The sequence below is a fragment of the Sorex fumeus genome, unplaced genomic scaffold, assembly GCF_029834395.1.
Source record: "Sorex fumeus unplaced genomic scaffold, SorFum_2.1 ptg000002l, whole genome shotgun sequence".
In the NCBI taxonomy this organism is placed as follows: Eukaryota; Metazoa; Chordata; class Mammalia; order Eulipotyphla; family Soricidae; genus Sorex; species Sorex fumeus.
Genome location: NW_026606059.1, coordinates 40036887 through 40108975, shown reverse-complemented (window position 1 = coordinate 40108975; position 72089 = coordinate 40036887). Strand labels below are relative to the sequence as shown.

Here is a 72089-nt window from a genome sequence, read left to right as displayed (position 1 = left end):
CAATGGAACAGGGTTGAATACACTGACATCTCTCCTCAATCATATGCTCATCTAATCTTTGATAAAGGTGCAAGTAATGTGAAGTGGAGTAAGGAAAGCCTCTTTAATAAATTGTGTTGGCATCACTGGACGGCTACATGCAAAAAAATAGGCTCAGAACTCTGCCTAACACCATGTACAAAAGTAAGATCAAAATGGATTAAAGACCTCAACATCAGACCAGAAACCATAAGGTACATTGAAGATAAAGTTGGCAAAACCCTCCATGACATTGAAGCTAATGGTATCTTCAAAGATGCCACGCCACTGGCCGAGCAAGTGAAAACAGAGATAGATAAATGGGACTATCTTAAACTAAGAAGCTTCTGCACCTCCAAAGAAACAGTGACCAAAGTACAAAGACAGTCTACAGAATGGGAAAGGATATTCACCGAATACACATCTGACAAGGGGTTGATATCCAGGATATACAAAATACTGGTTAAACTCCACAAGAAGAAAACATCCAACCCCATCCAAAAATGGGGCAATGAAATGAACAGAAACTTTCTCAAAGAAGAAATCCGAATGGCAAAAAAGCACATGAGAAAATGCTCTACATCATTAATCATCAGGGAGATGCAGATCAAAACCACAATGAGATACCATCTCACACCTCAGAGACTGGCCCACATTCAAAAGAACAAAAGCAACCGATGCTGGCGTGGATGTGGCGAGAAAGGGACACTCCTTCACTGTTGGTGGGAATGTCCACTGGTTCAGCCCTTCTGGAAAACAGTATGGACGATTCTCAAAAAATTAGAAATTGAGCTCCCATTTGACCCAGCAATACCACTCCTGGGAATATATCCCAGAGAGGCAAAAATGTATAGTCGAAGTGACATCTGCACTTGTTTGTTCATTGCAGCCCTCTTTACAATAGCCAGAAACTGGAAGAAACCTGAATGCCCAAGAACAGATGACTGGTTAAAGAAACTTTGGTACATCTACACAATGGAGTACTATGTAGCTCTTAGAAAAGATGAAGTCATGAAATTTACATACAAGTGGTACAATATGGAAAGTATCATGCTAAGCGAAATGAGTCAGAAAGAGAGGGATAGACATAGAAAGATTGCATTCATCTGGGGGATATAAAGTAACAAAGTATGAGATTAATACCCAAGAATAGCTGAGATCAGCACCAGGAGGATTACTCCATAACTTAGAGGCCAGCCGGGTATCCTAGAGGAAAGGGCTATTCAGATAGAGAAGGGAGCACCAAATAAAGGATGTTTGGAGGATCCTCCCAGGAGGGGAGATGCATGTCGAAAGTAGACTATGGACTGAACATGTTTGCCACTCAATGCCTCTTTTGCAGACCACAACACCCAAAAGGAGAGAGAGAACACAGGGGATTGCCCTGCCACAGAGACGGGGGGATGGGGGGATGGGGGTGGGAGGGATATTATCCATGGTGGTGGAAAATGGGCACTGGTGGAGGGATGGGTATCTGGTCATTGTATAATTGAAACCAAAGCACAAAAAATTGTAAATCTACAACTTTAAAAAAAATAAAATAAAATAAAGGGGAAAAAAAAAAAAAAAAGAATAAAACTTTGCAATACTTAAAATATTGCAATAGAATATTGCAATAGTATTACATAATCCACACAGCATTTTGTATGCTATTAAACTTCATTTTTCAAATTTTAGTACATTTCTAAGCTTTCTATGACTAATGACATTTAATATGGATTATATATATGATAGCAACACCTCTACAAAAAACTAAAATAAATAAACAAAAAAATAAATAATACTAAAATTCTTAATGGCTATCATTGATGAAATACTTTGTTTGCACTAACATATAATTAAATATGTCTAATGACCTTACAACCACAAAAAAACTGTAACACAACTGAAAATCTTTTTTCAGGGGACCTTTTTTCATTTCATTGCTGAGTGTAATGTTAAAGTTTCTTTATTGCTGTGACTGGATTCCAAACAATTGAACACCTTCCTACAACATAATTCTCAATCTAATGAGTAGGTGATTTGCAAAGTGAGTAAGTGCTTTAGCGGGCAATCATCTTCCAAGAAGTACGATGTTACCAAAAGGGCATATATGTCCCAGTAGACAGAATCATGATGTGCTATATTAGGTTGATGAGTGTCCTCCTAAAACACATGTCCACTGTGTTGGACTTTGGAAGAAGAAACTTTGCAGATGTTTAATTAAAGTTGGTTCAATATAGGTTCGCTGTGGGTTAAGGTAGCCAAAAAAAATTTCAAATGAGCATATTGTTTTAGTGACAACAAAAACACTGAAACTCAGAGAAGAGCGTGCCATCATTGTAGAAGCAGAGAAGAAGCGGGGTGTCAAGAAGGCAAAGGAAGCCAACAATGAAGGTATCACAGGAAGAGAGGAGGGGGACGGAGTCTCCTTCAGATTTTCCAGAAGGAACCAACTCTGCCAACACCTTGATTTCAGGCTTTTCTGGGTTCCAGAAATGTAAGAAAATCAACTGACATTCTTTTGAACCACACAGTTTGGGTGACAAACTGTATTTCTATTGTTTCATCAGTTTCAGAATACTGATACATGTATCTGAGTCTGAGGCCCTTGCTATACCTGGGGGTTGTAGAAGGAGGCATCGTGCTGCATATGTGAGAGCTGCCTTTCTGGGGTAATTGTTAGAATCCAATAGAGTCAAGATAAACCAAGATGGAAAATCCACCCACGTCAGTTCAGATTTCCCAGCACCAGAGGCCTCTGCCTTCCCACACTCTACCCATACACACAGTCCAAGAAAATATCTTAGGAGTGCAATACAAAGAGAACTTTTTTTTTTTATTTGTGAAACACCATGAGATACAGTTGTAGACTTACAAGTTTTTGTGCTTGGGTTTCAGTCATAGAATGATCAAATACCCATCCCACCACCAGTGCCCATTCTCCACACCCACCAACCCCAGTATCCTTCCCACCCACCCCCCATCCCCCATCCCACCCTGCCTCTGTGGCAGGGCACTTCCTTTTGTTCCAAAGAGAACTTTTAAGGAAAATAAAATCTTCCTTTAATTCCTGTTACAGGACCCTGAAAGTCTTAGAGAATGAAGGAAACAATGAGATTTGTTTACAGAAGTCAACGTCTTCAGCAGGAGACTGGATTTTCAGAACATTTTAAACAGTCAGTAAAATTAAAGAAATGACAAGTTTGAAAAATCACTAAAAGAATATTAACGCATGTGAATCTAATCAATTGTGATTTTGAGTCATGCAGTATGGATCACCAAGTGTCACCTGGAATAAGCCCTCAACACAGAGCTAGGAGTAAGCCCTGAATGATTTTGCAACTAAAGAATCTTCCCAAATAAAGGCTAAATGAAAAAAAGAGCAAAAGTTGTGAAGCATGTTAAGGAGAAAGAAGACCTTTTGAGAAATTAAAATAATAATATTCTAAAGTAATGAACACCACTTGTTAAAGAAGCTTTCCTTGCTCCACTTCACATTTCTTGCTCCTTTGTCAAAGATTAAGTGGTCATATATTTGGGGGTCTGTGACAGAAATTCAATTCTGTTCCATTGGTGTGCAGGTCTGTTTCTAGCCCAAATACCATGCTGTTTTCATTATTACTGCTTTGTAGTAGAGTTTGCAGTTGGAGAAGCTGATGCTACCTATCTTCTATTTCCCAAGGATTTCTTTAGCTATTCAGGGGATTTATTGTTCCATATGAATTTCAGGAATGACTGGTTAAAGAAACTTTGGTACATCTACACAATGGAATACTATGTAGCTGTTAGGAGAGATGAAATCATGAAATTTGCTTATAAGTGTATAGACATGGAGAATATCATGCTAAGTGAAATGAGTCAGAAAGAGAGGGATAGACATAGAAGGACTGCACTCATTTGTGGAGCAAAGACTAACAAAACATGAGGCTGAAACCCAAGGACAGTACATACAAGGGCCAGGAGGATTCCACCATAACTGGAAGCCTGCCTCATGAGCAGAGGAGAGAAGACAGATGGAATAAATTAAGAAAATGATGGCTGGAGGAATCAGTCGGGATGAGATGTGTGTGCCGAAAGTAGATAATGGACCAAACATGATTACTTCTCAGTGTCTGTATTGCAAATCATAATGTCCAAAAGTAGAGAGAGTATGGGGAATATTGTCTGCCATGGAGGCAGGGGGAGGGTGGGATGGGGGGGGGGTATATCGGGGATATTGGTGGTGGGAAATACACACTGGTGGAGGGATGGGTGTTTGATCATTGTGTGATTGAAACCCAAACATAAAAGCTTATCACTTTCTCATGGTGATTCAATAAAAAAAAGAAGAATGCTCCAGACATGAAGTAGTTAATGGGAAGCTGAGCCTGACTTCACTGACAGACAACTGAAGGTGAGAAGCCAAATTGCTACCCTATTATGAAAAAATTTATAGGTGTCTAATTCTTCAGTTTTCTTCAAAATATATTGGAGAATGGCAACATAAGTAAAGATATATTTTAAAGGGAAGATATACCACAAACAGTGTTTCCCAAAGTGGGCAATACTGTCTCTTGATGCCAGGGTGTAGTAGCCATGGATGAAATTGTGAGTATTTTCAATTTGTTCCCTAAAAGAAGGAAGATTTTGTTGTTGTTGTTTCTGAATAGGATTTTATAAGCCAAGTAAGTTTAGGAACCTCTGGCTTAGAGCAATGTATCTTGGTAAACTAGGTTATATTAAAAATTAGAAATTTGGATATTTGTAAAAGAAGACATGCCAATTAATTTTTTTCAAAATTAAATCATGCTTAAAAAGCTAATTTTGACAATCATTCTAACTTTGGACAACCTGGCAATCTACCGAATGTAACCTGCCCACACAGCAGAGTCTGGCAAACTCCTCGTGGTGTACCCAATATGCCAAATACCAGTAACAATGATGGCTCTCATTCTCCTAACCCTGAAAAAACCTTGAATATGGCACTTTTTAAAATCTCAGGGCTAGGGCGAAGGAGACGTTACTGGTGCCTGCTCAAGGCAATCGACAAACAACATGATGATCATGATCGTGATAGTGATCATGACAATCCTGAAAGTTTTTTAAGAGGTTGCTGGTTCAGGTATTTTTCCATTTGGGTTTGAGTGGGCAGGCACACCCAATAGGGCTCAGGGCTTACTCCTGGCTCTGTGCTCAGGGATCAATGCTGGTACAAGGGACCATGTATAATTTCAGGGAACAAACTGGGGACAGCAGCAAGCAAGGCAAATGCTTTAATCCCTGTACTAAAATGGAATACTATGCAGCTATTAGTGGAGATGAAGTCATGAAATTTGCATATAAATGGATAGACATGGAAAGTATCATTCTAAGTGAAACGAATCAGAAAGAGACGGACAGACATAGAAGGACTGCACTCATTTGTGGAATATAAAACAGCATTACATAAGAATGATTCCTAAGGATAGTAGATACATGGGACAAGAAGATTGCTCATAGCTGGAAGCCTGCCTCATGAACAAATTGAGAAGGCAGCAGGAATAGAGAAGAAAATGATTTTCACTAAGAAAATGATGGCCTGAGGAACCGTTGGGATGGAAGATGTGCTGAAAGTAGCTAAAAGACCAAACATGATAACCTCTCAGTGTCTGTATTGCAAACCATAATGCCCAAAAGTAGAGAGAGAGTATGGGGAATATTGTCTGCCATGGAGGCAGGGGGAAGGTAGAAAAGGGGGATATACTGGTGAGATTGGTGGTGAGGAATGTGCACTGGTGAAGGGATGGGTGTTTGATCATTGTGTGATTGTAACCCAAACATGAAAGCTTGTAGCTATCTCATGGTGATTCAATGATCACGATCACGATCACGACCACCCTGTTGTTTGTCGATTGCCTCGAGCAGGCCCCAGTAACGTTTCCTTCGTCCTAGCCCTGAGATTTTTTTTTAAGTGCCATATTCAAGGCTCTTTCAGGGTTAGGAGAATGAGACCCATCATTGTTACTGGTATTTGGCATATTGGGTATACCACGGGGAGTTTGCCAGACTCTGCCGTGTGGGCAGGCTACATTCGGTAGCCTGCCAGTTTGTCCAAAGTAGGGATGAGATGATAAGATGTTGCGCGGCCGCACGCTTCCGGGAGCTGAGTGTGATAATCTCTGGATCCTGGCCGTTATTGGGGTTACACGGCAGTTGGTGGGTGTAACTGTCTAGCTACTGGCAGGTCCAGTCCCAAACCGTGCAGGCTTGGAGATCTCAGCCCCGGGTCCCACACACCTGGGTTCCTCTGCCAGTTCTTTTATGCGTGAGGCTCATCCAAGTGTGTGGAGAGTGGTCCCAGCATGGCCTTGGCTGGGGCCCGAAGGTCTTCAGCTGTTGGGCCCTGGAGGAGACAGTCAGGCACAGAGTAGAAGACTCTTTATATAATATAAAATATATATTTTTATTTTTATATAGTATAAAATATATTTAATATTTTATATAATACAAAATAATATATTATATATTACATTATATTTATTTGTATATTATATATTATATTACCATATATTATTTATTTTCTTAAATCACTTAATCACTTAACTTCCCGTTAGTCGTCGATTTGCTCGAGCGGGCGCCAGTAACGTCTCCATTTGTCCCTGTCGCGTGCTAGTGTAGCCCAATGGCATCTGTTCGCTCCAGGAACATGAAGGGCCTCAAACCGATCGTTCATGATCTTGACGAAGAAGTCTGACCATCTGGTAGGTGGGCGGCCATGAGGTCTCTTGACATCCCGTGGAATCCAATCAGTAACAGCTCTAGTCCAACAGTCGTCTTTAAATCTCATTACGTGACAAGCCCATCTGATTTTTGACACCTTGGCAAATGAGACTGCGTCCCTGATCCTTGATCGTCGACTGATGTCAGAACTTCGGATTCTTTCTCTCATTTGAGTGAAACGTGATATTCCAAGCATAGCTCTTTCTATTCTTCTTTGGGAGACCTGAATAGCGTTCTCATCTTGTTTGCGTAGGGCCCAGGTCTCTGAGGCATATGTTAATGCAGGAAGAACAGTGGAATCAAAGAGATGTGCCCAGAGCCGGAGGTTCTTCGTCCTCTTAGCTATTTCTTCGACGTTCTTGAAGGCGTTCCAAGCCGTTCTCTTCCTCCTGCGCAGCTCGGGTGCCAGGTCATTTGTCATATTGACCTCTCGACCTAGGTACACATAGCTGTTGCATTCAGAGATGGTCGTTCCATTGAGAGCGAATGGGGCATCAGGAACGAGGCTGTTTCTCATAAACATTGTCTTCGTAAGATTCAGCTGTAGTCCTACCTTTCCACACTCACGGTCAAAGTTGGCCAGCATTTGTGCCGCTTGGCTGATGTTTGGTGTTATTAAAACAATGTCATCAGCAAAGCGGAGGTGGTGTAATTGCCGACCATCTATCTTCACTCCCATTCCTTCCCATTTCAGTCGTCGCATGATGTTCTCGAGGGTGGCACTGAAGAGTTTCGGTGAAATGGTATCACCCTGCCGCACCCCTCTCTTGACATCAACGATCACTTCTTTGTAGAATGGTGAGATCCTGGTAGTGAATCCGCAATACAGCTCACGGAGGATCCTGATGTATTGGGCTTGAATGCCCTGATTGGCTAGGGCTTCAGTGACCGCTTCCGTCTCAACAGAATCAATTGTTCTTTAAATCAATGAACGTTAAGCAGAGCGGCATCTTGAACTCCCGAGAAACCTCAATGAGCTTGGTTATCGTGTGGATATGGTCGATGGTGCTGAATCCTTTGCGGAACCCTGCTTGCTCGCATGGTTGTCCTTCATCTAGTGTTCTGCCAATCCTATTCAGGATGACTCGAGTGAACAACTTGTAGATGACAGACAATAGGCAGATCGGGCGATAGTTGCCAATGTCATGGATGTCTCCCTTCTTGAACAGTAGTACGATCCTGCTGGTTTTCCATTGGGACGGAACCTTGCAGAGAACTCCCAGAATGACCACCAACTGGGAACTCTTTGGTACTATTGCGGCAACATGGGAAGATGCCATTGTTGACAACATTGACGAGGAATACGATCGACTGGTTCAGCACCTCCATGAATGTGCGAGGAACGCCAAGAGAGAGATAGCCACAAAAAATCGCCTATCTTCGAAAACTCTTGAGCTAATTCGCCAACGTGGTTTGGCGCATGCCTCAGGCAACCGCAAGCTAACGTCCGAGCTCGCAAAGCAGTGCAGAGATGCGATCAAGGAAGACCTCAAAGAGAGAAGAGCAGAAGTACTGGTAGATGCGGCAGAAGCCGGGAAAAGTATTCGTAACACCCACCTGTCCTTCGCCAACTATAAGACCAAGATGACTGCCCTCCGACGTCCTGATGGATCCATCACATCCTCCAGAACGGCAATGGAGAAGATTATCCATGACTTCTACTCAAATTTCTTCGATAGCCATGTCCACTTGCCGACATACCAAATTCCACAGGATGGATATGTCGTTCCCAACGTTCTCCCTTCCGAAATCCGACACGCCATTTCGTTGGTAAAGAAACAAACAGCACCCGGCCCAGACAAGGTCAGACCTGAACACCTGAAGAACCTGCGGTCAGTACTCATCAATACACTGGCTTGGCTCTTCACTCGCTACCTGTCTGAATGGTGATTCAGTAACATTAAAATAATAATAACAATAATAATCCCTGTACTAGCTCTCTGGCCTCCTGGATGTTAACTTCAATATATTATTGGGTTTTTTCTATAAATAAAAGTTATCCAATTTGATGAATGGATAGATGTTTTATCAGAGTAAGGAATTGATGTAAAATACTTGCTTATGGGATCCTGGGATGGTTCATTAACAAAGGAATCTGCCTTGCAAGAATGCCATGGAGAGTCTGAACGCTCGTGTGGACCTCATGTGCAAAGTGGATTCCAGGAGACTCTGCTGCTTCGGACTCAGGGACCACAAAAGAGTGTGCCCCAAAGGGCTGGACCGATAGCACAGCGGGTAGGGCATGTACCTTGCATGCGGCTGACCCGGGTTCAATTCCTAGCATCTCATATGGTCCCCCAAGCACCACCAGGAGTAATTCCTGAGTGCATGAGTCAGGAGTCACACCTGTGCAACACCGGTTGTGACCCCCCCAAAAAAGTGTGCCCCAAGGGCACAGAAGCCAAAAAAGTGTGCCCCAAGGGCACAGAATGTGACTTCTGCGGCTAAACTGTTGGACTGTTTGTGAGTTTTGCAGCTAAAGCCCCCATCATGGCCGGGGGCTATCAGCAAGCATGTGTGTGAGCCCCACAACTAAGAATGGGGCCCCCAGAGAACATGGGGGCTGAGTGTGCAAGCACCACAACAGCTGGCATCCCTATGGAGCACCACCACCAAGCTTACTTGTGACCCTTGTCACTGCAACAACAGAAGGAAGGTAAGGGAATGAATTAAAAATTAACAGGAGATGCCCCAAAGGGCTCAAGCACATGCTTTGCACACTGGATTGACATGCCCAAGCCCTCAGCACCAAGCAGGGAGTGTTGCAAGCACTGTCCTATTAGATGTGGCTTACAAACAAAAGAACCTTCGTCTCCCTCCTAAGTTTTTTCTCATCCAATACCTTTCTATGATCTCATGGTGCTAGCTCTCCCCGCCAACCCCAGCTCTTACTATGCCCAGGAAGGATTTCATGGCCGATCTGTAGAAGCAGGTGCCGCTAGCCACGCCCACCGCTCCATGTCACTCTGGCCATAGGTAATATCATGAAACCTGAATCAGCCTCCACCTTGGCCCACCCTTTGCCAGAACTCAGCCTGAGGGGCAGGAACCTGGGGCACAGCTGTGGCTCTTCTGGGAAGTTCAGGGATGAGCAAGCGGTGTGACATGCCTGGTGGGTGGTTCTCATATTTGCTTTACACACCCTTATGCCAATGAGTAATTTTAACCACCACTAAGTTTTATAGATTTTAAAACTTCTCTAAGTGTAACATTTTTTAAAAAGACAAAAATAAACAACAACAACAGAAATACATCAAATAGGAAAATGCTTCACAAGAGAAAAAAAAATTGCCTCTCCTCCTTGAGAGTGTGTCTCTCCATCCCTGTGCCCCTCACTGCTTGTACGTTTCAGATCCACCCAGGACCCTGGCTCTGCCACAGCAAGGAACGTACCCCCGAGAAGGACTGACTGCAAGGCTGCATGAACAGAGTGGCAGAAGACATGCGCTGGTGTGAGGAGTCAGCCGAGTGCCAGGGAAACTCTTGGTGCTAACATGGCCACTGAGTCATGAGTGCTGAACATGTTTCCTAACGTGTGCAAGAGTCCTCAACACAATGCCCACCCCATAGAGCTGTCTTGAGAACTTGATAGGATGATGAATACAAAGATGCTTAAGCCCAAGGAAGAACAATCATGCATAGTGACAAGGATGGACAGGGACACAGGAAAGAAACTCTGTGAAAGGGTCCTCGTCACTGCCCTCTCCCTGAGGTCTGCAGATTTATCTCCCTCCCTCTGTCTATCAGTTCTCTGTGACTCCTTGTCCTTAGCAGATATAAAATAACTGCGCTACAGCTTTCATATTTCAAATCCAACCTCAACGTGAAATCTGTATTTCAACTCCGTATTTTGAGAAAGAATGCCATATTGACTAGACATGAGTAACAATTGCTAACCCACTTAGGTATGGCAAGGGACTGTGACAGGCATGGCTTTCTGACCTATCTCTGTGGATGGAGTGCCATCATGAACTCGGAAAACCCAAATCTTAGTCCTATCACTAACTTCAGGTGCCTTTAGGGTCTTCTCACATTCTCTTCCTTTTTCTTCAGTTGCTAAATGAAAGAGGTGAACCATGATCACAAAAGTTCCTTTCGGTTCTTAAGTTTTATGGCTGAATGACTGAAACAGATGGAATTTTAGAAGGCACAGATGTTTAGTGGAAGCGAAGATGAACAAGATCAGCATCCTTTGACCTATACTCCAGCCATCCTATTTTGCAAGTAAAATCAGACTCCTGCGAGGAGATTAAAAACAGAATCACATTGGTTTAAAAACCAGATCAACTAAGGTTTATATCTTCCATGTCCTCCCAGAAATAGTGGCTGGGTCTCAGTGTCAATCAACCTAATATTCATGATAAACTCATGTGAGCTCACATTGGGTTCAAAAGAAACCAATTCTTTATTTGTAATAACGAATGTCTATACAGTATCATTTTTTTAAAGCACTTACATTCTAAAAGCACACACCACACACAAAGTGTTATAGTAGTAATTACCTATACAACATCAAGATAACTGTATAAGACCATGAAAAAAAACCCTTTAGAAATGGAAAGAATAATTTCCTCATTCAATACTTTTATTTATATGAAGTTAAATACTTAAGTGTCCTAAAAAAAAAAAAAACTCTGGGCACATATGCTGCCTGAGCTCCTGTGCTGTTTGCGTCCACGTGGCCGAGCACAGGTGGGCTGAGCACATGTGTTGCCCGCATCTCCCCTCTTGAGATGTGTACTTTCATTCTTTCGTGTTTAATGCTAGGATGTGTGTAGGGGCTCTCTCTCTCCATCCTTGGAGAAGCCTGTGTTCTCTCTTGAGTACGTTACTCTCTCTCTCTCTCTATCTATCTCTCTCTCTCTCTCTATCTCTCTCTCTCCCCTCCATACCTTAAAAATCCTCCAAATAAAATCTATTTGTTTTAAAAAAAAAAAACTCTGGATTTTTTTCTGATTTGGGGGGTCTTTTTTTTTAGATGGAGATAAAATTGATAAATAAAACTAGGAGATATTTAGTGTTTTTAGTGATGTTACATGCATAAAACTGGGAGATTCCCACAATTAAGTAAACTCTTTCATCCTCTCTCATATTTTTTGTGTGAGGACACTTAAGATCTATTCTCAGCCAATTTCAGTGATGCATTAAATCATTATCAACTATTCACTAGATCTTCAGACTTCATTTTATAACTGAAAGGATGCACCCTCTTAGCACTTTTTCTCAGTTTACCCCACCCCAGGCCTTGGCAATCAGCTCTCTACTCTCAAACTTTGACTTTGACTTAAAAACAAACAAGCAAACAATCCATGTATATGTGATACTGTTACACCATGCAGCATTTTCTTTCCCTGACTTTTCACTTAGCATAATGGTACGAAGTGATTTTTAAACATAGAACTTCCTGGGTGATTGTATCATTATAACCAAAGACCCCTTATCACTTGACATCCCGTTACTCATCGATTTGCTCGAGCAGGTGCCAGTCACGTCTCCATTAGTCCCTGTCGTGTGTTAGTGTAATCCAGTGGCGTCTGCTCACTCTAGGAACACAAAGAGCCTCAAACCGATCGTTCAGGGTCTTGAAGAAGTCTGACCATCTGACCATATTTACAGTAAATAACCAGAGATGTTCTTTAAAATTCCCTGGGTCCTGATTGGACAATGATTCTTACCATTGAGATACATCATCACTACAGTTTAGGGAAGTCTAAAACATAACCACTCACCTCAGTAATTTTGTTTCATCTTGTCATTAATTTTGTTTTGTTCTGTTTGGGAGCAACACCCAGCAGTGCTCAGGGCTTGCTTCTGGCTCTGTGTTCAGAGATAACCCATGGAGAGTTCAGGGAATCATATGATATGCCCAGGATGGAAACCAAGTCAGCTACGTTCAAGGCAAGTGCCCTATCTACTGCATTCATTTGGCTCTGTGCTCAGAGATCACAGAGAGACAATTGTTCCTAATCAAGAAAAAAAAATAATTTAATCATATCTCATACTTCAAGTTTTTCTTGTCAGATTGATGCAACCCTTGGCACTGAAAAATTACCCTTGGGTCCTATGAGATGTAAGCGCATCTGTAAGGTTCACTTCTCTAAGTAGAGAGGATCCCTCGTGCCATAGTAACAATGTAAGGTGAAAGTTGACTTACTGAGTTCTTGTGCCATATAGTTATGGCCCTAATCCTGGCCTTCACTGCTGTGGTGAGAAGGCATGTAGCCTAAGAGCTAAGGAAGAGGGAAAAGGAGTGATGGGCCACGACCAATTCAGGAGAAATGTGGGGCATAGTTTAGTATCTAGAAATAGGGTTTTCCATCAAAATAAAATGCAGTTATAGTGATGTCTTAAAGACACTTCTCAAACTTCCTTCTCCACACAAATGAAAACAATCCTGGCAACTTTCCAATTAGCAGTGTACAGCTCGTGAACTCTCCCTCTTATTAACAAGTTTACCGTTTATAAAATAATGATGCAGTTCTATTAAATATCCTCTAGATGTATATTTTATAGAATGCTATTCCTAAGACATTTCACCTTTTCATGTTCAATGAAAATTGGTAGATTCCGAAGCTGAACCAGAACACATTGTCCAAATTGTGGGCTAGTGCGCTCTCTAGTGGATATTTTTTATAATGCACACGTATCGCTGGTTTTTATCTTTATTTATTTAATTTTTTTTTTGGCAAAGGTGATGGGGGGGGATCTTTTACTTTTCCCTCCCTTTTTGTAATAAAGCACTTCTTTTCTAGGCCAAAAACATCTTATAACGAGAATAACAATAAAGTGATTGTTTAAAGTCTCTTGTCACCTAGCCCTGTTCCACATCCCAAAGACTAAAGTAGCCTGTGAAGGACATAGTAGCCTGTGAAGGAAAATTCTATTCAGCCTGCACCTGGCTGATACAAACACTCAAACATTATCTGTATGGTTCCTCCTTTTCTGTGTAATCATGTCATATTGGATTCTATACTTTGGCTGAACACCATCTGGCCAGCTTCAACAGAGCATTCAAATTCTCTCTATTTATTTTACTCTACTTTTAAATACAGGTATATAGGAAGATGCTGCTAAAATTTTGGTAGCAGTTATTAATTCTTTATTTTTATCCTAGCTCAATGCATTTCTTTAATCAGGAAAATCAAGTTTTTCCTAAGATGGGAACATATTACACTTTTTGCTAAGATGGAAACATATTACACAAGTGGAGTTGTGAAGTTAGCAAGAGAAAGGGAAAACCAGGAGCTGAAGAGATAGTGTAAGGATTAAGGTGCTTTCCTGGCAACCAGGTAAGCTCACATCACAGGACTCAATAGCATCCTCTGGCCCATTCATTGAGCTCCTCAGTCCAGCTGGCTAAGAGGTGGTCCCCAAGGCTCCAGGGAATGCCCTGAAAACAAAAACAGAAAATTGCCTCAGAACAGTCAAAATGGATGTTGCGGAATTCATGTATGAATTTGATATTCTATATGCATAACTCTGAAACCACATTCTAAGAACAGTTTTAACTTCTATGATGGAGGGAGGGGATAACTCTGGTTTTAGATGTCAAAAGAATGGTTAAATAAGAAATTTGTAGTGACTTTAACTTGAGTTTCCTGTGTAGTTTCTTCTTAGTTTTATTTCTGACCTTTGGACCCAAGGCAGAAAAAAAAACTTTATTAGTTCAATTTGCGATTCATACTGAAATAAACATTAATCCTACTTAAATTGCCACTTCTCCTCCTTCAGAACCCTTGGTAAAACTGTACTTTTCTATTTCCTTGAGGGGCAAAAACATGAAATGCTTTAGAAAGAAATTCAAATGTAATTTATGAAGAGGAACATCATGTATCACATCCAGTCACGAGGTCTGAGAGAAAGAAAGAGCTCAGTGAATGCATAATTTTCATGCTCGAGTCCTGAATTAAATCCACAGCACCACATGATCATCTAAATTCCAAGCGCAATATCCCACTTCCTACAACATAGAACCAAGTGTAGTTACTGAGCTTCATAAGGTGTAGCCAAAAACAAATAAAAATTTTAAGAACTGATTATGCAACATAATATGAGACTGATACCCAAGGTCAGTAGACACAAGGACCAGGAAGATTTTTCCATCATTGGAACTCTGTCTCATGAGCTGGGGGGAAAGGCAGCTGGAATAGAGAAGGGATCATTAAGTCAATGATGGTTAGAGGAATCGTTCGGGATGGGAGATATGTGCTGGAAGTAGATAAAGGACTAAACGTGATAGACTCTCAGTATCTATATTGCAAACCATAATGCCCAAAAGCGGAGAGAGAGAATGGGGGAAATTGTGTTCCATAGAGGCAGGGGGAGAGTTGGAAAGGAGGGGATACTGGGGACATTGGTGGTGGAGAATGTGCACTGGTGGAGGGATGGGTGTTTGATCATTGCAAGACTGAAACTCAAATATGAAAGCTTTGTAACTGTATATCATGGTGATTCAATAAAAAAAAGAACTGATTATGACTTGCTATTTTCCTTCTGCTGCTTTGATGGCAGAGATTATACCATAATTTAGAAGGGCTCTAACCTGGTTATCTCAGTAAAAGTAGTACTGGGGTATAGTCCCTTCAACTGACAATCATTTCTATTGTTCATAACACTAAAATGTGTGAATTATTTGTTACTGTGAGTGAACTCTTCTGACACACACATAGAGAAAAAGCTCCATATTACTTCTCTAGGGATATTGATCTTACATAGTCATAAAACTTTGTTTTACTCAAGATTATAGAAAATTGTGACTCTAAGGTGGGTCTAATAACTATCTTTTAAAAGAACAGCTGGCAACTGTATTCTACAAACTATAGAAAGCAACAGAGAAGGGATATGACAGATGCTGTAGGAGGTAAGGCATTTGCTCTGAATGCATCTGTAGCTTCTATATCCGCAGTTTGATATCCAGCACCACATATTGTCCCCTGAGCAACACTGGGTTCCACTTCTGAGGACAGAGCCAGGAATATCCCCTGAGCACTGCCAGATGTGCACCCAAAACATCACTTGATAATTTGATCCCCCGTTATTCATCGATTTACTCGAGCGGGTGCCAGTAATGTCTCCATTCATCCCGGTTGCGTGCTAGTGTAGCCCAATGGCATCTGTTCGTTCTAGGAACATGCAGAGCCTCAAACTGATCATTCAGGGTCTTGACGAAGAAGTCTGACCATCTTGTAGGTGGGTGTCCATGCGATCTTTTGACGTCCCGTGGAATCCAGTCAGTAATGACTCTAGTCCAGCGTCTGTCTGTAAACCTCATTACGTGTCCAGCCCATCTGATTTTTGATGCCTTGGCAAATGAGACAGCATCCCTGATTCTTGAGCGTTGACAGAGATCAGAACTCCGGATTCTATCTCTCATTTGAGTGAATCGTGATCTTCCAAGCATAGCTCTTTCGATTCCTCTTTGAGAGACCCGGATAGCATTCTCATCCTGTTTTCGTAGGCCCCAGGTCTCTGAGGCATATGTTAATGCAGGAAGAACAGTGGAATCAAAGAGATGTGCTCGTAGCTGGAGGTTCTTGGTCCTCTTAGTTATTTCTTCAATGCTCTTGAAGGCATTCCAAGCCGCTCTCTTCCTCCTGCGCAACTCAGGTACCAGGTCATTCATCATGTTGATTTCTCGACCTAGGTATATATAACTGTTGCATTAGGAGATGGTGGTTTCGTTGAGAGCGAATGAAGCAGCAGGAACGAGGCTGTTTCTCATAAACATTTTCTTCGTAAGATTTAGCTGTAGTCCGACCTTTCCACACTCACGGTCGAAGTCGGTCAGCATTTGTGCCTCTTGGCTGATGTTTGGTGTTATTAGAACGATGTCATCAGCGAAGTGGAGGTGGTGTAGTTGCCGACCATGGTTGTTCACATGGTTGTTCTTCATCTAGTGTTCTGCTAATCCTATTCAGGATGACTAGAGTGAACAGTTTGTAGATGATAGACAATAGGCAGATTGGGCGATAGTTGCCAATGTCGTGGATGTCTCCCTTCCTGTATAGTAGTACAGTCCTGCTGGTTTTCCATTGGGATGGAACCTTGCATTCAGACAGGTAGCGTGTGAAGAGCCGAGCCAGTGTATTGATGAGTACTGATGGTAAGTTCTTCAGGTGTTCAGGTCTGAGCTTGTCTGGGCCAGGTGCTCTTTGTTTCTTTACCGACGAGATGGCATGTTGGATTTCAGAAGGGAGAACATTGGGAATGACATATTCATCATGCAGAATGTGGTATGTGGGCAAGTGGACGTGACTATTAAAAACATCTGAGTAGAAGTCATGAATAATCTTCTCCATTGCCCTTCTGGAAGATGTGATAGATCCATCAGGATGTCGGAGGGCAGTCATCTTGGTCTTGTAGTTGGTGAAGGACAGGTGGGCATTACAAATGCTTTTCCCGGCTTCTGCCGCATCTACCAGCACCGCTGCTCTCCTGTCTTTGAGGTCATCCTTGATGGTTTCTCTGCATTGTTTTGCCAGCTCGGACATTCGCTTGCGGTTGCCTGAGGCATGTGCCAAGCCACTTTGGGGAATAAGTTCAAGAGTGTTCGAAGAAAGGCGGTTTTTTATGGTTATCTCTCTCTTGGCATTCCTTGCACGATCATGGAGGTGCTGAATCATTCGATCGTATTCCTCATCAATGTTGTCAATGACGACATCTTCCCATGTTGCCGCAACAGAGCCAGAGAGCTCCCAGTTGGTGGTCGTTCTGGGAGTTCTCTTCTTAAACTTTGCATTCTTTTCTCCTCATTCTGTGAAGTAGAATTTTGCACGAAGGAGACGGTGGTCCAATCCCATTTGGAATTTTGGGACAACAGCAACATCGGTTAGGCAAAACCGCCAATTGAATATGATGTGGTCTATTTCATTGTGGAACTGTCCACCCGGAGACTCCCATGTCCAACGTTTAGATTCAGCCTTTTGGAACTGTGAGTTACCATGGAAGGTCTTGGTTGACATGATGAACTCAGACAGTCTGTACCCTGTTTGTTCCATTCTAGGCCATGAGTCCTGATGTGGAGTTCATCAGCTGATCTTGTTGGTCCTATCTTGGCATTAAAATCACCAACAATGATCTTGTAGAAGGTGTGATCTTCTTTAAAGAACTTCTCCAGCTCCATGTAGAACTTCTCAATTTCTCTTTCACCATAATTGGATGTTGGTGCATAGACAACAAAGATAGAAACTGCCAGCAGTGAGCCACATCTATTCAAGTGTAATCGTCTGATTCGGGTTGTTAGGCATTCGAATGAATCAATGCTCATGGCTAAGTTTGTGTTGACAAGGATACCGACACCACCGATGCCTCTTTTGTCACATGTTCTAAGGAACAGTTCTTCTCCAGTGTCGAAAATGGCGTGATGTGATTGATGTCTTCTCGTTTCAGTCAGACCAATGATGTCGTATTTGATCTTTCGTGCTTGTACCATCAGGTCCTCGATGGATGCATCAGATGCCAGCGTACGTGCATTAAAAGTACAGACAATCATTTTTGTCTTTCTTCGTTTTGACAGCCAAAACATAAACAACAAAAATTAATTTTCAAAAAAATAAATAAGGGAGGCAACTATAGTTGACCCTCAAACCACACAGATTTGAAATGTGTGAGTCTACTGATATGCATATTTTTCCTCTCCTTGAATTTCACATTCATGATTGAAAAACCTCAAAGAGTGGCTTGGGTTTTAAGAATAAAGACCCCACACAGTCAGAAGGCCTACTATACTTAAATATCTCAAAATGGGTGGCATTGGGAGGGTTCCGAATTAGAGGCAAGGGGAAGAGGGTGAGGTGTCATTCGGAAAGCAATCACTAGCAGATAGCAAGGGATAACTATAGGTCAGTTTTTCAGGGAATCAAAGCTTAAACATTTTTTTTTTACTGGCAGGATGGTCAGTACTTCTAAATCTCACATTGTTCAAATGTCAGCTGTACATCATTCAGAGGGGTTTTTTTTTTAATCTGTGCATCAACAGCCCTATTTACCCTAGGATATTCCTCCCACATTTTGGATGATTTCCTCACACTACTCTGAAAGGTCTAATAAGTCGCCAAGAACATGGAATTAGTGAATACTACACCACTGCTTCCAGAAGAAATGCAAAGTTAGAAAAGGGAAACAATCGTGTATCAGAAAACTGTAGATATAGGAAGGAAGGAAGGAAGGAAGGAAGGAAGGAAGGAAGGAAGGAAGGAAGGAAGGAAAGAAGGAAGGGAGGAAGGGAGGCAAGCTGGCAAAGGTAACAACCATAAACTTAGATGCATACCCTTCCGACATTTTATGAGGATGAGTCAGACAGAAGCCAAAGAGAAGTGAATCTCCTTTGACACTGACACTATGGAGTTAGAGAAAAAATTTTGTGTTTCTATAGAGTGGGGCTTTTAGAATATAGAATTGATTTTTGACGAATGCTGGGGTAAGAAGCATCAAATTCACCCAATCAAAATTCCATATGTAACTTATATTTGGCCCTCCATATCAATAAATCCAATGAACCAACTGACACGGGCTTGTTCAGTCTGTGACTGTGTTTGGCAGGAAGTGAGGAGTGAGGGTCCAGACAATGCAGACCTCTGACTGGTCCCTTGCTTACATAAATAATCTGATTCATGAGTCCCACAAATCCTGATTTACATAGGGCAGAGCCAATCAGATCACGGAAACAGCTAAAGGGATATATATATATATATATATATATATATATATATATATATATACACACACACACACTCCCAGGTCACTGTGTGTGGTATTGCAGTTGTTCAAAGTTGTGGTGGTGGTAATTGTTGAAGGGACTACAGCTGAACCGATTACTATTGCTGCTGTTGATTCTATTAGTCAGCCTGCAGAGATGCACACAGCAAAGAAGGAGCCGTAACACTGAATATCTAGTGGGAACTGTGCTATTTTTATTTCTTAACCACAAGAACCTGAAGCTAGTCAAATACACTGGAACAAAGAGAATAAAATAAAAATAAAAACACTGCATGTGAGTAAGCCTGCACAGCACAAATATTTGATGTTCAATGATCAACTGCATTTTGCTAAAACACTAGATTTTGTTTGGGGAGGTTTGGGATGTTAGTTTGCAATTCAGTGGATAATAGGAAACTTGCAGAAAGAATTCCTGCTTTTCATGGCATTTGTACTTACAGGAAAAAATGAAGCTAGGACCCAGGAAATATTTCCAAGTCATAAAAGAGACTACAGGACTTATATGGCCCTTAGAAGAACCTATCTGTGTATTTCCCCTAGAAGAAACGATTTAGCATTCATTAATTCAGAGATGTTGACAACTTTATGGAACACTACAGCAAATAATGAGAATCTAAAGTATATAAGTAATAGGTATGAGAGTTGATGACATTGAATAGTGAAAACATAGTCCAAGAGAAAATAAGAGAACTGAAAATAGAACTGCAGAGAACACCATTATTTAATGCATAGATAGATGATAGGGGAGCTCAAAAGGAACAGTCAAGAAGATAAGAAGAGACAAATGCAAAACACCCTGTGGAAATTTCAGGAAGAAAACAGTCACCAGAATCAGTGGGTACAGAAAAATTCCTGGAAGGCGCATAGACATTATAATGAAAAAGCATTTACTTTTGAATGTAAAGGACTTAAACTTGAAAGTCCTGATAACTCATAGTTTAGTGACATGAAGAAATTCAGTTTATTCTTATACTTCTGTAGAATAAAAACAAATCCTAATTCAAAGTTTACCTTAAATGGCGGGGGGTGGGGGGGTGGGGGGAGAACAACACATGCTGCTCATAAAAAATAAATACACAACTCTATGTTCTGTTACATTAGAAAACCATTGTTTTGGTTTGGGGCCACACGAGGCAGTGCTTAGTGCTTTCTCCTGGCTCTGCATTCCAAAATCACTCTTGGCAGCCTTGAGAAACTATATGGGGTGCCAGGGATTGAACCTGGGTTGGCTGCATGCAAAACAAGGACCTTACCCACTTTACTATCAGTAATGCCCCCAATCAATATTGAAATACTTTAATGAATAAAATAAAGCTACTGTGTATTACAGTCACCTCTAATTTTTGTTCTTGGAGATGTTCCAATATTAGAAAAGTATACAGGCTTTTGGCAGAAATGCGTCTGGATCATGCAGCAGGTTACTGTCACCAGGCCACCCCAGGGGAGAAAGGGTGTTGTGCCTCCACCTGCTTCCCACTGGCAGCTCGGTGGCGATCATCCTCCAGAGGCCACTGAACAGTCAGGTTTGGGCCAGCAGTGAAGGTTTGGGTCAGCAGTGACGAGACACGTAGGGCCTCAGGGGATGGGGGTAGAGCCGGTCCTGTCCTCCCCACCCCAACAAGACCCCAAGTCATCGCCCACGAATGGCCTTTCTGGCTCCTGATCAAGCTGCTTAACGGCCATGATCCCAGAGACTCAGAAACAAATCTCGGAACCCAGCAGGTTTTGGCAGAAATCCCTCCAGATTTAAGTGTCAAAATTTCGGAATTTCAAAATCATGTAGCCACTGCTGCAGCCACACGACATCATATATTATTCATAACCAGCTATAGAAAACAAATTGTCTACTGTTGCCTTTTCAGCAGATATGACTGTTGGGGTAAAATCTCAAATAATAAGGGTGGGTCTGGTGTCAAAATATTGAATGTGATCAAAGTAGAAAGTAATGTGGAAATCATCTGCCCCACAAGTAGGGGGAGGGTTGGTATGGGGGTATACTGGGGTTGTTGGGGGTGGAGAATGGGCACTGGTGAAGGTACAAGTGTTTCATTGTATAACCGAGACTTAGACCCAAAAGCTTTGTAACTGCTCTCACGGTGATTCAATAAATAAAATTATAAAAAATGGAAAAAAAGTATATAAATGGGCATTTCATTTCAGTCGTGGAGTTGACAGTATGGTGGTATTAGTACAAGTTGGATAGGCCTTCATTTTATTCTCTCTATTTCACCTGCATATCACGGAGATATCTCTTGATAATTCTCACTATTTCTTGACTTTCATGAATTGATAAATGAGCCTTAGAGAGAGTTAAAAATCAACTTGAGTTATAGATTCCCTACATCCTTCCTTCATTCATTTACTCGTTCACACCTGTGTAACTACTATGACAAATAAGATGTTAACCATTCCCATCACTTCAATAATTCCCCATATGTCTCTTTTGGACAAACTCCCTAGCTTGTCACACTCCCCAAGAGGCAATCCTCAAAACCATCATGCTTTCATTAAAGATTAGTCTTGCCTGGCTAAAGAAACTTTGGTATATCTATACAATGGAATACTATGCAGCTGTTATAAGAGATGAAATCATGAATTTTGCTTATAAGTGGATAGACATGGAAAGTATCATGCTAAGTGAAATGAGTCAGAAAGGGAGAGACAGACATAGAAGGACTGCACTCATTTGTGGAATATAGAACAACATATCATGAGGCTGACACCCAAGGACGGTAGATACAAGGGCCAGGAGGATTGCCCCATAGCTGAAAGCCTACCTCATGAGTGGAAGGGAGAAGGCAGATGGAATAGAGAAGGGATCACTAAGAAAATGATGGCTGGAGGAATTGGTTGGAATGGGAGATGTGTGCCGAAAGTAGATAATGGACCAAACATGATGATCTCTCAGTGTCTGTATTGCAAACCATAATGTCCAACAGTAGAAAGAGAGGATGGGGAATATTGTCTGTCATTGAGGAAGGGGGAGGGTGGGGAAGGGGGTGATACTGGGGAGATTGGTGGCGGGGAATGTGCACTGGTGGAGGGATGGGTGTTTGATCATTGTGTAATTGTAACCCAAACATAAAAGTTTGTAACTTTCTCACGGTGATTCAATAAAATAAAATAACAAAAAAATTAGTCTTGATCTTGAATTTTATGTAAATTTAGTTAGACATACTTTTTCTTTTGCATTTGTTAATTTTTATTCCTGATTTCTTTGAGATTCTTTATATTATATGAATAAGTTCTTCCTCCCTCTTTAGGATTGATGAGTAGTCATTGTATAAAATATACTAAAATGTTTTCCACTTTTGGTGAAGGATATTTGTATTCTTTCCAGTTTGACATTATTATGAATAAATTACCTATGAATATTTGGTAGATATCTTTGTAACCACATGTTTTTACTCCTCTTGGGTCAATATTTATCATGGGAATGCTGAATCTGAAGTTAACTAAATATTTAAGGTTGAAAAGAAAGCAACCACTTTCAAAGTGCCCATACCACTCACCATTCTCACAGAAATGTATGACTGTCCCAAGAAGGAAGTCGAGATAAACATAAATCATCTAACTTGTATCCTTCTCCTAGATTATGATAAAAAGTAAAGCCTTATTCAATGCATGAAAATAACTGTTCCAAATAATTTTGTCTAGGTCTTTTTTTCATTGTTGGAAGTGGAAGGCAAATATATACCAGATATACTGTAATGGTCAGAAATCAAATTCATGTGTGAGATCTTAAAAATATATCTGAGAGGCTAAGGAGATAGAGAGCTCAGGGTCAAGGATTTCAAGGCCCAGAGTTTGATCCCTGGCATCACATGGTTCCCCATGTACTGCCAGAAATGGCCTTGGAGGATCCCCACTCCCTCATCACTGGGTTCCAGCAGTACACATACCAAACCCCAGCATTTGAACCATCAGGTTTGATCGGGTAAGTACTGCTGAATATATAATGCAAATATAACGCTGGAGTTCCACCCAGTAGCAAAGTGAGCTCCTGGGAGGAGAAGGATATGATGGATATTCTACATTTTATTTTGTTTAGGAACCATACCCAGTAATGCTCAGGGTTTCTTGTTCTGCATTCAGGGATCATTCCTGGTGGTGCTGGTGGAACATATCTGGCGCCAGAAATCAAACCAGGACCTGGTGCATGCAAGTTAAATGCTTTACCCACTGTAATATCCCTCAAGCACAAAGCAGTGAGTTAAATGTGCCTCAATATTTGAGAATCAATGCCCCAGAAGATGAATCTCTTCACTAAATAAAAATCCTTGAGAATCTGTCTTATGTCCTTGTCTCCATTTTATGTCCCTGCCATCTTCTGTCACTTTTTAAATTTTTTTTAATTTTTTGCTTTTTGAGTCACACCCAGCAATGCTCAGGGGTTAATCTTGGCTCTTCACTCAGGAATTAGTCCTGGAAGTGTTTGAGGGACCATATGGGATGCCGGGGATCGAACCTGGGTTGGCCACATGCAAGGCAAACATCCGACCCACTGTACTATCGCTCTAGCCCCCTTCATCAATATGAACATATTCAGATTTCTTCATCTTTCTCCAAGGTCCATTTTGTTCCAAAGACTTCTGGAAACAGTTTTCACCATTCAGCAAAAAATGTTATTAAGTCAGTGAAGCAAAAAAAAAAATAGCTGTAGTAGAATCTTAGTAGAATATCTTCGTTGTCTATGTACCAACATCTCATTATGATGAAAGAGAAATCGAGAAGTTCTACATGGAGCTAGAGAAGTTCTATAAAGAAGATCACACCTTCTACAAGATCATTGTGGGTGATTTTAATGCCAAGATAGGACCGAGAAGATCAGCTGAAGAACTTCACATCGGGACCCATGGCCTAGAATGGAACGAACAGGGTGAGAGTCTGCCTGAGTTCATCATGTTGACCAAGACCATTCATGGTAACTCACAGTTCCAGAAGGCAGAACCTAAACGATGGACATGGGAGTCTCCCGGTAGACGATTCCACAACGAAATAGACCACATCATATTCAATCGACAGTTTTGCCTGACTGATGTCGCTGTTGTCCCAAAATTTCGAACGGGATTGGACCACCGTCTCCTTCGTGCAAAATTCTACTTCACAGAGAGGGGAGAAAGGGCTGCAAAGTTCAAAAAGAGAACTCCCAGAATGACCACCAACTGGGAACTCTTTGGTACTATTGCGGCAACATGGGAAGATGCCATTGTTGACAACATTGATGAGGAATACGATCGACTGGTTCAGCACCTCCATGAATGTGCGAGGAATGCCAAGAGAGAGATAGCCACAAAAAATCGCCTATCTTCGAAAACTCTTGAGCTAATTCGCCAACGTGGTTTGGCGCATGCCTCAGGCAACCACAAGCTAACGTCCGAGCTCGCAAAGCAGTGCAGAGATGCGATCAACGAAGACCTCAAAGAGAGAAGAGCAGAAGTACTGGTAGATGCGGCAGAAGCCAGGAAAAGTATTCGTAACATCCGCCTGTCCTTTGCCAACTACAAGACCAAGATGACTGCCCTCCGACGTCCTGATGGATCCATCACATCCTCCAGAATGGCAATGGAGAAGATTATCCATGACTTCCACTCAAATCTCTTCGATAGCCATGTCCACTTGCCGACATACCAAATTCCACAGGATGGATATGTCGTTCCCAACGTTCCCCCTTCCGAAATCCGACACGCCATTTCGTCGGTAAAGAAACAAACAGCACCCGGCCCAGACAAGATCAGACCTGAACACCTGAAGAATCTGCCGTCAGTACTCATCAATACACTGGCTCGGCTCCTCACTCACTACCTCTCTGAATGCAAGGTTCCGTCCCAATAGAAAACCAGCAGGACCGTACTACTGTTCAAGACGGGAGACATCCATGACATTGGCAACTATCGCGCGATCTGCCTATTGTCTATCATCTACAAGTTGTTCACTCGAGTCATCCTAAATCGGATTGGCAGAACACTAGATGAAGGACAACCATGAGAGCAATCCGGGTTCTGCAAAGGATTCAGCACCATCGACCATATCCACACAATAACCAAGCTCATTGAGGTTTCTCGGGAGTTCAAGATGCCGCTCTGTTTAACGTTCATTGATTTAAAGAACAATTGATTCTGTTGAGATGGAAGCGGTCATTGAAGCCCTAGCCAATCAGGGCATTCAAGCGCAATACATCAGGATCCTCCGTGAGCTGTATTGCAGATTCACTACCAGGATCTCACCATTCTACAAAGAAGTGATTGTTGATGTCAAGAGAGGGGTGCGGCAGGGTGATACCATTTCACCAAAACTCTTCAGTGCCACCCTCGAGAACATCATGCGACGACTGGAATAGGAAGGAATGGGAGTGAAGATAGATGGTCGGCAACTACACCACCTCCGCTTTGCTGATGACATTGTTTTAATAACACCAAACATCCACCAAGCAGCACAAGTGCTGGCCGACTTTGACCGTGAGTGTGGAAAGGCAGGACTTCAGCAGAATCTTACGAAGACAATGTTTATGAGAAACAGCCTCGTTCCTGACACCCCATTCGCTCTCAACGGAACGACCATCTCCGAATGCAACAGCTATGTGTACCTAGGTCGAGAGGTCAACATGACAAATGACCTGGCACCCTAGCTTCGCAGGAGAAAGAGAGCGGCTTGGAAAACCTTCAAGAACATCGAAGAAATAGCTAAGAGGACGAAGAACCTCCGGCTCCGGGCACATCTCTTTGATTCCACTGTTCTTCCTGCATTAACATATGCCTCAGAGACCTGGGCCCTACGCAAACAAGATGAGAATGCTATTCAGGTCTCCCAAAGAAGAATAGAAAGAGCTATGCTTGGAATATCACGTTTCACTCAAATGAGAGAAAGAATCCGGAGTTCTGATATCCGTCTATCCCTCGAAGATCAAGAATCAGGGACGCTGTCTCATTTGCCAAGGTGTCGAAAATCAGATGGGCTGGTCACGTAATGAGATTTAAAGATGACCGCTGGACTAGAGCTGTTACCGACTGGATTCCACGGGATGTCAAAAGACCGCGTGGCTGCCCACCTACCAGATGGTCAGACTTCTTCGTCAAGATCATGAACGATCGGTTTGAGGCCCTTCATGTTCCCGGAGCGAAGAGATGCCATTGGGCTACACTAGCACGCGACAGGGACAAATGGAGACGTTACTGGTGCCCGCTTGAACAAATCGACGACTAACGGGAAGTTAAGTGATTAAGTGACGGTCATTTAGGAAGACTAAAGTGAAATGTCTTTGCGTATCAACTAGTGCCTGGAGTGTGACAGAGAAGTAAGAACTCACCTGGGAGAGGCTAGGCAAGATTACGCATGAATGTTTGTGCCAGGGTGCAATTAAGCAGGCACCAAGAAAATAGTGCCCTGCACCTTTTTACCCATTACATTTAGGCAAAGCTCTATTACACAGTGCATTTGATGCTTTTCTTACATTTCTTTCACTAGATCCTAAGTTTTCTGATGACCAGGATTTCTTTTTACCTTCCCACCACCTGTAATGGGGCTGTTTCCTATCACAATCAATCAGAGACCACAATCTATCAGAGATTGACTCAGCAATTTAATCAAAGAATTTATTGAGACAAAAAAGGTTCAGGGATGAGGGTTGCTCAGCTGGGACTGCTCCCTGGGCTAGGAACCTCAAGGACTACAGATAGAGATTTTTAAGCCTAACACCCTCCTGCCTATGAGTCTGGGTGCACCCTGCCAGTTACGTTCCTACGGCCCTGAGCAAGCAAGCCAAGATACAGAGGTCAAACCTAGAGGTTATGCTGCTTTGGAACTGTCAATTGCCTAGATCTCCTGCAACAGTTCCTGCAACAAAAGGCAACAAATGGCCCCAGACCAGTGCCCAGGCCTTAATCTTTACTTGACTCCCTAACATGGCTGGTTTCAGGTTGGGAGGGGAGTTAGAGCCCCCTTTTGAAGCAGGCAAGGTAGGGGAGGCCCTCTCCCAAGGCAATGGCTAAAGCCAACCCTGCAGAAAACTGGAAAAGCAAGAACTAAGGCCTGATAAGACCTTGAGCAGCAACAGACCCTGAGGAGATTGGACCTCTCCCCATCAAGAAAATTCCTCGAATACCCTGACTTTAGTGATTCAGCCCAAAGAAGACCATCACCACTCCCAACCTCCCTGGTAACCTCCTTAGCTACAGACTTTTCATCTAGGAGTGGGTTCAGAATGGTGAAACCCTAAAAAAAGCCATGTGAACAAAGGAAGGGCGCCCATGTGCTGCCCAAGGAGTCCATGTGCCATGCTTTCTTATCTAATGCTGGGATGTGTGTAAGGGCTCTCCATGTCCTTGGAGAAGCCTGCTTCTCTCTCTCTCTCTCTCTCTCTCTCTCTCTCTCTCTCTCTCTCTCTCTCTCTCTCTCTCTCTCACACACACACACACACACACACACACACACACACACCTTCAAAAACCCTCCAAATAAAATCTATTTTATTTCACTGCTTATCTACTCCTGAAATTCCTTTCTGTGAGGGAGACAAGAACCCAATAACCCTGGGACCTGGGACCTGGGTGGCAGAGGCAGATGGGGCTTACGCTTGTGGATCCACTGACATCACTTTGACCTCATTCAGAGGTTAGAGTACATCTAGCCCTTCCATCTCATTCCGGAGCATGAAAGGGGCTAGGACAGAGAAAACAGGAATTTGAGTCACAGACGAATAGGAGTTTGAACAGTCGCTCGTGCCCATTTCAAAGACTATCTTAGTGTTCTGCGTTCTCAACAATTCATGCTTCACTGAACAACGTCCAGCCAGTACTTGGGAGGGAAGATGCGGGAATTTGGCCAAGGCTAGAGAAGTAAGGTAGCAATGCGGAAGGTAAACATCCAGAAGGCGTTTTCTTGGAGTTGGAACCTGCACCCGCCTGCTAGCCTTTAACCTGATCGACAACATCTTCAAGGCTGTGACGTCGGGAACACAGGCTCACGCAAAGGATTCCCGGCTAACAAAGCCGGCGGACGCAACTTCCTCGAAGAAGAAAGGACCTCGGGCACCCGCGGGCAGCCGCCGGAAGAGGAGGGGCGAGCGCGTGCCCGGGAGGCGGCCCCGCCCCCGTCCCGCAGTTGCCTAGCAACCGGTCCCGGAAGTCGCAGGGGGCGGTGCGGGGCGGGGGAGAGCGGGTGGAAGATGGCGGAGGGTGGCGGCGGCGGCGGCGGAGCGGAGCCGTGCGATCGCGAGAAGGGGTCGGCCGGCCGGCGGCCCCCCAGCGTGCGGGATCTGCAGGTGCGGCGAGCAGCCGAGGCGGGGGGCGCCGTGCGCAGGGCGCTGGCGAGGTCGCCCCGGCCACCCCTGAGCAAGTGCGTCCCCCGACCGTGGCGTGGGCCGGAATGGTGAGCCCGGAGCGACGCGTTGTGCCCCCCGGCGTGGGGGAAACCAGCGCCCGCGTGCCGCCTGCACCCGCCTCCGTGCCGACCGGGGAGCCTTGCACTGGGGGGTCGGGGCTGGGCGGGGGGGTCCCGGTTGATGCATCCTTTAGTGGACTGGATGCAGAAGAACGCCTTACTCTGGCGATGGAGAATTCCAAGATCCCTTAAAAAAAAAAAAATTACGTGTCCAGCGGCTAAGGCGGTTGCCTGGCTTGCAGGCGATCCGGGTTCGGTCCCCGGCAACCGCGTATTGGTCCCCCAGCAATGTCAGGCGTGTGATCTCTGAGCTCATCAGAGCCAGCTGTAAGACCTGAGCGCTGCCAGGTGTAGTCACAAACCCAAAATCATAATAATAATTGCAATAAAACAATAAGGTATCTCGTTAATGTTTGTCTTGGAGGCTGGTTTCTGGCTGGATGGTTCCTTTTTCATCAGGTCGTTTTTCTGTGTTTTTTTGTTTGTTTGTTTGTTTGTTTGTTTTAATTTCTCTGTTAGGGGCCCACAACCTGGCTCTACACTCAGGGATCCACCTCCTGGGAAGCTAGGGGAACCTTAGAGGGTTCGGGGGACAGAACCCGGGTTAGCTGTAGGCAAGGCAGTCGCCCTACCTGCTATACTGGCACCCCCAACCCCATTTTTCTGTTTAAAAGGATGAACTCCAAGTACTCATCCTCTGGCCGTACAACCTAGCTGCATAAGCCACAGCCGCATGAAGCATAAGAAGTAGGGAAAAGATTTTGCAAATTAAATTTTACATAGTCATAGGACACTGACGTGTGTTAGCTACATACAACTGTACCAGGTCCTGCCCTATTCGATACTTAAAACTGCTTTTTCTTGTTTTAGATTTTTCTTCTTTTCCTCCCACTAGGATCACTGATAATTTTCCATAACTAAACATCAGAAAGGGGCTATAATTAAAAATACATGACATGAAATCCACAAGCCTCCGTGGAAAAGTTCTGTTTATATTTGCACCTTCATTCCACTTTGTACCAACAACAAAAGAAAAGTGGTCAGTCCCCAGTCATCTAATGCTCTACTATACAGAAAGGTAATAGTACAGTAACAGTCCACTGTTAATGTACAATGTTGAGAGTCACAAATTCCTTTAAAAAAAAAAAAGGGCTGGAGCGATAGCACAGCGGGTAGGGCGTTTGCCTTGTACACAGCCAACCCGGGTTCGATTCCCACCATCCCATCATCCCATATGGTCTGCTGAAGCCAGGGGCAGTTCCTGAGTGCAGAGCCAGGAGTAACCCCTGTGTATTGGCAGGTGTGACTATATGTATATATATATATGTTTTTCACAGAAATAGAATAAATATGAATCTACATAACCTGACATTTTTAGGTGAAATATGAGTAAGTGCCAAAAGAAGCAGTTCATAAAAGGAGGACTTTGGGGAATGGAGAAATCTGGGTGAGCTTAAAAGACAAATTTCAGCTAGAATACAGTGGTATTAATAAATTCGGTAGTGACAAATAGAATCAAGAGATAGGAAGCTCTTGTTCTGCCATACCTTTTCTATGGTAAACTATCATCACTCAGAGACTATATGAAATATTGAGGGGAAATGATGTTTCTGATCAAATTCACATCAATTTGCATCATGGTCCCAGCAACATGATAGTTGTAAACACTGGGAAACATCTTAATCTCTCTGAACTTCAGTGTCTCTAACTGTGAACTAGGAGTGATTGTGATGGTGTTAGAGATTTAACAGTGCACATCAAGTGTCTTTGCAAATTCCCAGTACTTGCTAGGCAAGTAGTTGTTGCCTTTACTGTTAAAGGGGAAAATACTGTATCTTTCACTGTTTAGTTTTTTTGTTGCCATTCAAGTTAAAACTGTCATTTAATATTCTTTCTCTAATTCAAATTTGTTTCTTGATTTTATGTGAAAGTAGTAGTACTTTAGTTAATGTTTGTCTGATGCTTGACAGATTTATAGACTTTAATCCAATGGGCTAATAATATATGTGAATGGAAGTACTTTAGTGGATATCCCTAATTTAGGGCTGACTTTATTTCCACCATCAACTGGCAGATAGGGTTTTGTATTGTTTTTCAACTTTTAACATACTTTCTGCTAGGTAGGTTGGTAGATAACCAATTTTTGTTAAATGTATGGGCTGTGGTTATAAAGTACATTTAAATATTAATCTTTTCTGAGTATTAATCTTTCTTTAGAGTTTAATATGAATGTAAAGAAGTTACAAAGAAATCTGAAAACAATCAAAATGATGTTGCATGAAGAAATAGAGAGTACATATCAAATGATTTTAAAGCAGTTGAATAAAATTCTTATTCCCACCTGGTTACTTGATCACTGTATCACTGTCATCCTGTTGTTCATCGATTGCCTCGAGCAGTTACTTGATACTGATTTATTTTTTCTTGGATTATGTTATTATTGTTTTATCTAGCCTTGCTTATCTTAAGATAAATTCAATTTTCAGTAAAGTCTTCTGACTTTCCTAGAAGCTTATTCTGAGTTTTTACGGCATTAGAGCAGGAAAGGGTGATGTATAACTGACTAGAACTAGCGAAAGTCCCCATAAGTATTTTTATCTTAACTGCCACTTAGTGTAGCATCTGTCATTGTAAATCTGGAAGAGTTTCCTCAGGTATCACTGGAGGGAAGGGTGAGTAATTGTAGCTGAAGAGTCTCTCAGAACAGACTTGAAAAATCTGTGGCTGTCAAAGCCCTAGTAAATCTTAGCTCCCTCTCCTCTCAACCTGCAGTGAGATATGTTCAGGTGGCACATTTAGGGGCAGGACTGTTAGTGACCGTTCTAACCTAAAATATCAGGGCCCATTCGTACTTCTCAACAATTTTCAGAAACTTTTTATCTTCTGGTGCTCCCGAGTTCATATATATCCTGGGTTGTTTGCTTCTGTCCCAGTTTCTTTAAGAATAGTATCAAAAGAAAAATAGCTCTGTTCTAAAAACCTGTATTTCTACTGGTTGACTAGGGAGGAATGAGGAATAAGACTGCCGGATGATACTGATATTGTTATTTGGGTTTTAAAAAATCTTCATTTTGCCTTCTGACTGGAGACACAAAGAATTCCAGTGAGAATCTTTTGCTACATACTCTATTTCCCCACTCTCAATTACTTTATCATCGGGTTTCTCTTCACCTTCAAATTTAGGAGAAATGATTATGCCTTCTTTATTATACACACGTTATATAATTGAAGTATCTATATATTCTAGTAGCCCAACTTGTGTAATACTCTCATTATAATTTACATTGCTTAATACTGAAAAAAGGATTTTTTTGTCTCTATTTGAGACTTTGTTGGTCTTTTGGGTTTGACCAGTGCAGAGGTATACTTTTTATTTTATCAGTTTAATCAGTTTAATCTTCTGGTGTTTGTGTTATTGCTATGCCAAATAATATAAGTTAAATTTCTCTATTATAATATTTATTAAGAATGTATTATATATCAATACTAATTAGGACTTTTTAGGCATGTGAACTCCCTATTTTAACTATAATTTTCTCCACATTCCTATGTTGCTAATATATATCCCAGTTTCCATAGAGTCAAAGGTATTGTTTGCTTTATTTCGCAGAAGAAAGCTTATATGATTGACAATGTTTAATCAAATTTCTTAAAGCAAAAAGCTAGATACAATGACTCTAGCAAATACAATCTTAGCTAATTCAACATGGCTTTGTTAGATACCAATAACATACTGTATTTGAAATAATTGGAGATATTTAAAATATAAAATATAGGGGGAATTAGAAACATATACAAGTAATGACAGTATATAATGTAAATGTCAGTAATGGAGCTGAGTGTGTTATGAGTATTTAGAAAATAACCAGTTAGGTGCCAGAGAGCTAACACAGACATCAGGCTCACCCCGGTTAAATTCCCCATACTCCATCGCACCCAGAGCATGTCCTCTCTGAAGCATGGCAGAGTGGAACCCTGGTAGTCACAGCACCTCAGCTCAGGGCTGAAGGAGCATCTGCATCCTCAAGGCTCTCAACTGTTCATCTGTTGATCAGGTTCAGTGTTGCTCGGCCTCCTGGGTACATCCCACCCCCTCCACACCCCTATATAAAGAAGTACCCTTTAGTTACTGACACTAAAAGAGCTTTGTAAAAGATGGCCAGATGGTTGGTGGGCCTTTAAAATCCAGGTAACATTTCTATTAATGGGACTAGGAAGAGCGGTGCATAGGACTGAAATAATATAACAGAAAGAAGAGCTAAAGTTTCTGTAAACTGTAGGGCCAGGATCTCATTATCTGGCTGTGGCTCTTTTTCTGCTCTTTTAAATAAAAGAGAAGGTTTCTTGGATGGTTTAGGGGGATTTATAGAGTAAAAAAAGACCATACAGAAGAAAAGTCCTCTTAGGGAAAAATAAACATTGATAGTTATAAACTGGTTCTTTAGGGTTTTTGAGGGTTTTTTTTTTTTTGGTGGTGGTGGTGGTGGTGTTTGGGATACCCCTAAAGAATATTGATTCAGTTCTTTTAGAGTGCAAAGTACTATTCATATAATTCATATAAATATTTATAAAGTATACATAATAGAAATTTTAGGAAGATCACCATGTTCAAAATATCAAGTTGGTATATTGAGTGAGCAGCAGTGAAAAAATACAGAAAGGGGAAGTGGTCTTTTTGATTTGTTTTTTATGTATGCATATTCCTATTCCTCTTTCCCTGTTAAGGATTAAAAGCCCTGCAGGTAGTTTTAATATTTGTTTCTACAAATAGCTTTTTACCAATTGCTTATTTATGCACAGTTTTCCCTGTGGCCAGAGAAAATACCCAGGCACTGCATATGGTCCCCTAAGAATCACCAGGAGTCACTGAGTACAGAACCAAAGAGGAGCCTTGAGCACAGCGGGGTGTGGCTCAAAAAAACAAGAACAAAAAAAAAGTTCTCAAGCTTTATGGTCCTGCTAGTTAGAATTTAAAAGCCACAATGGCATTAGGGGGAAATTTTTTAATTGCTCAAAGATGCTAAAAATAGCAACAGAGTTTCCTAAGCCACACTAAGATATTTGAGTAGCATTTTTAAAATTTTAGTTTCAGAAGCTATGCTTTAGTATTTCATTTTTAAAATATCCAGCTACATATCTATAATGCTTTCTAATTGTTACATAAACCATAAATATATATATAAATACATATATATAATAAATTCATTATTTTATTTTTCAGAAACTAAATTTTCCTGAATATGTATATTTTATGTGTGTGATATTTAAATAGAATAAATTTTGAAATTGTTTTTATGGGCTTGGATTTGAAATCTTAAGTGGCTAATGAAATAATTTCATAGTATCTGATGAGAGTGAGCTAGCATTAGTATGAAACATCTTAAAGAGCTTTTAAGGCATTGGAGAGAGAATCCCAGGCTTAAAACATATGCATCTAATCCTGATTCGGTCCCCAGCACTCCATGGTCCCTGAACACCATGGAGTGTGCAAGACCAGCAACCCAGGTGTGCTCTATGCAAGACCAGCAACCAGTGTTCACACCTGCACACAGCCAAGGAGACTCACTGGGTGGACCTGGTAATCCAAAGCATACAGGGTTCACGTAACATAGCATCCTCGGGCCCGACATGGAACCACTGGCTCAGGTGTCCAGGAATCACCAGGAAGGGCCCCTGAGCATCACTTGGGAAGCCCCCAAAAAACTCATTACAAGTTCAACTGCAGGATTTTGTGGGGGTGTTTCCCTCTGGTTCTGAGTACTCGGGCTGGTTCTGACTTGGTTGGTGCTCAGGGGTCAGACCCAAGCTTCTGGCATGTGCACTCAGCTCTTGAGCTATTTCTCAGCCCAGTTCTGATAATGCTGTTACCAAATAAAGTTTTTAAAACTGGTGAATAGTTAAAAATTATTAAACAATTGTTTTTAGCTTTAATCTGTATTAGTGTATATGGCATTTTGTTTAGTTATATGAGAGGGCCAGTGAGTTTTGTTTTGTTTTGGGGGGCTGGGGGGGCAAGTTGCATCTTGTGTTGAAGCAGCTTTAATTTTCCTTAGCTGTCTGCTTACAAGGTGACCTTCTACTCATAGCGTCTAGTTGTGTAAGAGTTTATTTCTTGGGCTACACTTTATAACACATCCTTTATTATGTAGTTGGCCTTGGCAGAATTATATGAAGATGATATGAAATGTAAATCTTCCAAGTCCGAGCGACCTCAAGCATCCGTCTTTAAAAGCCCAAAAACACCTCACAGGTAAGCCTTGTTTGGTTTTGTCTCACTGTGCTTTTTGAAAGTGTATCCCTTTGGGGCTGGAGCGATAGCACAGTGGGTAGGGCATTTGCCTTGCACACAGCTGAGCCAGGTTTGATTCCAAGCATCCTATATGGTCCCCTGAGCACTGCCAGGGATAATTCTTGAGTGCATAGCCAGGAGTAACCGCTGTGTATCACCGGTTCTGACCCAAAAAGGAAAAAAAGTGTATCCCTTTTATAATCCACTAATTCCAAATTATTTTAAATGGCCTTTGGAATTTGGGACCAAGGGGGTGGACTCACTCCAAGACAGTGCTCATCTCCTTGGTCCCTCACCGCACAGGTAGCTCACAGCCAAACAGGCTGACAGTTCAGTGCTGGGCTGAGGAGTCAGGCAGCTTGAGCTCTCCAGTCCCCGGCTACCCAGGCCTCTCTGGGACTGCTGGGTGCCTCCAGGTGATGCACCTGGCCTTGCTTTGGCCTCATGTGCTGGGAATTTAACCCAACTCAGATTTATTTGACATTTGTGTATTTTAAAGTCCTTCTAGAGAGCCCATATATGTCTTGTCCTCTACTCCATAACTTCCAAGAACCTGTCCAGAACCTTTGGTTGAATGATCACCCATCAACTAAGAGATATCCTAACGAGGACTTTCAGTATTTGCTCTTGTTAAGATCCCTACACTGTTGAGCAGTGACAAACTTGGCTTCAGATTATAAAACTGATTAACAGACAGTGGAGGGAATGAAAGTCAGACTGGGGTGACAGAAGAATAGAGCTGGAGGCGTAGTACCTTTGCAAATCAGTACCATAAACAGTTAACACTGTTGTTACCATACCACCTGGATCATAATTGTAAAAAACTAATAATAAAATAAAATCTCTGAATATTAAAAAAGATTAATGATCTTTTCCCCCCCGTTTTTGCTAAGTATGATATTTTCCTGACACTGAATTTATAGTGTCAAATTTTATATTCAGTGTTGAACACAGCACTGAATTCACGCTCCCCCACAACTTATGATCTTGGCTCATCGTCTCGGGCACTGCCCTGTGTGCTCTGTCAGGTGTGGGGTGCCAGCAGCAACTCCTTCCGTTTTTGTCTCATATCTACTCTTTGGAACAGAGAACAGTGCCTCTTTTCATGACAGCTTTTGGGGGAAGTACTAGATACCACAATGTTTATTTTATCACTGACCATTTAAGCCAGTACTGGTTTACTATCTGAAATTCTAGGCATGTGGTCTTTTTTTGTTTGTTTGGTTGCTTGGGGAGGTACACTAGCTATGCGCAGTGCTTACTCCTAGCTGTACATTCAGGGGTCATTCTCAGCAGTTCTTGGGGGCATCAGAGGTGATTCTGGGCATCAAACCCAGGTGTGCTGTGTGCAAGACAAGCAACTTGCCTGCTGTGCCATCTCTCCAAACCCGTGGTTTATACCTTTAATTACAAACATAGGTACAGAATCTATGGAAAAACTGTCCAAAAGTAGCCTGATGTCTTGGGGCTATAGCCCTTTAGGGTTCAGAGGGTCCATTGGTTTCACTCTTTCTTTGCTACTTATGGGGCACCTGGTCCTTTCTAGGCATCTGAGTCTGGGAGTTGAAGCATGAAAGGAGACCAGGCATGGGGAAGGAATCTGACATTCCTTCTTCTTTTCTGTCTGTGTGTGTATGTAGTGGGAGCCGGGAGGAAGTATCTTCATTTAACTTTTTTTCTCATTGTCGTGAGATTCTTTGTGTTAGGGGAGCAGGGTGCCACATCTGGCAGTGCTAGAGGCAGCTACCCCAGCTTGGTACTGTGGGGTCTCTCCCAGCAATGTTCCAGGAGATCCTGTCTGGAAGCCTTTGCCAAGTATGCACTGCAACCTTTTGCGCCATCTCCCCTGCCCTCGCTTGAAATTACTAGATTTTGAACAAAAGGACTCCTTTTCATTCGGTACTGGGCCCCATAACTTTTGTAGCCAGACTTAGATACGACTTTCTTGATAAGTCCAGGGTATTATCATTATATACTAGGGAAATAGTAATAGCAGTGCAATCTAAAATTAATAGTGCAGAGAACAGAATAAGGAGACAAAGAGGAAAACAGTAATCTAAGGAATGTGTCAACTTTTGGATTAGAGTGTTGTGAGTGAAATGGAGGAGGAAAGTGGGTGAAAACAATTTGGGATATTTTCAAAGAATTTGCTGTAGAAACTTGGTAACAAGGAATGTAGAGACTAAGAATGACAAAGTGATGGCCTCAAGATCCTTAATCTGGAATACTGGAAAATTTATTTGTTGCTGAGATTTTTGTGGGAAGCAGGTTTAGTTTTACAGAAGTTTAATGAGGTATTTTTGAATTCAGTTCTGAACTGTAATGGAGTGCTGAAAAATGTATTTGGGATTTGATACCTTTTTATTAAATCTGAGGCTTGGACCCATAGTACAGCAATTAGGACGCTTGCCGACCTGGGTTTGATCTCAGACATCCTATATAGTCCCCCCAGCACCACCAGGAGTAAGTCCTGAGTGTAGAGCCAGGAGTAACCCCTGAGCCTCGCTGGATGTGGCTTAAAAACCAAAAACAAAAGAAAGTATTTGAGAGGCTGTTTTCAATATATTGAACAAATGTTCTGATGATCGGATATATTCAGATAGAGAAGACTCAAGGATATAGGTCTTCTTAATGAAAAAGGAAAAAATGAATGGCTTATGAATCTAAGTTTAAAAGGCTAAAACAAAAGAAAGAAATATTTACATGACCTTTGGTGGGTAAAAATTTATCTTAGGGACTGGAGCAATAGTACAGGAGGTAGGGCGTTTGCCTTGCATGCAATTGACCAGGGTTTGATTCCCAGCATCCCATATGGTCCCTCGAGCACCGCCAGGAGTAATTGCATGAGCCAGGAGTAACCCCTGTGCATTGTTGGTTGTGACCCAAAAGGAAAAAAAATTATCTTAAATGGAAATTAAATGTTAACCATAAATGAGCTAATCAGTACTTTGCTGTGTCAGAGATTTAAGACAGGAAGTGAAAGAACTGCAGAAGGGGCTGTAGTAGGAAACATTACCACTTGTTCTCCAGGTGCATTTTTTCTTAAAATGAATTAAGATTTCATGAGTCTTTCTTGCTTTCCTCTCCCGTTAACATGTACTATGGGGAAAATCTTGAAAGTGACCTCAGTTTCTTGTATCCAGTGCTAGTAAATTTTCCCCCATGGTTTTGTCTTATCCACAACAAATTAAATGTGAATTTGCAACTGGGTTGTAGGATGTAAATAGTTTATAATCATAAAAAAAATTTCAGTGCGCAGGATCAAACCTAGGGGCACATATAAAAAAGAAAAGTACTCTATTAGCTTTACCCCAAACATATTTCACTCCTTAGTGCAAGTTGCTGAGCTTAGAACCTGAATCTCTGCAAGAAAACCTGTGTGAGCTAAAATATAGTTACGTTACTCTTTGTTCCTTAATTCCATTTTGAAAATTAAGTATTTTCACAAGTAATGCAGGTTAGTCTTTAAATACATTATTTCTAAAGATTATGTAGCTTTTTGTTTTAAAATAGTTTATATATTTTAAGTTTCTGTTCATGTCGTTTAATATTTAAAGGTTCTATTCAAGTGAACACGAATACAGTGGATCACATAAAGTTCGACCCTCAACTGGGAATATTGTAAATGAACTTTTCAAAGAGGCAAAAGAACATGGTGCTGTTCCTCTGAGTGAAGCCACAAAAGGTGATGACAGTTCTAAGGTAACTGCTAAATTTTAAAGCTAAATCTGCTATTTATGTATCTGTTTTCTATAATTTTTATTATGTGTACAAACATTATCTAACTGTATATATATATTTATGTTCTGAATATTTATCTCATTTTAATAAGATTAAGATCTATTAAATGCTTAGAAATTGAGGCTGTATGCAACCTCTATATTTATTTTGAAATAATGGCAGAATTATGGATTCCATAGGAATTTTTAATTAAAAAGCAGACAGAACCTTTGTACCTTTTCTTCAGTTTCTCTCATTATCCTAATGGATATTGATACAAATTAGCCTTTTTCGCGTGGCCTTGTGGTTTCTTTTATTGAGGGTCCTTTGGGGGCTATACCCAGCAGTTCTCAGGATTGGGGGTGGAGTGCAAGTAGTAACCATGTGGTGCCAAGAACCAAACATGCACTCAGTCTAGTGAGCTGACTTTCTGGGCCGGGCCTTGCATTGTAAAATGCATCTCTGTGACTTCTGTTCATTTTCTAATGGAATTATTTTTAAATGTTTGATAGTTCTCTTTGACAGGCATTTGGTTTGCAGATTGTTCTCTCCTAGAATATTTCCCTTCTCTTTTTTTATGAATTACATGTAGTGTCTTATCTAAAAGCATTTCACCTAACCATGAGTTTCAGTATTTTTTTTTCTACTTTTATTGTGTTAGGTTTATATTGAGGCTCTCTGTTCTACTTAAGAATGTCTCATTGCTTACAATCATTTATTTGTTAAAAAGGCTCTCTTTTCTCCATTGAATTACTTTTGTATCGTTTGAATTTCTTTTAAAACTTTCATACAGCCCTTGTAACTATAAGCTAACATCCTGTTGGTATTTTGTTTTGTTTTTTTTTTAATGCTGTGTCTTCTAGTTCATAATTGTCCTGTAATTAAAATTAGCATTTTCAACCTTGCTTCCCTTAACAAAATCATTTGGGCATATCAAGATTACTCTGCTCCCTAAAAGAGGCAGCAGAAGGTAACGGGGCACTGACTGGGTAGGGCCCTCAGACACATCAGTGATTTATATATGCACATATGTCTGAACCACAGAACCAGTAGAACTGAAAGCACTGCATCTAAACTACAATAACCAAATGCCTGGGAAGGTAAGAGGGAAAACTGGAGACATTGGAAGTTGACTGGTGACAAGCTTGGTGCTGAAAATTTTGGTTTTTTGTTGTTGTTGTTGTTGTTGTTGTTGTTTATTTTGGGGGGTCATAGGGTCATATCTTGTGGTTCTCAGGGCTTACTCCTGGCTCTGTGCTCAAGGATCACTCCTGGCAGAACTCAAGGATCATCTGGGCTTGTAGGGATTAAACCCAAGTTGGCCACATACAAGGCAGGCACCCTACCTGCTGTACTGTCTCTCTAGCCCTATGGTGTTGTAAGATTGTATGCCTGAAACTCAACTATGAATAACTATAAATTACAGTGCCTTAATTAAAAACTTAAAAATAAAGAAAGGTAGCATCTCTGTAATGTAATGTGTTTGGAGGGGAGGGGGTGTATGTGTGTGTGGGTGTGTGTGTGTGTTGAAAATCATTTAGAGAAGTTTTCTAGTTTGCATACCCAGTGTAAAAAAAAAAATGTTGAAAACTGAGTTGGGAAGATATCACTGGGATTAAGGTGCTTACTTTACATTTGTTCCCTCACACAGCATATGGTCTTTGGAGCACCATCAAGAGCACACACTAAGCATAGCCAAAAACCCAGATCAGAGGAAATGTTGAAGTCATTAATCTGCCGAAGTGGTTATTAACTACCAATCTAGGGACCAGTACTCAGAAGGGTGCCTGTCTTCAAGTGTCAAAAGAGCTTGGAAACCTGGAAACAGCAGGATCTGGCGTGTTTTTTTCTGTGCCTCTCAGAATTATGGCAGACATCCATTTCTAAGATCCTCTGTATTAAATGGAATATAAATTTTAGTTTTCATTGTTACATACCCGCAACTTGGAATTGTCTTTCAGAAAAGTCAAAAATGATTCTGGTTCTTGTAGTTTTGTAAGGAAAATTTGAGAACCATATACTTTTTTTGATAGAAAAGAAAACAGTATCATAACTGAAAGCCCAATCATGGCATAAATGGTGGTTTTAAAATAGGATGTACTTTTACTTAATAAGCTGCCCTATCTTGTGATTAGTATATAGCATATTAAAATTGTAGTTGATGTGTTACAGTTGAATAAAAGTATCTAAAAATAGAGAGCTTCAGGATAGACCGATATCCTATTTAAAAATTCTGCCTTTATGAACCTCCTATTTTATGAAATGTAATTTAAGACATTAAATTGTTATTATGACATCATAAAATATTAGTGGTTTTTTAAGATGTATTTATACTTGATAATGAATTGGTTTGTTTGACATAAAAAAATCTCTTGCAAACCCTCCTAGCATGGTATTTTAATAAAAATTTTGGTTACTCATAATCATAGTTTTAAAATATCACATTATTATCTTGCTTGATAAACTCTAGTGAATTTGTAGCTCATTTATTATATATTTAGTCATTTTCAGGTGGAGGTTACAGATTGGGCAACTCCTTTTGTAAGAGGTCTGAATACATCTATGGCGAAAATCAGCTGCAAGATGTAGGTACAGTAATCAAACTGAAAAATTATAAATATGTGTATACTTATATACAATTTGATTTAAAGTTAAAATCTTGTTATCACTTTGTTATATTCTTAAAACTTGAATAAAAAAGACAATGTTTAAATTTTTTGCTTCAATTTTTATATTGTATACCCCAGCACCCCATACTTGGAGATCCATAGCTATTTTGAAATACCCCATACTTTGAAGATCAAGTTGTAAAGATGAGTTTATGTGTATTTTATAACAGTTACTATAAACTCTTTGACTTTCACTTTTATAGAATGAACTGAATTGTGAGCCTAGAAATATCTAACTTTGTTTCTGTTGCTTTTAGAAATTTTGGAATTACACTTTCATTTTAAGCATGTATGGTTTATCCTTGGTAGGAGAGTCACAAGAAATTCTGTCTTTCCCATTAGTGTGATATTTAAACTCTGTAGCAAAGAAGAATTTAGCTAGCAATGAAGAAGACAGGTACCTAAATGCTCTCTTGCCTTTGCTTTTCCATTTAGCCAGATAAATTATTTTCTGCCAAGGTCCAGCTCTGGAACTTTTGGTTTTTCTGCCATTTTCCATTTTTTAAATTAAATAATCTGCTAAGCAAATACACATGGTATGTATATCTTTAAATGTAAGCTTTAGAATAAAGAATAATTTAAACAGCTTCATATTTTAAATTAAATTAATTGATTCAATATGTTGTGAAATATAATATTTGAAACTTAATATTAATGCAAGTGCATTTTTTTATTTCTCTGTTTTTCCTGTTCTCAAAAGGTTCAGATTTTGCTTAAACTCTGGAGCAATGGTTTCAGTTTAGATGATGGAGAATTGAGACCTTACAATGACCCAATTAATGCTCAGTTTCTGGAATCTATTAAGAAAGGGTAAGATCCTAAAAGGGCTATATCGCTGTTCGTAAGTCATTGCTTCTCAGCTTTGGGGATAAGGGCGTAGTAAATATTGGTCCCTTGGCAGGGGGGTAGTGATGCTCCCAAGCAGTACTCAGGGAAACCCCAATTGCCTTCCTGGCCAACCTAGTTGGCAGTTCAGTATGAGGGCCTTGCAGTTCCTGGAATCACCTGGGTCACCCTGGCAGGGCCAAACCTACTGTGCTCTGGGTTCTTCAGGACCACACCCCAAAGCTCAGGAGACTATGTGGTATGAAGGATCGAACTGGGGTTGGCTGCATGCAGGGCATGCCCCATAACCTCTATACTGGTCCTCTGGCCTGTGTTAGGCCCTTTGAAACCTGACAAAGTAATATTCCCAATTCCCAGAAGCAGTATCTTAATGTAACAAATCATTGAGTTGATTAGCATGTAGCTGCCCGTGCACTAAGCCACTGTCCTGCTTACTGTTGACAGGGTGACTCCTATTGCATGTATGCCTGAGATTCAGCAACTTATAGTAGAAATCTTTTAAAGTGGCATTACTGCTGGCAGAAGATTTCAAAAGGTTAGTTGGAAGCTATAATTTGTGCAAGTCAACCTGATACGCAGAGCTCTAATCTAAAGAACATCCTAATTCCCCAACTCTTTTTATTAAAGCATAAGGAATCAAGTGATTTTTTTGCTATGATAATAAAAGCTTTTCTGTACATACTTTCACTAGTTGACAATGCTGTCTTTCCTAAGTAGAAGTAAAATTAAAGATTAAGTTAGTGATGAACTGGGAGCTTTAAGTAGCAGTGAAGAGGTAAGTGTAATTAGACTGCATCCAAGAATTGAAGATAGGATTGTTCCAAACTTTTGAAATATGTTTAAGGCCAATGACTAAAGTGAAGATGAAATGCATTAGAGTTGAGGTAATCTAGGACTTCTGAAAGATACTTTAGGAGGCTAATTTGTATAAATTTTTGTAAATTTTGAAATTGAATTGTACAGAAGTAATACCAGGGTACCAACTAAAAAGCAAGAAATATAAGCAGTACACTGAAGTCGTCGCGGGAGGTAGGACGGATCAGGGATGTGGCATAGAAGATGTTGCTTGCATGTATGAGATTCTGGGTTCAAGTCCTGGCACTGCCAAAAGAAAAGCGTGAGAAATGGGAAGCTATGCTAGGAGGCGGTATGTGGTGATGGTAAAAACAGGATATGCTGATTAAATTCTAAGCTGTGGACTTGGAAATTGGCAGTGTCACTCAGAAGAACTGGGAATGACTTGAGAGTTTCTCATCTGAATATACTACCCTATAAATTCAAATGGTGGACTCATCATATATTCATCAAAATGCAGACCAAAATTTATTATTAAATAAAAATCATTGGGGCTGGAGAGATAGCACAGTGGGTAGGGCATTTGCCTTGCACGCAGTTGACCGGGGTTCGAGTCCCAGCATCCCATATGGTCCCCTGAGCAGCGCCAGGAGTAACTCCTGAGTGCAGAGCCAGGAGTAACCCCTGTGCATTGCCGGGTGTGACCCAAAATGCAAAAAAATAAATAAAAATCATTTTGTAAGCCAATGTTCAATTATAGCTTTTTAATTGAGTCACAGCATATCAAGTACAAGTTATGATCAAAACCCGATTTCTTATATTTTTGAGCCACACGGGCAATACTAAGGGACTATTCCTGGCTCTGTGTTCAGGGGTCACTCCTGGCAGTGCTTAGGGAGCCATATGTGGTGCAGGGGATTGAGCCTGGTCAGCCACATGCAAGATTTCACTGCAATCTATCCAGCTGCCCAAAACCAGTCTTAGAAGAGACTTAAAAATATATTAATTGCTGTCAGGTAGTGGATGTCAACCAACTACTGTAGCACTGTTGCACTGTCCTCCCGTTGTTCATCGATTTGCTCAAGCGGGCCCAGTAACATCTCCATTGTGAGACTTGTTATTGTGTTGGGCATATTGAATATTTCACCTGTAGCTTGCCAGGCTTTGCCGTGTTGGCAAGATACTCTCAGTAGCTTGCCAGACTCTCTGAGAGAGGCAGAGGAATCGGTCCCGGCTCAGCCAGGCCGGCTGCGTGCGCCTATCACTGTTGACACAAGGATGTCAACTACATAATCTTTATTAAAATCATCACCATTATCCTTAAAAAAAATTATAATGGGACCTAGGTATGTGGCTGAATAAGACACCTGTCATATCTGTGAGGCTGTGAGTTCAATACCTGGCATCTCCCACATTACATGGTGTGATACAGCATTGCTGATGTTCTTTGGTTCACGGCAAATGAATGTACAAACCCTGACCTTGGCACGGCATCCACTGTGAAACCCCTGACACCACAGCAGATACAACCTCAGCAGCAGCAAAAAAGAACTCAGTTAATACCAGTCTTTGGTTTTATTTTCAGAAAAATTGATATAAAATAGATCAGGGATATCAAAGAAATAAAGGAAGATAAGTTGTCTTAAAATTAGACATAATTACAATGGTTATGACCACACCTCAGTCAAAAATACCCCTCTTGGGTTTCAAAATGTCCTCCAGACAATTAAGAAATAAGTAGCACTGTCTTCCCATTGTTCATCGATTTGCTCAAATGGGCCCAGTAATGTCTCCATTATGAGACTTGTTGTTACTGTGTTTGGGATATCGAATATGTCATGGGGAGCTTGCCAGGCTTTGCCATGCCAGCGAGATACTTTCAGTAGCTTGCTGGGCTCTCAAAGAGGGGCTGAGGTATTGAACCCGGGTCAGCTGTGTGCAAGGCAGACGCCTGTGCCTGTAGTCAGCTACTCGGGAGCCTGAGGCCGGAGGATCACATGAGTCCAGGAGTTCTGGGCTTTAGTGCACTATGCCGATCGGGTGTCCACACTACGTTGAGCATCAATACGGTGACCCTCCGGGAGTGGAGAACCACCAGATTACCTAAAAAATAAGTATCTCCATTAATAATTATGCCATCATAGAAATTTTATAGTCTGAATTTATGTTAAAATTCCTCTTATAATTTAGCATTGTAAATGTTAGAAGCACACAAAGATCAGTGTGACCACAAAAAAGTTCCTAATTTGAGAATCACAATTATAACATGATTCATATATGTGTGTGTGATATATATATATATATATATATATATATTTATCAATAGCACAGTTGTAGGGCGTTTGCCTTGCACAGCCAACCCAACCAACCCGACCAACCCGGGTTCAATTCCTCCGCCCCTCTCAGAGATCCCAGCAAGCTACTGAGAGTAGCTTGCTGGCATGGCAAAGCCTGGCAAGCTCCCCATAACGTATTCAATATCCCAAACACAGTAACAACAAGTCTCGTAATGGAGACATTACTGGGCCCATTTGAGCAAATCGATGAACAACGGGAGGACAGTGACTTTGTTTAGGATATAATGCAAAGTTTGGGGGAGACAGAAATAAGTCTGATCCTGTTGGTGCGATTTTAAGAAGGAAATATCTACAGGAATCCTTATAACTCAAGCAAAACCTGTTCTTTTAATTGATGGTGATTCTATCTGTGCACTTTGTGAGCTTTCTTGTTTGTTTGTTTGTTTGTTTGTTTGGGTGTTTTTTGTTTTGGGGGGATTTTTATTTGTTTTGGGGTCACACCGGGCAGTGCTCATGATTTACTCCTGCTGTATAACTCAGGGATCACTCCTTTCAGTGCTCAGGGAACCACTTATGGTGCTGGGGTTTGAACCCAGGTCAGCCACATGCAAGTCAAATGCTCATTGTACTCATTCCAGCCCCTGTACTTTGTTTTTTTAAAAAAATTAACTTAATTTTTTCCCCTCTTTTTAAAAGAGAGATTCCCCTGGAACTTCAGAGACTGGTTCATGGCGGTCAAGTAAATTTGGATATGGAAGATCATCAAGATCAAGAATACGTAAAACCTAGATTGAGATTCAAGGCTTTTAGTGGAGAAGGACAAAAACTTGGAAGGTAACATCTGAAAATGAGAAAAAGTACATGTCTTTGTTAAACAAGAATTTTAAAAAAATTAATCACTAAAGCAAAAATATGAATTATGAATAAATACTGTGCTCATCAGATAGATAACTAGAAGCTAATACTTAATAATTACAACATTACTGATCCTCTAAGTGTTTGTGCACATCATCTCAACATCTCACTGTCACTGTCCTCCCATTGTTCATCGATTTGCTCGAGCAGGCCCAGTAACGTCTCCATTGTGAGACTTGTTGTTACTGTGTTTGGCATATCAAATACATCATGATTAGCTTGCCAGGCTTTGCCATGCAGGCACAATACTCTCGGTAGCTTGCCGGGCTCTCCAAGAGGAGCGGAGGAATCGAACTCAGGTCGGCAGGGTCGGCCGCGTGCAAGGCAAACACCTTACCCACTGTCCTATCTCTCCAGCCCCTCAACATCTCACTTTTCACAATAACTCTTCCGTCTACGTCCTGTTTTTATTCTATTTTGTAGCTACCGCAGTTTATCCAGCATCTTGTGTAAATGTTAAGCTCAGTGATGTTTAACATGTGACATTCAAACCAGTCACTCTGTCTCTACAGAGTTTTTATCCTTGTTCCAAATTGCATATTTCTTAATACATATATTCAAATAGGAAAGTTGTGAAGTGTTTCTGAATTAGGTAAACAGCAGATATGTTGGATCACAAGTTTAAGCATACCTGTCCAACCATTAAATAATCATTAATCTTTAGTCACCAAAGGCTTTCATCTAGTTATGGAAGTCCAGTGTATAAAACACATATAAAACCTGGGTCTTCCGATTATAGGCTAAAGGAAACACACCAAAGAATCTTTGGAATATTGCCAAAAACAGTTGAAAAATCAATATTCATAGCATCATATGTGAGTAGACTTGCCTTATAATAACCTTGGCCGAAAAGTATTTTCATAAGTCTCGTAAACTATTGACAAAGGTCAGCCTCTGTTTATCCACCCGTATACAGTAAGTGAGCTGTGAAAGGCAGCTTTAGCAAGTCTCCAGTTTTATGCTTCCTTTGTTCCTTTTCAGTTGCCTTGTGCCACTGGATTTCCAGACCCCTCTCACTTTTCAGTGTAGGAAATCATCACTTGTGGTTCTTTAAACTTGTCTTTCCTTTTTCTCTTTAGTTTCTTTAATTATAGTTTGTGCAATATGCTTGTAATCATGTTAAAGTTTATGGTATTGCTGTACAGTTCCTGCAGCCCACCACCACTAACATGCTGCTGACCCTCCGCCTCTGTTTCTCACCTCCCTTTCATTTCCCTTTCTTTTACTCCTGGTTTCTGAGACATGTAGGGAAGACCTGGGAGTTTTAGGATTCAAGTCCTGTGCCCAGTCTAAACATAAGTACTTGGAAATTTCTCCCTCATCTTTTATTGCTCTAAGATAGCTAAAAGCAGCTCCATATTTCTATCCTCTCTTTGTTTTTAAAATTATGACTGCCATGTTTCTTTTTTTATAATATTATTATTATCTTTTTAAAGATAAAACATAACTAAAATGCCCAGTTCACTCTTTGTTTTCATACATATTCTTTTATAAACAACATATTGGTAAATTATGTGGATTAATGTTCGAATGAACATCTCTAGTAGTAAAAAATGCTATTCCAGAATTAGAATTGAAGAAGGTAATGTAAGGGGAAGATGCTGAAAAGAGCAATTATTATTGTCAGTGATTTCAATTCTTTACAGCATCTACTAGCCTCTTTCCTCATAAAAGAGACAGAGAAAATGTCTTTCTCCCCCAGAAAGAAATTATGGAAGAGAATGATAAAGAGCGTTGGTAATAATGATATTGTTAACTATATTGGTTGGAATTTTGGGTTGTATAAAACAGAATACATATGCTCGTTTTATGTATTTGAAATATCTTATAGAATTTCTGGGGAAAAAAATAGTAAACCAAGCTTTCCTTAAGGGGAAACAAACACAACATATAAATTTCTAAATATAACCTCTCCCGAGCCTGATGGCCACTTAATACCTTTATTGCAAACCACAACACCCAAAAGGAGAGAGAGAATAAAAGGAAATATGCCTGCCACAGAGGTGGGGGGGGGGGGGGGCTGGATACTAGGAACATTGGTGGAGAATGAGCACTGGTGGAGGGATGGGTACTCAATTATTGTATTGTATGACTGAAACATAAGCATGAAAGTTTGTAGGTCTCTAACTGTACCTCAGGGTGATTCACTTAAAAAATAAAAAAAATTATTAAAAAAATAAAATCAAATATAGTTTCTCCTGTAACCCCACTTGTAACTAAGTGCTCATGAAGCACTGGACCAGATGGTAGATTATTCATCTCATCACACTGCTGAGTCAGATATTTCCATTTCCTTTATAATCAGAATACCTGATGGCTTCAATTCTGGGGTGATTAACGTCCTGCAAGTATGCATTTGTTTGCTTGTTGGAAATTAAAAATCATGTGAATCATAGTAAGGGAGTCTAAGAAAGGTAGTCTTTATCTTTTATGCAGAAAATAACTTAAATGGCACATTTTCCAAGAGTTCTAGACAACTCTTTACTGAATAGGGAAATAATTTAAAAGAAATAAAACAAGACAAAAATAGAAATATTTCTATTTTATTTCATAGCTGATTATCTAGGTACAAACAGCAATACCCAGATGATAACTAACATACTTTATATTGTGATTTAATTATAACGTGAACCTAAGTGCATGGAAAGCATTACCCATGACCTGGTATAAAAGGAACAAGCAAATAATAGATGGCCAGTGATTGAAAGAATCATTGTCTTTTTTAATCTGAATATGCTGAAATCCATTCTAAAATATGTATCAGTAAATAGCTAAGAAGTGGAAAGTGTTAGCAGTTAATCTTACCACTTAACATATATTTAAGAGAAAAACATTTTGGGTGGAAGTAAGAAACATAGTGAATTAGGATTATACTAAACTAAATCTCAAATGTTCCATGACTTTTATACTAGCAAATGTAATATATTTATTTTTTTTCAAAAGAAAGTAAATTACATAAATCCATCTAAATCATGGTATTTGAGGGAATAAACATCAAGACTCAAAAAAATCTCTTGAGATGACTGAGAGAAAATAAGATTTAATGAAATCAAAGCATTTAATTAGATTTGTTTAACTACTTAACCATTCTATTTTTAATGTTCACTTTCATCTTAATATAGATTATCCTGCTAGGATTACAAGGAACTAAGAAAGCAACTCTAAAGGCCATGAATCAGGCCTGTGCCATAGGATGTCCTTATTTAGTATCAAGTTATTTGATAAGAAGGGCATTTTATTTTATGGTACCATAAAATTCTTAGAACTTATATATAATTACCATATATATAACATATAATATTATACTCATCACTAAATTAGGAATTACTTTTCTTTTCTAAAGAAGTAACTACTTACCTCAGAGGTTTTTAAATAATACTAAACCCAGAATATTAGTTTAGTGTTGATATGTATAGAAGTAGTTAGTACCTATTGAAACATTGTATTTAGGATTTACAGGTATGGCATTCCTAATAGTATTATTTTCCATATAACCATATTATTTTATAAATAGAACTGAAATTCAAAGACCTTCCTTTATGTACTCAAGTATATACAGATGACATAGATTGGGTTTGAGAGCAAGTCTTCTGTTAAACATTCCTTGACATAAACTCATTTGCTCAGATTTTTGTCTAAAGAATATTACTCTAAACACTCATAAAATTTCCAAAGAATGGAAGAGGAAAGAATTTAAATTAAGCTTTTGGAAAAGAGTTTGTATAAATTATATCAGAATTAGTATCAAAGCTACTTTAATATATTGAAAGAGGTTGGATGAATTATATGAAACACAAAAGAAACCATGTTGCTATTCAGAAGTCAGAATCAGTGATAGATCTAAGTAGTAATTCTACTCTGTTCACTTTGTGTTAGGTTTTATGTATTCAGAGTTGTGTTTGAACTCTTTCTTAGCCTTACACCTGAAATAATAAGTACACCTTCCTCCCCTGAAGAAGAGGACAAGTCAATACTTAATGCAGTTGTTCTTATTGATGATTCAGTGCCAACAACAAAAATTCAAATCAGGTTAGCTGATGGGAGTCGTTTGATACAAAGATTCAACATTACACACAGGTAAGCTTCCAGTTCGCTGATATACACATGGTTTCTGGTCTGTTTAAAATTGTATGTGACTAAATAATGAAGAATATGAAAGGCACGTTTTATTTTTATAAAGCTCAGGTGAATCCACTCACTGAAGTAATAAGTAATTGTACTTTTAAGTAAGATTGAATCATTTGTTATCTAATTTTAGATAAAAATTTATCTGAATAAAACTTTTATATCAAATTATTTTTCATCTTCTTCAGGATCCTGGATGTTCGAGAGTTTATTGTACAGTCCCGTCCTGAATTTGCCACTCTTGACTTTATTCTTGGGACTTCCTTTCCAAACAAAGAGCTCACAGATGAAAATCTGACACTACAAGAAGCAGATATTCTTAACACTGTGATTCTCCAGCAACTTAAATGATACTGTTCCTATCATGCAATAGCATACAGGAAGGATATTGTGCCATATTAATAACGAAAATTTATAACACAAAAAAATTATTTTTATTATACAGATTTTTTTTCTTGTTCTTTTAGCCAGTCTTAGTATTGATGAGTTTGGATTAATATATATATATATATATATATATATATATGTTTTCAATTGAAAGACCAGTTTTGGTTAATAACTTTTAACTATTAAAGCAAAACCACTGTTTTTCATACTGGTATTAATTTAGCAGTATCTGTTTGCAGGCAAAATTACCAAGACCCCATTTGATAAATATGCTTGATAAAATTCTAATAAAGTTTCTTGAGGCTGTGTTGGTCAGCAGCCATTGAGAAATATTCTTATGATGAGCTGGGGAGATAATTCAAAGTGCTAGTTCTCATGCTTTGTATGAAGAGGGCTGGGTTGATTCCTGGTTCCACATGACCTTTCTAGTACCCCAGAGAGCAAATCCTAGCAATGAACCCCATTGGGTGTGGTTCTGAGCCCCCCCCCCCAAAAAAAAAAAACAAAAACTTTTGCTGGAGCTATTTGAATCACCAGGACTAGAGTGATAGCACAGCAATTAGGGCATTTGCCTTGCACTTGCCTTGGAGGGTTCAATTCCTCCATCCCTCTTAGAGGGCCCAGCAAGCTACCAAGAGTATCCCGCCCACACGGCAGATCTTGGCAAGCTCCCTGTGTCATATTCAGTATGCCAAAAACAGTAACAAGTCTCACAATAGAGACGTTACTGGTGCCTGCTCAAGCAAATCGATGAACAATGGGAGGACAGTGCTACAGTGCTACATTTATACCAGAAAGTATATCATGATTTTGAAATACTTTGGTTATATAAAATTTACTTTCCTATTAATATATATATATATATTTTCAATGACTGATTTAGCTTTAATATTAGTTTTTTTAAAAAAAAACAATTTGCCCTTGTATTTTAGAGAACTGTAACCAGCATGAACTAGAAGCAGACATATAAAAGATAGCAGTTCCTAGTAGGAATTGGAAAATGGTACCTTAATATAGAAAAATTACAATTCCTCCCAGAACCTGCCTTGATCACATTCATTTATTCATCCAACACATTTTCCTAGGTGACTTACTATGTATACAAAACAGTGTTCTGAGTATTCAACCTCAATACATTCTACTCCAGGACAAAACTAGTATAGAAATACAGGGTTATAGGTTTTGTCAGACTTGTCCTAAAGAATTAGCAGCATAAGTGTCTGCATTCCTGCTGGAGCCATGTGTTTCCTGACAGACAAAAAAGCCTGTTCTTTTCCCCACGTAGATTTCATTTTAACTACTATGCCTGGTTAGTTGTGTTGCTGCTTTAATGCATCACTACAGATTGAATGGTTTAAAATAATAGCACAGATTTGATACTATAATTTTGTAGGTTAAACATTCAAATTGGGTCTTAACAGGACTCAAGAAAAAAACTCCGGTTGTTTTTAGGAGATTTAGGGAAAAATCATTTTCTTGCTTCTCCAGTATCTTTTCTTGACCTCACCCCTCACCCTTCCCCAACCCACTACCCCTACCTGTTTCCGTCTTCAGAGCCATCCATATTGCTTTTGCTAACCCTTCTATGTCATTACATCTCTGACAGCAGTCAAGAAAACTCTGCTTTTAAAGACTGTATAATTAGATTGAGTCCTCCACATAATTCAAGATTATCTTTAAGGTTCATAGAGATGATAACCACATCTTTAAAGCCCCCTTTGTCCTGTAAAGTAACATATCACAGCTTCCTTCTGGGAACTCCAGGGGAGAATTTGTTCTTTGGTGGAAGATACTCCTGTCCTTTCTCTTGGGTTGGTCACTGTGACCTCTGTCTCTGTCCTTATGGTTTCACGGACAACTTGAATTCTCCTGCTTTTCTCATACAAAGATTCTTGTGAGTTCATTTGGCCTACCTGGAATATCCATCAAGGATAATCTCACACTTTATCTCATCTTCAAAAATCCTCTTTACCATCTAAGATAGCGAATTCATAAATTTGGGGTTTAGAACTTGAACATTTTAGGAGGCCGTTCTATCTTTCACACACACCCCTAAAGATATATAACAGTCCCAAATAAAGTCAGATACTCCAAAGGTATTTTGAAGTTTCAGCCCATTTTATCATTAATTTAAGGTCCACAGATAGACCAGCTCAGAAATTTCAAATCTCAAACTCAAACAAGCTAACCATAAGAGAAGACCTGGATATGATTCCTAGGATACAGTCCTCCATTTGTGTTTCTATAAACCTAGAAAGTTATTTGCTCACAAATGTAATTATAGGATAGGAATAGTATAGTTAAAGGATAGAATCGTTAAAGTTACTCCTGCCTTATAAAGAATATTGAGCCATCGTTTTTTTCTTTAGCCAGATAAAGTACATCTGCTACCAAAGCTAACTCATGGCTCTGGGTTCCATCCTTTAAAATTGTGACTTCTCTCTGAGTTCTTTTCTTTTGAAAGGAAGCAGATATTTGAAGTTGAGTAGTTTTGACAGCTCTTTCTTGCCTATAGAACTACAGGAAATCCAACTACCTTCTTTAATTTCATTTCCTTTCCCTTTCAGTTTAAGATGGCACTGTCTGCTCAAGAAATGTCTATATCTCAAAGTGACAGAGATCCACTCCATCCACTCTGTTGCCCAGAAACTTCATCGATCTTTCCCTGATAATTGTATCTCTGATCTGGCTATTTTCTAGGATGACTGAACTATCTTTAAGTCACATCCTAATCTACCCAAGGAACTTTTGTGTTACTGGTACTCGGACACTCCCACCCCCACCTTTTTTTTTTTCAATCTTTCTGAAGTAGTAGCAAAGTATTTTACTACTATACCATTATCTTTACTGACAGTTGATTCTCTTCAATTTAAAAATCTCTTGCCATTTGAGTGGGCTAAGAAATTCTAAGTTGTCAATACCTGTTCTTTTTATATTTTACAGTTTTTCTCTCTTTTATATCCTCAAACATTTTACAGTTATCGACAGAAAGCAGTTCATAGCTTCTACACTGCTTAGAAATCACCAACTACATGTATGGTTATCACTTGCAACTTCTTTTTACATAAATGCAGTACACAATTTCACTAAACTTTTTTTTTCACTATTAAGTAGAATCTATTTCTTCAGTTTCCAATAGTGTATTCCCCATTTCCTTCCAACCCCTCACTGGTAGTACCTTTAATGTTTTATTCCTACTAAACATCTGTTCACGATATTTTAGATATTTTCTATATCTATTTTGTTATTCTCTGCCACATTCCATATCTCCATTAACGTTCATATAACTATTAGCAGGGTTCAAGGCAGTCTTGGGGCTCTTTTTGTTATGTGCCTCAATTCTTCCTACCTCTTCCACTGCCAACTTCAAAGTTACTTCTGTATTTTGAGGTCTTCCTGCTGATTCACTGCCAGTTGATTAGGATGTGATAATAGGGGATATGTAGTTCACCTTTGCTCTAGGGCCTCAGGTTATTTCAAGGTGAATTTATCTGTTAGGGATTTTTACCTAAGGATAAGTTCTGCCATAACTACCATGGCTTAAAAGTACTTATTCTGCCACCTTGGAACAACCACAATGTGGAAAAAGATTATTCCTAAATCCCCCCCTTAGAAGGAAGCATTGTTTCTTTCTATTATTTGAAACAGGCTGAAGAATATATAACTAAGTATCAGTTCATAAAAGAATTACCAGGGGGTAAATTATATGTTCACAAAACCAAAATCTGTCTAGGAAATAATTTATGTTGCAACTAAAGAACATTATAAAGGGCACTGCCCTGTTTTGGATTAACAGATGGAGGAAATTAACCAAATTTAGTAAAATTATTCTAAATTTGTATTAATTTGACAGAGTGCCTGTCAATGCACACAAAAAACTATGGTCATTTTTGTATATGTCTTCCAAAATACAGAGGTTTATATTAAAAGAGACAAACATCCAGAAGACAGAAACAATACTGTATACTTCATTTGAAAGTGGTACATTTTCAATGTTTTATATTATTTGGAGTCATTTTCCTGAGTGTTTATTATTGTAGACTGTAACTTTTACACTTTGTAAACATCTTTATAATGACATGCCACAGAGACAGTTGCACAACCATGTATGAGGTTAGGTGTTTTGCATGATGTATATAATCAAAAAGTTTTAAAGTGTGTTTACCAATAAAGAAATGTTTTTTACTGAAACTCTAAACATTCTTTTCAGAATTATTTGTTGTTTCTTTGGCTTGAAAGGTGTTTTAAACGTGAGTGACATTTCTCATATGTCTTTATTCCCAGTAACTTATTGATGGACAGAAAAGGAACCAAGATACACTGTTCTCTCTCAACTTCCCATTGCTGCTTATGTTTTTACTACACCAACACACAGATGCAATTTTTTTTAACTTTTATGCCTCATGTGGCATAAGATCATAACCATAACCCAAACCATAATAATATTTAACTACATTTTGGAAAAATGAGTTTACAAAAGAGACAGAGTAGGTGGTGGGAGAAACCCATGGGTCATTGTGTAGGGATGCTGACCCTGGTGGACAGAAGCTGGAATGCTGTAAGCCTAAATTTCTATTATTTCTGTTATTATAAGGCGTGGATTTTGTTTTTATAACAATAAAATACTAAATTTCTGTTATTAACATAACAGCAATGTAAGTCACAGTGCCTAAATGAAAATTGGGTTGAAACATTTTCTCTTTTCAAAAGAAGAAAGCCTTTGGGAGAAATCTCTTTCACCCAATAGAAAGATGTTTTTCTATTTTTCCTTTTTTTTTTCCTTTTTCCTTTTTCTTTTTTGTAATTTTGTCCTGTGCTAAGTTGCTAGATGTGATCAATTTATATATAATTATAGATACTTCACTCAGAAGGCAATCTGTTCATCTCCATTAAATAAGGCATATGCAGATTCCTTTAACCTAGTGTTACTCAACTGAGGATCATATAAGCCTCTGGCATCCCCCATCAGGGGAACCCTACTATATTCCAAGGGGCCACAGGTAAAAATCCATGTAAATGGTGGGATCGAAGTGATAGTACGATGGACAGGGCGTTTACCTTGCACGCGGCCAACCTGGGTTCGATCCCCGGCATTCCAGTCTCCCAAGCACCGCCAGGAGTAATTCCTGAGTGCAGATCCAGGAGTAACCCCTGAGCATCACTCACTTGGTGTGACCCAAAAAGCAAAAAAAAGAATCTATATAAATGGGAGGGAAGAGGTATCCTGACTAGGGCAGGCCACAGGAAGGAAGCAAGATTGGAAGGAGGTCACAGAAAAATGGATTAAGAAACAATCTTTATCCCTTGTTGCTGGCATTTAGATTTCCCATTTAGTGACTTCTCTGGGCTCAGGAATCCCGTTACTCATATTTCTTTCTCATGTGTCAATCTTCACTGACCAGTACTGTTCAGACAGGAGCCTGAAGTCCTTATTCGTGCATAGCCTTTAAACAATAGCTAGCAATACAGGACATACCAATGAACCAAATCAGGTAAAGGTGTTTTCTCCAAGGAGAGGTTGTAAAACGTTTCAAACTATAGGCTGCAGCTCAGTTTGTTGTCTTGTGTAACCCGGAGAGTCATCCCAAGAGATGGGGAGAGAAGAGGATCACTTCATCACATTTCCCCTTTCTGGTTAGACCCACACCAGTGCTTTCCACCAGCTCAGAGGGAGGCACCTTTACCACAGTTTGGAGAGTCATTTTTCATCTCTCTTCGGTGCCCCCAAGGAGATGTTTGAACAGGAATGTGAGGTAAGGCATGGATTTTGTTGTTAGGGCAGGCGTGATAGCACAGTGGGTAGGGCATTTGCCTTGCATGCGACCGACCTGGGTTCAATTTCCAACATCTCAGATTGTCCCCCAAGCACAGCTGGGAGTAATTCCTGAGTGCAGAGCCAGGAGGAACCTCTATGCATCTCCGGGTGTGATCCAAAAAGCTAATAATAATAATAATAATTAATAATAAAAATAGTTACGTCTAGGCTGGAGTGATAGCACAGCGGGTAGGGCATTTTGCCCTGCATGTGGCTAACCTAGGTTCAATTCCTCTGCTCTTAGAGAGCCTAGCAAGCTTCCTAGAGTATCCCGCACACAGGGCAAAGCCTACCAAGCTACTGTGATGTATTCGATATGCCAAAAACAGTAACAAGTCTCACAATGGAAATGTTACTGGTGCCCGCTCGAGCAAATCGATGAACAACGGGAGGACAGTGCAATGCTGCAGTTACCTTGGAACCAGTGGTGAACTTAGTGGAGAATGTGGGGATGCAGGTAGGGAGTATAGGTAGAAAGTGGGGTGTATAGTGGTTCCTTGATTAACTGAAACAAAGCAACTGGTGAGTTTTTCCTCATGGGAACCAAGTTAGACACTTAAAATACAATTCATTGGGGTTGGAGCGATGGCACGGCGGGTGGGGCATTTGCCTTGCACGCAGCCAACATGGCCCACACAGGTTCGATTCCCAGCATCCCGTATGGTCCCCCGAGTGCCACCAGGAGCGGTTCCTGAGTGCATGAGCCAGGAGTAACCCCTGAGCATTGACGGATGTGACCCAAAAAGCAAAAAAAAAAAAAAAAACATTTTTTTCTTTAAAAATTTTGAGGGGCTAGCGTGGTTGTAATGCAGATAGGGCAGTTGGGTTGTAATGCAGATAGGGCAGTTGTCTTGCACACAGCTGACCTGGTGTAGTCCTAAGATGGAGTAATTCCTGAATGCAAAGCCAAGAGTAACCCTGAGCACCAACAGGTGTGACACCACCACCCCCACCGAAACAAAAATTTTGATTTATGAAAATTTTGTCTCAAAAAGCAGACATTAAAATAAAGCACTTATTTGCCAAAGTAGCACAAAGACAAAAACTTCAAATGAAAGGGTTTTTTTCAAAACCAGTATTAGGTTAATTCAATGAAAGACCTGAAGATCAAACTCACATGAAACATACTTGTAGCTGCAAATTCCAGTTTAAGTGCCACTGGAAGAACTACGGGGAGGTACCGTGTTGGGTAAAAGAAAGATCTTTATTGGGACCGAGCTGGCAGGTGGGAAGGGGTGGAATTCCGGTCCTCAGAAGTCTGCACAGCCACAAGGAAGAGGTTTTTATAGAAAAAAAGGTAAAGGAAATACATTGTTAGAAAGAGAGGCTGGAGACCAAGAAGCACCAAAATAATAAAATCCCCCAGTGGGTGGTTCCCTGAGGCTCAGTCTTATCTGCAAATCTAAACAAAGGACTAGACCTTGGGGAAATGGAAAGGCCTGACTTTTAGACTTTGAGAAAAGGACAGTTGTCCTTGTCTATTGTGCATCTTTGACCTGGTTTCGATTCCTTTGCCTCTTAGTGATGGCTGCCTGTCATCAAGCAGTATTTGACATTTATTGAGAGCCCGTTTAGTAGAAACCATGTTGTTCATTAAAATTAGTGTTAACAATGGCCGCTCAATGCCTCTAATGCAAACTACAACACCCAAAAGGAAAGAGAGAACAAAAGGGAATGCCCTGCCACAGAGGCAGGGTTGGTGGGGGGGATTCTGGGATCATTGGTGGTGGAGAATGGGCACTGGTGGAGGGATGGGTACTTGATCATTGTATGACTGAAACACAAGCACGAAAGTTTGTAAGTCTAACTGTACCCCACGGTGATTTACTAATAAAAAAATTAAAAAAAAAAAGAGGGACTGGATCGATAGTACAGTGGGTAGGGCATTTGCCTTGCACACGGACTACCTGGATTCAATTCCCAGCATCCCATATAGTTCCCTAAGCACTGCCAGAAGTAAGTCTTGAGTGCAAAGCCAGGAGTAACCCTGTGCATTGCAGGGTGTGACCCCCCAAAAAAATAAATAAAATAAAATTAGTGTCAGTCTGTTAGAGTTGGCTATTATGACTCAGTTGAAATGGATACTTTCAGAGAATTTTTCCCTGGCCCTCGATCTAGAAATCATACCTTTACCCCATAGTCACATTTTTACTTCTATATTTACTGTTTATTTTACTATTTGCAATGCCTGAGATTTTCTTGTTGAATTTATTAGACTTTTATCCCCATCTGCTAACATGAGTACTCTCAAAGTAAGAGTTTTGTGAAAACAGATTTTCCTTATCTGCATAAAGTTTTTCTAGAACCTGGAATCGTATTTTAAATGTAGTATTTTAATCATGACTAAGAAATAATAAATCAGTGAATTAAGAATGACAGGATCTTCTGAACACTGGAATAGAGTCTGCGTTTTTATTTTTTTTTCCATAGTGGGAGGTTTAAAACAGTGACAGTAGAACTCATACCAGTTTTAGAAAATATTTGCACATTTTTAATAGGTTGTAAAGGATTAGGAGAAAGGTATTATGGAAGTGGCAATTTTATTTTAGGAGCACTAATACCTATATGTGAATGGATGTCATTTCCAACAGTAGAATTAGGATAAAGAGAGCTAATGAATACCCTCTTGAGAAACTAACAACTTCTGGAAATACCTGGGATTTTTTGAATCACAGGACTATCGAAATTTTTGGTATATTATGATGAAGATATATTAAAAAAACCTTGAGACAGAATAACCATATAAATATGGCATACAACTCACATAGATGGGAAACAAACAGAAAATTTTGCCTCTCGAGGAAAAAATTAGTCCCTTATACAGGCACTTCAATTCTTAACAACTAAACCATTGGGTAATTACTTTAAACAAACATCAATGTACTCATATAAAAAAAACTGTAAAAAAAAATAAGAAACAATGACTATTGTACCTTGTCCTTTAATGTGTCAACATTGAGCATTACTTCTTTTATCAGTTCCTATCTTTAAATAGGATTTTATTCCAAGATCCCTCCCATCCCCAAACCCCCCCCCCAAAAAAAAAGTCCAGAAGCCTGGTTATGTTTCTGCCAACAGAGTTAATGAGTGATAAATCCTGGACACTGAAGTGTAAACACAATAAATCCTAATTTTGGTTAGAACTAAATGAAAGAACCAAATAACCTTAGATAACCCCTAATTTTATTATACATTTATTATAATATGTTTACATTATTTAAAAAAAATCACCTTCCACACTCACATCATGACTATTTATTAATCCTGGAATTTAGCACATACAGCTAGTATCTTGTTGGTTCTTTGATTCTGAGAAATAACGCTGCCCAAAATCTTTGTCTTCTCTGATCTGAAATCACGTGCATATTCTATCCCTTATTACTATATTATATTTCTATCACTGTATAACCAAAACATTTCTTTGAAAATACTGCAACTCTCTTTATGTCTGCATTCTGAATCTGAGTATTTAGTCTTTCTATAAAATTAGAAAGCCGCTAGTTTCTGCAAACTATATCTTAAGTGTGATCTTTTCTTTAATAACTACTTCTAAGTTATTTCTCTGACTTGCTCTCGCTTTTCTACAGCGAAGTCAAGCACCTAGATTCCTAGGGCAAAGTTGACAGTTTCAACCCTGACCAGGTTTTTCCTACAACACCCACAACCTATTTGATTATTCAGAAATATTTGCTGATCACTTGCCATGAAATCTGCTTATGATTTTTCTTAAAGATGTTTATATCACAGTTAAAATTCAGATGACTTTATAATTTGCTAGTATTTTATTAATTTAATTAATTTTATATATTTATTTTTCTAACCTAATCATTAATATTTTATTTTAGGTTGTAATACCACCATTATTTATTTATTTATATTACTACAGAGGCCCTCAAATGTGATAATTATAGTCAATTAGCAGTATGCTAGAATATGTAAATATTTATTAACTGCAAAGGTATAGAAACTTGGTGACAATAGAGTTTAACAATAACATCTCATTGTGACTTTGAAATGGAATTAATTTGAGAAAATGTTGACTTTGACTTCACTCTCAATTTGACTAGCTTTATGATGAAAATTTTCACTTGTATTATATATTGCTTGTTCTTGTCCTCTAAATTGACCCCATTACCCAATCTTCTACACAAGCCCAGGAGGCAGAAATGACCTGGAGTTACCAGATATCCAAATAAACTTTAAACAGACAAGCTTTCTGTAAACCTTTTACTACAAGTTTCAGTCTTTCTTCTTCTTCTTCTTCTTCTTCTTCTTCTTCTTCTTCTTCTTCTTCTTCTTCTTCTTCTTCTTCTTCTTCTTCTTCTTCTTTTTCTTCATTTTTTGGTCACACCCGGTGATGAACTTTAAACAGACAATCTTTCTGTAAACCTTTTACTACAAGTTTCAGTCTTCTTCTTCTTCTTCTTCTTCTTCTTCTTCTTCTTCTTCTTCTTCTTCTTCTTCTTCTTCTTCTTCTTCTTATTTTTCATTTTTTGGTCACACCCGGTGATGCACAGGAGTTACTCCTGGCTCTGCACTCAGGAATTACTCCTGGCGTTGCTCAGGGGACTTACGTGGGATGCTGGGAATCGAACCTGGGTCAGCCGCATGCAAGGCAAACACCCTACCTGCTGTGCGATTGCTCCAGCCCCTCAGTGTTCTTCTTAAAGTCACTTTTTTGGAAAGCAAATGCATAATAAAATTCCATAATAACACCCTTTTATGTAAACATACTCAACTATCAGCTATTTAATTTGCATAGGATTTAAAATTTTTTCCTGTAAATATAAATATTAAATTTTTATATTTCAGCAATAAGGTTTATAAGTGATCAAGGGTTCTCTATGTGCCATCTTTCAAATAATTATTTTTTAAAAAATAATTGCTTCTTTTTGTCTTGGGAATTTTTTGTTTATGGGTCACACACAGTGATATTCAGGGATTGCTCCTGGCTTTGCATTTAGGAATTACTCCTGGTAGCTCTCTGGGGACCATATGGGATGCCAAGGATTGAATCTGTGTTGGCTACATGCAAGGCAAATGCTCTACCCGCTGCACTATCTCTCTGGGCTCTAAAATTAATAATTCTTAACATGGACTGGTATCCACAAACATCTAAATCGTACAGCTTTTTGTTTTGGATATTATGAAAATAACAAGGAGGCTAGATTTTACTTTAAGTCAATGCTTCGATGAATGCATCCCATGTATTCAAATCATTTCACCTCCTCAGCTGCAAAAGACATCTGGATGATTCACAAACTAAACTTTTTTTTTTCTCTGTTTTGTGTGTGTTTCGGGGATGGGTGGTTGGGATCCGAAGACTGACTGACTTATAACTTCACATGTGGAAAGCATTTACTGTTCCACTGAACTAGATTCCCAGCTCCTTAATTATTTATTTTAAAATAAGGACTTTCTAAATATCAAATTATTTAATCTACTTGTGGAAATAAAGCAAGAAAATACATAGAGGTTCCTTAAAATTTAAGGCATTTTAGTGCATACCTATAATTAGGTTCCCTGATTTTGCATTTATGATCTAATCAAGGTTGAGATTTTATATAAAAATTGCACCGAGGGGTCAGTGAGAGTATAGCAGGTAGGGTACTTACCTTGTGTGGCCAACTAGGGTTAAAGCTCCAGCCCCCCTTATGGTCCTTCAAGCCTGCCAGGAGTTATCCCTGAGCACAGAGCCCTGCACACTCCTAGATGTGGCCCAAAAATGAACAAAAAAACTTCATTTGAATGGACACAAGAATATTTTTAGTTAGTTTCTCTAAGTCTAACTCCTTACCTCTAGTCAACAAGAAACTTTACTTCCTAGTCTCATTTCTTCTTTTACTTCGAGTGTTACTTTATGTCTGGTTCTAAATATTACTTAACTTCAACAATTTAGTTTTTATTAATATGATTAATAAAAGCTTATTGATACTTCTAAATATTACTGAACTTGAAAAATTTCTGACTCATTAGGCACTTTTCCTGGAACAGAAAGTTTTTCCTCTTAAAATGTGTGAGGAAGACAGCCCAATGACAGGTAGGATAAGGTGAGCCAAGGCCCTCATGAGAACTCTGGGAGGTTATCAGAACAGATATGATTTTCATTATCTCTCTGAGATTAATGGTTAAATGACTTGTGATGAAGCACATGATGCGTAGATACGAAGTCAGCGCACGTGTCTCCTTCCTCTTATTCTTCCATTTCTGTTGCCTTGTAGTGATGGGTATCCTTGTCCTTTCTGCCATGTAATACAGAGAGATCAACCCTCCCATTTTATAAATTATTTATTAAGTTATTTTCTGAAGAAAAGTCAGCAATTATGGTTCCAGCATTAAAAAAATATTTTAGCATCTTCAGTTAACTCTTTGAGCGATTCAGTAAATACAGCCACTCAGCACCATCCATCACTAAAGACATTCTCAGGTTAAATGTAAATTTATAATGAGTTGGGAATTTGAGTTCTATTTCTTTCTCGTGTGTGTGTGTGTGTGTGTGTGTGTGTGTGTGTGGTGTTCTGAAACATTTCAGTGTTTCACTATATTTTTCCTCAATGTTTACTTTTTTCTGGCAGTTTTATCACATACAGAATTATGTGGCAGAAAAAACAAGCAAACAAAAAAAACAGGGATTTAAGGGTCTGAAAATTTTTCAACAAGGACATTATATATTGGGTATAGCAGAAGGGGGGAAAGAAGACTAGAGCTGTTCTGAGAAGAAACATAGAGACATAGAGACAGTGCTAGGAGGTTGTAAAGCACTTATGGTGCATTGTAGTGATTTTGTATAGCAATGCCATAAACTTTAACACGATTGTAATGAACTATATTACAGTAAATAATTTTAAATTAGTGGTATATGAACTTTATTTTAACTTTGAGGTGTTAATAGCAAAACTTTAAGGGAGAGAGAGGGAGAGAGGAAGGAGAGAGACAGACAGAGAGAGAGAGAGAGAGAGAGAGAGAAGTGTCTGCCATAGAAGCAGACGGGGGGCGGGTGGCAGGAGGGAAACTAAGGACCTTGGTAGGGTGGTAAATGAACACTGGTGGAGAGATGGATGTTGGAACATTGCATGAACTGAAACTCAATCATGAACAAATTTGTAACTGTGTATGTCACAGTGATTCAATTAAAAACTAAAAAGCAAATCTTGTCTCTACGATCGAGTGCAATAATTTAACTATAAAACTGAATATCTTGAAAGCCAAAGAGTTAATAAACCAATATATCTCAAACTTTCTTACTTAATAAATACTTTTAATTTATATTTTTCTTTTGGGGTCACACCCAGTGATGCTCATGGGTTACTCCCAGCTCTGCACTCAGGAATTACTCCTGGCCATGCTTGGGGGACTATGTGGGATGCTGAAGATCAAACCTGGTTCAGCTGTGTGCAAGACAAACGTCCTACCTGCTGTACTATTGCTCCGGCTCATAAAGATCTTTGTAAGAAGTCTTACATGGGGCTATAGCAATAGTATAGGGAGTAAGACACTTTGCCTTGCACATACTGACCACTGTTCAACCTGAAACAGCACAAACGGTCCACTGGGAGTACTAAGTATGGACCACCAAGTGCCGAATGGAGTGAGCCTTCATCACAGGGCCAGGAGTAAGCCCTGAATGATGCTAGGTGTGGCCCAAACACCTCTCTCCTCAAAAAGGCATGCATATTAAAAACATCTGGAGGATGGGTGAAGATGGTTATTTTCAATATAAGAAGAGATCACCATAGCAAGTAGCTTTACTTAGTCATACTTAACTGTGTAAAAAAAATACATTTTAACATCTTTCATAAAATTATCCCAATCATATAAAAAAAGTCCACCCAAGATATAGATATGGGAATAACTGTATTTTGACAATTCATACTCATGTACAGACGTCCAACATGCAGCAAAGCCATGAGTGAAGAAATCTTTCTTCTTATGTCATCATCTGTCAGTAAATATCTAAAGACTCAGACCCTGTTAATCTTTACAAAGATCAAGATAGTAAAACAAAATATTATAGTTATTTATCTTTAGCAAGCTAATATTAGGACATTCATGTGTGGGAATTTGGTTAATTATTATTACTTCCACCAGAGGGTGTGTGGGCCCAGAAGTGGGGGAAATGTATATCATTATCTTGAGCTATTCTAATCAAGTGAAAGGAAAGTATAAAAGTTCCTTGCTAAAATAAGTTCAAGAATTAAAATTTACCATTTTTTCATTTCAAAATGAAAAGCTACCCGTGGCGTATTCAATATGCCAAAAACAGTAACAACAAGTCTCACAATGAAGATGTTACTGGTGCCCGCTCAAGAAGACCAATGAATAACGGGACACAGTGCCACAGAGCAGTTTTTCATTTCATTCAATATAGGTCTTTCTGACCTCTTGCAGCAAGTACACAAAGATTATATTCTGAAATATCATCATGTTATTCTGTGAAAATATTGATAATGTCAATATAATAGGACTTTGGTGACATTTTGTTTGTTTGTTTCGGTGAGATATTTCCCCTTAAACACTGTGCAGAGAATCATTGCTTTTATGTGTTACCCACTGCCCATCCTTCCTGGAAAATGTTTAAAGATGTTTAAAGTGAGCATTTTAAATATTCTGAAAGTTATTTCTTAACATTGTTCTTCCCATCTTATTTTCCTTGATTGTTCTGACACTTCTGATATCTTCATAATACTTTTATCTTATGCCTGAATAAAATAGGAGACAAAACTTAGCTCTGAATTCTTTTGTGTAAACACTTGAATTTGTGAAGAATGAGTTATTTCTCACAATTTTTGTAAAAGAATTACATTTTGAGGATCAAATTTACCCAATAAAATTGACTCAAATGAATAAATACTGAAAAATAAAAATTTTGGCATGTACTCCTCAAAATCTCTGCTTATTTAATTTTGGATCTGAACTTATATATCAGTCTATGGCTAAAGTTACTAAGCATAGCAAATTGAGCTTTTCAGATAATAAATCACCAGAGATCCTCACTGTCCAGAGTATAAGATTTTTAGTGATTCCAGTTGGATCAGGGCTACTTCTGAGTAGCCTATGTGAAATAAATATTGCCCTGCAGCCTTATGCCAGTTAAATCCCTATTCTAACATGTAGTTTTGAGTAGCCCTGCAAAAGAAATTAAGAGTTTTAATGATTTTAGAACACTTCATGACATTGAATCTAGAAGTATTTTCAATGATTCAATGTCATTGACCAAGCTACTGGAAGCAAAGACAAACAAATGAGAAACAAACTAAGAAGCTTCTCTTCCACAAAAGAAATGATGACTAGAATAAAAAGATATACCATAGACTCAGAGTGAATATTTTAGCAGCACTAATATATTTATATATCTAATAAAGTGTTAATATTCAATATACATAAAGCACTGGTAAAACTTTTAAAGAAAAATAAAACTAAAAAGGCATCAAAAAATGGCAAGAAGAGATGGACAGAAACTTCCTCAAAGAATATATACAGATGACTAAAAGCTATCTACATTACTCATCAGAAATGCAAATCAAAACAACAATAAGATATTATCTCATTGAACAAAATAAGATGATATCTCATTGAGCCAACAACAAAAACAAGCAGTGTTTGGCATGGATGTTGGGAAAAGGGATCCTCATTCACTGTTGGTGGGAATCTTGACGATTTAGCTTTTTGAGAAAACAATATAGACACTTCTCAAAAAACTAAGAAATGAGCTACCATAAGACCCAGCAACTCCACTTCTATGTGGAGCAATAGCACAGTGGTGGGGCGTTTGCCTTGTGTGTGGCAGACCTGACCAACCCCGGTTCAATTTCTCCACCCCTCTCGGAGAGCCTGGCAAGTTACTGAGAGTATTTTGCCCACCCAGCAAAGCCTGGCAAGCTACCCATGACGTATTCAATATGCCGAACTCAGTAACAACACGTCTCACAATGGAGACATTACTGGGCCCGCTAGAGCAAATCAATGAACAACGGTAGGACAGTGACAGTGACAGTGTCTACCTCAAAGACTAAAAAATGCTAGTCAAAATAGCTTTCTGATCCTTCATATGTAGTTGACCCAGTGCCAAGAAGCAGATTTTTGTGAAAAACCTTACAGGGAAGACTCTCACTCTTGAGCTTGAATCCTCAGATAAAAAAGAAAATGTAAGGGCCAAGATCCAGGATAAGGAAAGAATTCCTCCCAATCAGCAAAGGTTGATCTTTGCTGGTAAGCAACTTGAAGTTGGATATTCTTTAACTACAATATCCAAAAGGTTTTAATCTCTTCCATTACTAAGAGTTCACTCTTCATCTTGCTTTGACACTACAAGGTGGCACTAAGGAAAGGAAGAAGTTTCACACCATCCCAACAAATAACCAGAAGAGAAAAATGATTAAACTGGCTGTTCTGAAGTACCAAAAGGTGGCTGAAAATGCAAAATCAGCCACCTTTGCCACGTTGCCCTTCAGAATTTAGTGCTATACTTTTTATAGCCAGCCACTTCAATAGACATTGTGACAAAAGTTGTCTGACTTAAAGAGAACGACAGATGTAGAAAGATTGCATTCATCTCTGGAATATAAAGTAACAGAATGGGAGACTAACACTCAAGAGTAGTAGAGATAAGGACCAGGAGGTCTGCTCCACAGCTTGGAAACCAGCCTCACATGCTGGGGAAAAAGGCGGCTCAGATAGAGAAGAGAACACCAAGTAAAGGACGCTGGGAGGACCCATTCAGGTTGAAAGATGAGTGCCGAAAGTAGACTATAGACGGAACACGATGGTCACTCAATACCTCTATTGCAAAACACAACACCCAAAAGGAGAGAGAATAAAAGGGAATGCCCTGCTGCTAAGGAGGGGTGGGGTGCTGGGGATGGTGTGTGGGTGGTGGGAGGGATGTTGGAATCATTGGTGGTGGAGAACGTGCACTGGTGGAGAGATGAATAAATGATCATTGTATGACTATAATGCAAACACGAAAGTTCATAAGTTTATAACTGTACCTCATGGTGATTCACTAATAATAATAAAAACAAAACACTGGCAGTATTAAAAAAAAGTTGTCTGACTTATTGTTTCAGCAAATCAGAAGACAAATAAGAACCTGTCTGAGTTGATAAAAGTCATGAACTATAACACTAATTGTTAACTTTTGACCCATTGTCTACTACAGAGTGATTTTAAAGAATAAAAAAATGCTATTCAGAATAGCTTTTGCATTCCTATGTTTATTGCAGCAGTATTCACAATAGCCCAAATCTGAAAACAACCCAAAAATATATGACTGGATAAAGAAGCTATGTTATATATTATACTAAAAATGGAATAAAATTTGACTTAAAAAAACCATGCAATTTGTTGCTACATGGTTGGGTCTTAAGACTGTTGTACTAAACGAAGTTAGGCAGGAGAGAAAAAAACAGGATGATCTCTCTCATATATGGGATAGAAGAAACATAATAGCTGAAATAACAAAGCTCCCAAAGCAACAGACTCTGAGAAGTGGTCTTCGGTAGGAAGCTTACTACAGGACCGAGGTTGGGACACTGGTGGAGGCAAGTGGACATCGTGAAGGATGTGTTGACTGCAGGAATGTTTTATGCCTGAAACTCCACCATTAAAAGTTTTGTAAACCATGATGTCTAAAAAAAAATTCTTAAAAACATAAAAAAAAATTATGTAGAAGCTAATATTATCTCCCATGGGTGAGAAAACTGAAAGATGTGTAAAGATGCTTACCTGTTGTCATCTACCTACCTCACAAAGGAAAAGGGAGAGAAAGAATGTTAGAGAGTGACTGAATAGAGAGAGATCAAAGGAAAGAAGTGAGAGGAAGAAGAAAGTGGTTCTAAAAGTAGTAGCTATGCATTCCCTTCCATCTACTCCCCATGACACTGGCTTTAATTTCCATATCCTACAGAAAAGTCAAAAGCCCTTCCCAACATTCTTCTGCATTTACTTCGTTTTGGGCTAGAGTTATAGCACAGCCGTAGGGCATTTGCCTTGTGTGCAGCCAGTGCGGCTGAGCCAGGTTTGATTATTCCTCCACCCCTCTTGGAGAGCCCGGCAAGCTATCGAGAGTATCTCCCCCGCACTGCAAAGCCTGGCAAGCTACCCGATATGCCAAACACAGTAACAACTAGTCTCACGATGGAGATGTTTACTGGGCCTGCTTGAGCAAATCAATGAATAACAGGAGGACCGTGACCGTTACTTGGTTTTCAGGAGCTTACTTGTTCCAAACTCAAACTAACTGCTTTTGTTTAATTAGTTTGATTTCTGAGCACCGACCCCCTACTCCCTCTCCTATTTTGTTCCTAGTCTCTAGACCACATTGGCAAAGATACTGAAATGGGTGATTTCCTCACCCAAGCTATCCTCCCTAATAGCAAAGGTCAACAAAACAAAAACAACACACCAGGGATTTTTCTTTTGGGGGGGACAGTCAACTTCAGTAAAAAACTGAATGAGAAGGAGAAAGAAATATTAAAACAGCACAAAGACTGCAACAAAATGCCCAACATTTCTATTTCCAAAACCCTTCCACTATCTGTCCTTTTTTTGTTTTTGTTTTTTTTAATTTGCTGTCTGTTTATTTGTTTTTATTGAATCATCATGAGAAACACCGTTACAAAGTTGTTCATGATCAGGTTTTCCAACATCCAGCCCTCCACCAGTGTACATTTCCCACCACCAATGTTCCCAGTTTCCCTGGCCAGAGTGATGGTACAGTGGGTAAGGTGTTTGCCTTGCACACAGCTGTCCTGGGTTCAATCCCAGCATCCTGTATGGTTCCCCAATCATGGCCAGAAGTAATGCCTGAGTGCAGAGCCAGGAGTAACCCCTGAGCATCTCTGGATGTGACCCAAAAAGCAAAAAAAAAAAAAAAGTCCTCCGTTTCCTTCCCGCCACCCCTCCCGCCCCCCCCCCTCAGCCTGTCTCTATAGCAAGCACTTCTCCCCACCCCCACCCTCTTTTCTCTCTTATCTGCAGTCCAGTTTGCAGTACAGATCTGAGAGGTTATCACGTTTATTCTTTTACCTACTTTCAACACACAGTTCTTATCCAGAGTGACCATCTCCAGCTATTTTTGTCTTAATGGTCTCTTCTCTACCCCTGTCCATCCTTTTCTGGTCATATTGTTCCATGACACCATCCCTAGTAAGCCACAGCATCAAGATCCCTGATTGGATGTCAGTGCTTGTGCATCTCCAAATTCAATCTCAGTTAACTTGCCTTTTTTTTTCTACCTTTGATCATATACTCACTGATTCCTTAGTAAAGAAAATAAAAATTCTTTTCTCAGTCACTGTCACTGTCACTGTCCTCTTGTTGTTCATCCATTTGCTCAAGGGGGCCCAGTAACGTCTCCACTTTTTTGAGACTTATTGTTACTGTGTTTGGCATATTGAATATGTCACGGGTAGCTTTCCAGGCTTTGCCATGCGGCAAGATACTCTTGGTAGCTCGCCAGGCTCTCCGAGAGGGTCGAAGGAACCGAACCCTGCTCAGCCGGGCTGCCTGCGTGCAAGGCAAATGCCCTACCGCTGTGCTATCACTCTCAGTAGAAAAAAAAATCAAAAATACGTATTCCTTAGGTGTTGTAACTAGCATTTTCCTTAACACTACATAATGGATTTGCGTTTTAATAATTTATTATTAAATTGTCACAGCATTATCACAGCATGTTTAATTTCATTTTATTTTCTTAGCACATTTAAACCTACATGTGGAGAACTATCTTAGGAGAAGTAAAAGAGGTAGAAAGAAGGCTCAAGACTACCAGAAAGTGTAAGTTAATGGGCCAGAGCTATAGTACAGCTGGTAGAGAGTTTGCCTTGCATGCGGCTGACCTAGTGCAATCTCCAGCATCCCATATGGTCCTCTAAGTACTGCCAGGAGTAATTCCTGAGTGCAGAGCTAGAAGTAACCCATAGCATTGCTGGGTGTGACCCAAAAAGCAAAAAAAAAAAAAAGTGTAAGCTGGTTTCAGTGTTCTCACATAGTTGTAGCACTGGAGCACTGTCCTCCCGTTGTTCATCGATTTGCTCAAGCGGGCCCAGTAACATCTCCATTGTGAGATAGTTGTAACACTTAAAAAAATGTACATAGAAAGTATTGTTTAAGCATTATTGATAAACGCACTTGATCTTGGCTGCTGTGTCTAGTATATCTACAGGCTTATGTTTGCGCTAGAGGTTTTCAGTCTGCAGTGACAAAATGCTTGTCATTCCTTGGCTTTCTAACATGCACACAAAGCTAGATTCATTTTAAAAGTATTTCTTTGATTTGATATATGTTAACTATCTTTTAAAATATAAATCTATTACATATATATGTGAATTCCAAAGAGTGGCATTTTAAGATAAATTTTAAAAAAGAGAAAATATCAATGCAATGAACACATCTCCATAGAATCAACTTTGGGCTCTCTTGCATTCATAAGATATATATTTGAAATATGTATTTAACCTAGTACATGGTCAATATAATATTACTTAAGGTGAAATATAATCTGGGATGTGGAAAAAGTTCTACCTATCTTTCTATGAACCTCAGAATGTTTAGAATTCATTAAGCAACCACCAGAAAAACAGTATGTCTTAGAATTTCAAGTGCTGGAATGATTTTTCAAGTATGCTCAGGAGATGTTTATATAAGTGAGTTCATCTTATCACAAATTCATTTAAAATTATTTATTTCTCAAATGTCCATGTCTTGTGAGTTTCTTAGGAACTACATGACTCATAGATGTTGCAAGACTTAGGGGAAAGAAAAAGGCTCTACTATAACTCCTAGCCTTTTTCCTACCACATATCATCAGTGAGATCCTAAATAAATTATGTCACCTCTTTAAAAATGTTAACAACATAGTAAATAACTATGTGTCAATCATCTTTTGATTGAATCTTGCTTTGCCCACTGTTTATGAAATAGAATTTTTTCCTTTCAGATGTTCTAAAATTTGTTTATATTTTTAAGGGTCTAGCGATTTTTTAATAATTTGGGAATTTTTATGAAAAAATAGTCATTGTACTAGTAACTGTCATGATCCTTCTTACAGTCATATATTTAAAAATTCCTCTCAAAATTTATGAAAACACAATGACTTAGAAACCTACTTAATTCTTCCCAAACAAGAATTCAATATTAACATGTATTTTTTGAAGATCTTTCAATTTTCAAAGATATTTGAGGTTTTCTTGGAGATTGTGATCAGAGTGGTAAGATGTAAAATAAATACAAATGTAATAATTATTCATTCATGTCTTTAAGTAACGCCTGAATATTTCTTTGGAGAAAATATCTATCTGATATTTAGTTTAAATTAACTCTATTCGTCTCCCTCCCTTTCTTCATAACTTAGCAAAAAAGGTTTAAACTTTTTTTAATGTTTGAAGTCTGGACAAAAC

The 72089-nt window shown here is 39.6% G+C and overlaps 1 protein-coding gene across 2 annotated transcripts; it reads left to right on the top strand.

The window, feature by feature from the left end:
* The first annotated feature begins 28581 nt into the window (after positions 1 to 28581).
* Positions 28582 to 51285, top strand: UBXN2B (UBX domain protein 2B). Of its 2 annotated transcripts, XM_056110853.1 has the most exons (8): positions 28582 to 28714; positions 34983 to 35083; positions 38680 to 38824; positions 41344 to 41427; positions 42212 to 42321; positions 46146 to 46283; positions 50280 to 50441; positions 50678 to 51285. In XM_056110853.1, exons 1-8 carry the CDS (start codon positions 28619 to 28621, stop codon positions 50838 to 50840), a joined length of 999 nt encoding a protein of 332 aa, XP_055966828.1. In that variant the 5' UTR covers positions 28582 to 28618; the 3' UTR covers positions 50841 to 51285. The 2 variants fall into 2 exon arrangements, with proteins under 2 accessions (XP_055966828.1, XP_055966829.1); XM_056110854.1 differs by lacking the exons at positions 50280 to 50441; positions 50678 to 51285 and adding an exon at positions 42802 to 42892 and having other exon boundaries at positions 46146 to 46256.
* Positions 51286 to 72089: the final 20804 nt, after the last annotated feature.

Bases quoted from the DNA above. Each gene is read 5' to 3' on its own strand.
- UBXN2B (XM_056110853.1), top strand. From the start codon at position 28,619: ATGGCGGAGGGTGGCGGCGGCGGCGGCGGAGCGGAGCCGTGCGATCGC. The intron at 41,428-42,211 runs GTAGGTACAGTA...TGTTCTCAAAAG, and splicing joins GCGAAAATCAGCTGCAAGAT to GTTCAGATTTTGCTTAAACT. The intron at 50,442-50,677 runs GTAAGCTTCCAG...CATCTTCTTCAG, and splicing joins AGATTCAACATTACACACAG to GATCCTGGATGTTCGAGAGT.